Source organism: Triticum urartu, chromosome 5A (genome assembly GCF_056163025.1).
Source record: "Triticum urartu cultivar PI428250 chromosome 5A, HENAU_Tu73, whole genome shotgun sequence".
NCBI classification, from domain to species: Eukaryota; Viridiplantae; Streptophyta; class Magnoliopsida; order Poales; family Poaceae; genus Triticum; species Triticum urartu.
The window spans coordinates 111,264,979-111,337,067 of record NC_141877.1 but is presented as its reverse complement, the minus strand read 5'-3'; positions in this window follow the sequence as shown (position 1 = coordinate 111,337,067).

The following is a 72,089-nucleotide window of genomic DNA, read 5'->3' as shown; positions in this document are numbered from 1 at the left end:
TGGGTTGGTTGTTAAGGCAATATCGTCCAAACTGCCTCATGATCAAGATATGCAAGCTCAAAGCAATGTTGTATCTGTGCTCCAGACACAAGTCCATTCCCTAACAGAGACCCTTTGTGAAACAAGGAGAAACATTACTCAATGTCGTCAAGATATGCATGGTTTTGAAACCAGACTATCAGACATTTGCTATGTTGTTCAGGAGCCTAGGGGAAATGAAGGCGAGGGTTATGGTGCTCCATCGGACAATACAACATGAAAACGTAACAGTCAGGTTAAATGAACTAAGCTTCTGAACTTCTGGTGGTGCATTTATCTGCTAGACTGTTAAGTTTTATGCCAACCTTCCTTTTGTTGTATAGTTGTAATTTGTTTTGGTGCGATACAAAATTTATTCTTAACGTGCAGCCACCGCCTGAAGAAAATAGCAAGCCATTTTTGTATAGTGTAGGGTGTTCCCTATATTTGCACTAGTGGCGATCTTTGATGCCGAGTGGATGTAATCTGTGCAATCGCCTTAATAGCCTAGCATTAGTTTCGTCCTTATTTATTTCCTAGTCTTCTTTTTCCCTAGTTTGCTAGTGGCCGCAACTACCATGGGCCATATACGGGCCATAGGATACATGGGTCTCCTACGGGCCGTCGATAAATGGGCCTGTAATCGGTGGGCCTTGGGCCGTCGGATAAATGGGTCTACATGGGCCATAATCGGGCGTAATTGGTATCGGCCCAGCATGGTAACAGGCCGTTAATAGGCCGTAGGACAGCAAAGGCTTAATTCTGTCACAGGCATAACGAGTCGTTAATGGTCCAGAATATAGGACGGGCTAGAAACGGCGCAACGGGTTAACAGGCCAGAAACAGGACGACTCTTGCCATGGGCCGAATTTGGGCCATTAGGGTAACAGGCCAGTAACGGGCCGACTCTTGCCATGGGCCAAATTTGGCCCATTAGTGGAACAGGCCACTAACGGGCCAACTCTTGCCATGGGCCGAATTTGGCCCATTAGGGGAACAGGCCAGTAACGGGCCGGAAGTAATCAAGGGCCGAAAAGGAGCCCAAGAACGTATGGGCCGTCAATAGGCCAAAAGCTAACACGAGCTGGAAACGGCCCATGTAAATCACAGGCCATTAATGGGTATAAAGAAAATTACTGTTCATTATGGGCTAGAGTCACCGTGGGCCTTTACCTGGGCCGGCCTATTATGGCACACGAAAATCTTGTGGGCCTTTACCTGGGCCGACCCATTATGGCCCGCGAAATCTTGTGGGCCTTTAGCTGGGCCAGCCCATTATGGTTCACAAAATCTCGTGGGCCTTTAGCTGGGCCGGCCCATTATGGTCCGCAAAATCTTGTGGGCCTTTAGTTGGGCCGGCGCATTTAAACTTGTTGGGCCGTGCCACATGTCGAGGTATCATAGGCGCCTTCTGTCCAGTGAGTGGATGACATCTGTCCTGACAATGAGCCGACACGTGTTTCCTCTAGCCAATGATGATTTTACACGTGGAAAATCCCCATTGGTCGGGGCTGTTAACGGGTTATCGGATCCAAAACCCGACCCGATAGCTTAACGGCGTTCCGTTACGGTGGATGCCATGTGTCGGTCACCCTTGAAGAAAGCACTTCTGTGACGCGCGATTTATCTTCATGGAAGTGGACACTTCCATGATGATAATTTTGGTAATGTCATGGAACACTTCTACGACAGCACATGTATGACTATCTTGATTCTGTCATAAATTTGTCATGGATGTACATGCATGAAAAAAAAGCGACCTACTGTGACAAACACGTATCATCACGGAAGTGTATTTTTTTGTAGTGTGTGTTCGGATGCGGGGCTACTTACTTGGGTATCCGGGCGATTGCAGCTCAGACCTGCATCCTCAGTGATGTCCGGACACATTATTTGTGGTCCGAAGAACAATTTGTACATTTCCTCGGGCGTCATGCCGAGGAAGTGTTGGATAGCTCGTGGTCCCTCCGGGTTGAACTCCCACATGCGGAGGGGACGGTGTTTGCAAGGCTGGACTCAACGAACTAGCATAACATGCACTACCATAACCAAACTGAAATCTCTCTCAAAGAGATCTCGGATACGGCTTTGCAGTATTGGCACGTCCTTGGCTGGACCCCAGCTCAGCCCCCTACTGATACATGACATCAGTTGTGGTGGGAGGCCTGAGCGAAAGGTGGGGGCAGCTACCCACTTGGCACTTCGGGGAGCTGTGTTGTAGAACCACTCCCGCTGCCATAATCCGGACACCTCTAGGAAGCTACCCTCAGGCCATGGAGTGTCAGCGATTTTGCTTATTGAAGCGCCTCCGCACGCTGCATGCTGCCCCTCGATCATCTTCGGCTTCACATCGAAGGTCTTGAGCCACAGGCCGAAGTGAGGGGTAATGCGGAGGAAGGCCTCACATACGACAATAATTGATGAAATGTGAAGAAGGGAATCCGGGGCCAGATCGTGAAAATCTAGCCCATACTAGAACATAAGACCCCTAACAAAGGGATCGAGAGCGAGGCCTAGTCCTCGGAGGAAGTGGGAGACGAACACGACGCTCTCGTTGGGTTCGGGGAGTAGGGACGACTTGCCCTCGGGCAGGCAGCCGATGCGAAATTTCGGCGGTCAGATATGTGGCCTCTCTCAACTTCTTGATGTCCTCCTCTATGACGGAGGAAGGCATCCACCGACCTTGAAGGTTGGATCCGGACATAGTTGATGGTCCGAAGTGCCTAAACCTGAGCTTTGGGTGTTGGAACTTGAGGCGGGAGGTGGATTCGATTAAGATCGAGAGGAAAAAGCCTTGTCCCCTTTATAAAGAGGGTGAATATCAAGCGTCCTCCTCGTGGCCGTTTGGGACTTGCCTAAGATCTAGGAGTCCTACCCATAGGCATGGTTGGATTACCCACGTCCGTATTGATGAGAATCCCGTGATAAAGGGGGCACGATCTCTGCTTCAATAAGACGTGCCAAGGAAACCGCCTCGCGAAACACGCTGAGATGGGTTATGAAAAATGATTCGAATAAAGACCTGGCTGTGGTGTGATGTCACACTACGGGGTACGTCGGCAGATTAGATTTGTGGAAATATTATTCTCTCTACGGTGGTATGTGGAACTCGTTTTGCAGAGACGGACAAGATCCTCGTGTTCAAAATCTTCTATGAAGTATTCAGAGGAGGAACCCGCCTTGCAATGCCGAAGACAATCTGCGCGCCGGACTCATTGTCATTGAAGCCTGGTTCAGGGGCTACTGAGGGAGTCCTGGATAAGGGGGTATCCGGACAGCAGGACTATATCCTTTGGCCGGACTGTTGGACTATGAAGATACAAGATTAAAGACTTCGTCCCGTGTCCGGATGGGTCTCTCCTTGGCGTGGAAGGCAAGCTTGACAATACGGATATGTAGATCTCCTTCCTTGTAACCGACTCTATGTAACCCTAGCCCCCTCCAGTGTCTATATAAACCGGAGGGTTTTGTCGGCGTTCTGGGAACGAGGGTCCCCAGAGTTGCCTGCCTGCGGCATGGCTCGAGTGTGGGCCCAGTGCGGCCCAGCTTCATCAGCTCAAGCTCAAGACCCTCGCAAGGGGCCAAGCCTTGCGGGGCGGACGACAGGAGGCTTCCTCAGGAGTAGCCTCATCAGGCAAGCTCGCGAGGAGGAGGAGAGATCAAGGCAGGGGTGCCTCGCGAGGAGTCCGCGACGCAAGCCATGACGATCGAGATTAGGCGGGCGCCGGCCTGCGCAGTGTCCCTGTTTCCCCTTCGGTGCAAAGGGAGCAAGCATAGGCCAAGGCATCGGGCAAAGGTTACCATTCTGGTGCAACGAGACCAAGACCACCAGAGCGACAGGACGGAGGTCGCCATGGAGCCCAAGACGGCGTCATCACTAGTGCTTTTGGCAGCCGAAGACCACCTTTGGTCAGGATAACTTGTACTAGATGTTCCCCTTCAAAATGGCCAATTGTTGGCGCCCTTCCCGCTCATTATTTGGGAAGAGGACCAGGGCCTCTATAAATAGGACTAGCCCCCGAAGAGAGAAGGGAGAGGAAAAAAGAAGGGAGAAAGAAAGAGAAAGAAAGAGAGAAGAGAAATAGAGAGAGAGAGAGATTCGGACCAAGTAGAACACACTGCACCAGCTCAAGAACACCTCTCGCGAGGCCGTTCTTCCCCCTGTATTGTTCATCATCAGCCCCTAAGGCAATCCACCACACCACACACTGGAGTAGGGTATTACACCACATCGGTGGCCCGAACTAGTGTAAACCTCGTGTCCTTTGTCTATTCTTCTTTCCAGCCTAGATTTCTTGCGAGCCATAGAAGCGCGAGTCGGTAGGGGAAAGATCTCCATGTGCACCACAGAGTTCGAACCTTAAGGGTCTGCCGGAACCCGAAATCCGACATTTGGCGCGCCAGGTAGGGGTGCGCCAGAATCTTTCTTCCGTTGTTCGCGTGTGATCTTCCGTCGTGTCCATGGCTGATGCTCGTCGGGCTCGCGCCAAGCGCCTGGCTGCTCTCGCCACCCACATCGCCCAGACGGCGCCCGTCGGCAGACGCCCTCATCGTTCCCCGTCGCCTGCCGCTAACGCCGCGACCAACCCGGTTGGGAACGAGCAGCAAGCCTCGTCCCTGCATCCTTCAGTGCGGTGGGAGGGCCGCACCGCAACTCCGTCACTAACTCCAGCTGGTTCGTCGTTCCACACCCGTCGCACCCCCACGGACGCGCGTGCCGCGCTGCTCCTAGCAAGAGAGCTCCTGCACTACCGCCCCGTCGATGACCTCTACGAGGACTGGCTCGCCCGCATCACCGAGCTCGTCAGCGCCGCAGGGGGCTCTCCTTTGCCGTCCCTCTCGCTGCCTCACCCTCCATTCCGCGCAGGGGGCGAGGATCAGGAGGCACCTCCACCACCTCCTCCCCAAGAAGGCACCCTGGCTCCAAGGCGCGCAGCCCCAGGGTGAGACCCTCCATGTCCGGCGCTTGCGCGGCAAGAAGGGAGCTGCCAAGGGATCCCTCGTCCCCAAGAAGGTGCTCGCGCGCTCCCAGCACCGGCGCGCCAAGATCGCGTCCCTGCGCCTCCACGCCGAGACCCCGCGCTGCTCCAAGCGGCGGCGCGTGGTAATCACCAGGAGCAGGCCGAACACCAGCAAAGGGCGCCGGTGGCCATAGCAGGCTGCCGCGCCTTCACCCCTGAGCTACGCGGCGTCACATGGCTAGGCAAGTTCAAGCCGGATCTGCCCCCTCGCTATGATGGCACGACGGACCCCGCGGAATTCCTGCAGCTCTACGAGCTGGGCATCGAAGCCGCCAACGAAGACGGAAAGGTCATGGAGAACTGGTTTCCCATGGCGCTCAAGGACGGCGCCCGCACCTGGCTCCTGATCCTGGCTTCCAGCACGATCTCCTCCTGGGACAAGATGCACACTCGCTTCATCGCCAACTTCCAGGGCACTCGCGACCGGCCCCCGGACATAAGCAACCTACGCCGCATCAAGCAACAGCCAGGGGAAACCCTGCAGAAATACATCCAACGCTTCAACAACGCTCGCCTCAAGATCCCCAGGGTGACTGAGGAAGCCATTATCTCAACCTTCTCCGATGGTGTGCGCGACATCAAGATGAAGGAGGAGTTGGCAATCCATGAAGACCTGTGCACATCCCTGGAGCTGTTCAACTTGGCGACCAAGTGCGCCAGGGCTGAGGAAGGGTGCCTCTCCCTCTTTGAGCTCCCGGTTGCTGACCTAGAAGAGAAAAAGCCCAAGGCTAAGGACGTGAAGCGTAAGGGAGCTGCCGTGCTCGCAGCGGAACCAGACACCAAGCGAGGCAGGGATCAGCCTGAGTCATCCAAGGGCAGCCGATACTGCGTGTACCACGACCTCCACATCCACAACACCAAGGAATGCCAAGAGCTCAGGGCCGTGTGAGATGGGCATATCGGCTGACGCCCTGAGCGCAACGACATGGGCTATGGCCGAGGAGGAGGAAGAGGTGGAGGACGATGGGAAGACAGTGGCCCTCGCCAAGGGTGGCGTGACCGACCTTGCGAGGATCGCTAACAGGACCAGCCTCGCAAGGGAGGCTGGAGGGATCAGCCTCGTGAGGATCGCCCGCACGGCAATGCAGGCCTCCCTCCTCTACCGCCACCACCAAGAAGGAATGAAGACCAACATCAAGACGAGGGGGCTGGGGGCTTCCAGGAGCCGCGCGCAATCGCTTGCATCTTGGGTGGTGCCCAGGCCCCAGCATCACAGCACATCTTCAAGAAGTTTGCTCGTGAGGTGAATGTAGTCCTCCCCAAGCTTGAGGCCATGCGCCCTCTCAGGTGGTCTGCGTGCACCATCACGTTCAGCTCAGCGGATCAACTCAAGTGCGCGGCAATGGCCGGAGTTCTCCCGATGCTTTGCTCCCCAGTCATCAGCAATGTGCAGGTCACCAGGACCCTCGTTGATGGCGGAGCAGGACTCAACGTCCTGTCCGTCGAGACGTTCGACAATCTCCAAATGCCGTATGATCAGCTCCAGCCGACCAAGCCTTTCTCAAGAGTCACTGATGGTTCCACCCTTCCGATAGGGAAAGTTCGCCTGCCAGTCACCTTCATGCAGCGCAACAACTACCGCACTGAGCTCATTGACTTCGACGTCGCCCACATTCGCCTGCCATACAATGCCATCCTCGGGTACCCAGCCCTAGCCAAGTTCATGGCAGTGACTCACCACGGCTACAATGTCCTCAAGATGCCAGGAAGCGGTGGAGTTATCACCGTACCCTGTGAGGAAAGGGACGCGGTGTGTTCACTCGAGCATGCGTTCCAAGCCGCAGCAATCGAAGACCCAGATCACAGGAGCGGAAGACTTCCCGAGGCGACCCTTAAGAAGAAGAAGGCTTCGCCTAGCCCAAGCCATAAGGAGGTAGGCGCCTCCGAAGGCGTTGCGTCAGGATTTGCGCCCGTTCAGGGAGCGCCACCCTCTGTCGCATAGGGAAGTGCGCCCGGCGCCCTCCTCAGGCAGGGCTCGGGGGCTCTTTCTTGGAGAGCCACCGACTTTGCCAAGGTCATGAGGGAGGCGCTCGGGCACCACTTGGAGGGGTGCTTCCAGGCACGTTTCCCTCAGGAAGGTACGAGGCAAGGAAGACCAAACCCTCAGGCGTTCATCGCAGGAAACACCCAGGAGCTACAGGAGTCGAGAGTCATGCGCGGCAGCCGCCGCTTGCCCGCCGTGGCCCCACATACAGGCGAGGATGGTGGGCTGCGCATCTGCATCGATGTACCAGGGCTCAACCGAGCCGCGTCTCAGGACCGCCTCTGGCCTTCGCGCGTGGGGCGTTGCGAGGGTCCACCTCACAGCTACGTTCGCAAGCCTTTCGGCCTGCCAAACGCGATCGCCGCTCATCAGCGCCTGCTGGGGAGCATTCTGGAGGCTCAGGAGGTCAGGCATTGTGCGGTCCTGGCGGTGGTGGAGATGGCCCTCGAAGACCTACCCGTGCCCCCGGAGCCTCCCGAGGCTCCTGGGCCTGGGGGCTCGTGAGGGTCGACGTCTTCACCGCGCGTCGCCCACTTCTTCGGCATCACTTCATCTTCAACGGCATCAGGCCTTATAGGTAGGGCCTCGTGAGTCCCGCGCTGGCTCACGAGTGCCTAGATACACCTCTCCTAGCCCTAACGTGCCGGCAACGTGTCAGGGCGGGGCTGTACACGCCCCGGGGGCTCCTCCCGAAGGGGAGCCCCCCTCCCACGTACCAGTGGAAGCACCATGCTCCGCGCTGGCTGACAACACTGCCGAGGAGCGGCTATGCCCGTACACATACGAAAGCGCTATGCTCCGCGCTGGTGATAAACAACTGAGGGCGGCCCACGGCCGTACCAACCTCAGGGAGCCCGGAGCTTAGTGTCTGGCACCATTGCAACGCCTCCCCTCGGGAGTGCCGCGCGAGGGGGCTGGACACGGGGGCTACGCCCGGGCCATGCCCGAGCGCACGCCACCCAGCCAGGTCCCTCGGACCTGGTCATCGCGTGCCCCTCCCCTACTAGAGCCAATGTATGAAAACTCCTTTGAACGTCAATGGGGACTCCTGACCATCGCGACTCAGGAGCCTAACTTGCCACGTAGCCCCTCACTCCTTAGTCCCGTCCTGGTTTCCGGTCAGGGCTAACGGCGGTTGAGGTATGCGCGGGGCTGGGCCTTGCCGACGCAGAATGACCAATCCACTCCTTTGCTCCCCCTTCCCTACTTGTTGCTCGTGCGTCAAGGGGGACTCCTGAGCATCGCAACTCAGGAGCCTAACTTGCCACGTAGCCCCTCACTCCTTAGTCTCGTCCTGGTTTCCTGTCGGGGCTAACGGTGGTTGAGGTATGCGCGGGGCCGGGCCCTACCGACGTAGAGCGCAAGCAAATAGGAGGGAAAAATGCAAATTCCAGGGAATTTAAAGAAAATATTACAAGCCATAGATTGTTTCACGATGCCAAACACAAGTTTAAACGCCTCCGCGAGGCATGGTGCATGTTGTTGGAGTAAAAACAGGACAGAAGCCGCGAAGGGATCACTCTCTAGTGGCGCTGCCGCCTGTGGTGGAGTCACGCTGGGCGACTCCGCCTCCTGAGGCCACGGAGCTGGCGGCACCGCGCCCAGGCAAGGTACTAAAGGCGCGGAACCTCCCCAGAAAAGCCTCGGCTCGACCTTTCACGGCCTCAGCGGCAGCGGCGGCAAGTTCGCCGCTCACGGGTTCCAGCAGGCTGTCGAAGTCGACGTTGGGGTCGCGCAGGTAGACGTGGCTGAGGACATGCGTCAGCGCTGTAGAAGACAGGGCACGCGCCTCGGCCTCGGCCGTGGGGCCGAGGCCGTCTGCGACATCTTCAAGCACACGGACCAGGAAGGGAAGCAGCTCGGCGGGGCCATCCTCCGCACCAGCCAACAGCTCCTCCAAGCCGCCCTCATAAAGCGTCTTCGGTGCGGCGCGAGCTTTCTTCTCTAGCTGCGCGAAGGCCACCCGATCCTCGGCCAGCGCCTTCGCCTTGGCGGCTAGCTTGGTCCTCTCCGCCTTCAGCGACTGCTCCAGCGTTTCCAACCGGCCGCAGCAGTCATCAAGCTTGGCGCCCCGGTCCTTGATGGCAACCTCCCGAGCCTTCATCTCATTCTCCTTCTCCTGGCGGCCGCGGACCTCCTTGGCGAGCTCGTCGCGCAGGCCTTGCAGCTCGACCTCCAGCGCCTTGCAGCGGCCCTAGGCAACTGCGGCGTCGCCCAGGGCAGCGTTGCGAGCGGCCTTGGCTTGGCTGGCGGCCTGCTTCTCCCCATCGGAGGCCGACATGGCCTGGCTCAGCGCTGCTCGGACGGAGGCGGCAGAACGGGCCCAGCCAGAAGCTAGCTCCAGGCGCCCGGCCACTAGGTGAGGGTCCACGCTCAGAAGATCCTCCCGCAGCTGGCTCAGTTTGTTGGCGACCCGGTCCAGGACGGCGGAAGAGGGATCAGAAGAGACGGGAACCAGTGGAGCGGGCGGAGAGGACGGCAGCGTGATCACAGCTTGGCAGGAAGGAACCCCCTGGGCCTTGGCTCCCCCCCTGCAGCATCGAGCATAGCCGCCTCCAGGGTCAGCAGGGCCACGGGGGCTGACTCCTCGCCGAAGCATCCCAGTTGGCCTCACGAAGACGATCGGGCAGGGGAGGCGCGAGCCTCGCCATCTCCTTCCGCAGCAGATGAAGGCGCCACCCTGGCAGATGGACTCGCCCCAAGTAGGGCCGCAGAAGCCCCTCTCAACCTCTTCGTTGCAGGTGCCGTCTTGGCAAAAGAATGCAGACGTCAAGCCTCGGCGGCATAAACCAAGCGAAGCACGGATCGAGCACTTACTGGTCGTCGTTCGCGGACTCAAGCAGCTTCCGGCCAAACTTGAAGCCCGAGAGCCTGCAGCTGGGGTCAGCCTTGGGAGGCCCGGAAGCAGAAGGCACGTCAGGAGGGCTGGAGCTGGCCTTAGATAGCCCGGGGACCAGAGCAGACCCTGGGAGAACTGGACCCGACCTGCCCTTCCTTGTGACCAAGGGAGAGTCCTCCCCTCCTCGCCTGGCGCCAGCCTCGTCGTCGTGCGGCATGGAGCGAAGGGCCTGTGACCTGCGCCGAGGGAAGGACTGAAGGAAATATGCCCTAGAGGCAATAATAAAGTTATTATTTATTTCCTTATTTCATGATAAATGTTTATTATTCATGCTATAATTGTATTAACCGGAAACATAATACATGTGTGAATACATAGACAAACTGAGTGTAACTAGTATGCCTCTACTTGACTAGCTCGTTAATCAAAGATGGTTATGTTTCCTAACCATAGACAAAGAGTAGTTATTTGATTAACGAGGTCACATCATTAGTTGAATGATCTGATTGACATGACCCATTCCATTAGCTTAGCACCCGATCGTTTAGTATGTTGCTATTGCTTTCTTCATGACTTATACATGTTCCTATGACCATGAGATTATGCAACTCCCGTTTGCCGGAGGAACACTTTGTGTGCTACCAAACGTCACAACGTAACTGGGTGATTATAAAGGAGATCTACAGGTGTCTCCAATGGTAGATGTTGGGTTGGCGTATTTCGAGAATAGGGTTTGTCACTCCGATTATCGAAGAGGTATCTCTGGGCCCTCTCGGTAATGCACATCACATAAGCCTTGCAAGCATTGCAACTAATGAGTTAGTTGCGGGATGATGTATTACGGAACGAGTAAAGAGACTTGCCGGTAACGAGATTGAACTAGGTATTGGATACCGACGATCGAATCTCGGGCAAGTAACATACCGATGACAAAGGGAACAACGTATGTTGTTATGCGGTCTGACCGATAAAGATCTTCGTTGAATATGTAGGAGCCAATATGGGCATCCAGGTCCCGCTATTGGTTATTGACCGGAGATGTGTCTCAGTCATGTCTACATTATTCTCGAACCGTGGGGTCCGCACGCTTAACGTTACGATGACAGTTATTATGAGTTTATGCATTTTGATGTACCGAAGTTAGTTCGGAGTCCCGGATGTGATCATGGACATGACGAGGAGTCTCGAAATGGTCGAGACATAAAGATTGATATATTGGAAGCCTATATTTGGACATCGGAAGTGTTCCGGGTGAAATCGGGATTTTACCAGAGTACCGGCAGGTTACCGGAACCCCCCGGGAGCCATATGGGCCTTAATGGGCTTTAGTGGAAAGGAGAAAGGGGCAGCCCAAGATGGCCGCGCGCCTCCCCCCTCCCCTAGTCCTATTAGGACTAGGAGAGGTGGCCGGCCCCCCTCTCTCTCTTTCCCCCTCGGGGAATCCTAGTCCAACTAGGATTGGGGGGGGGGAGTCCTACTCCCGGCAGGAGTAGGACTCCTCTTGCGCCCTCCTCCAGGCTGGCGGCCCCCTCCCCTTGGCTCCTTTATATACAGAGGCAGGAGGCACCTCTAGACACACAAGTTGATCCTCGTGATCGTTCCTTAGCCGTGTGCGGTGCCCCCTGCCACCATATTCCACCTTGGTCATATCGTTGTAGTGCTTAGGCGAAGCCCTGCGTCCGTAGAACATCATCATCATCACCACGCCGTCGTGCTGACGGAACTCATCCCCAAAGCTTTGCTGGATTGGAGCCCGGGGATCGTCATCGAGCTGTACGTGTGCTAAGAACTCGGAGGTGCCGGAGTAACGGTGCTTGGATCGGTCGGATCGGGAAGACGTACGACTACTTCTTCTACGTTGTGTCAACGCTTCCGTTGTTGATCTACAATGGTACATAGATCATACTCTCCCCTCTCGTTGCTATGCATCACAATGATCTTGCGTGTGCGTAGGAAATTTTTTGAAATTTCTACGAAACCCTTCAGTGGCATCCGAGCCTAGGTTTTATATGTTGATGTTATATGCACGAGTAGAACACAAGTGAGTTGTGGGCGATATAAGTCATACTGCCTACCAGCATGTCATACTTTGGTTCGGCGGCATTGTTGGACGAGACGACCCGGACCAACATTACGCGTACGCTTACGCGAGACCGGTTCCCCCGATGTGCTTTGCACATAGGTGGCTTGCGGGCGACTGTCTCTCCAACTTTAGTTGAACCAAGTATGGCTACGCCCGGTCCTTGCGAAGGTTAAAACGGAGTCTATTTGACAAACTATCATTGTGGTTTTGATGCGTAGGTGAGATTGGTTCTTGCTTAAGCCCGTAGCAGCCACGTAAAACTTGCAACAACAAAGTAGAGGACGTCTAACTTGTTTTTGCAGGGCATGTTGTGATGTGATATGGTCAAGACATGATGAGATATAAGTTGTTGTATGAGATGATCATGTTTTGTTGAAGTTATCGGCAACTGGCAAAATCCTTATGGTTGTCTCTATATTGCATAAGATGCAAGCGTCCAATAGTTTCAAGAGCAATTGTTGGCGAGACGACCACGTGACGACACATTGATATAGATCAAGATGATGGAGATCATGGTGTCATGCCAGTGACGATATAGATCATGTCAGTACTTTGGAGATGGAGATCAAAGAAGCAAGATGATGATGGCCATATCATGTCACATATTTTTATTGCATATGATGTTTATCTATTATACATCTTATTTTGCTTAGTTTGGCGGTAGCATTATAAGATGATCTCTCACTAAATTATCAAGAAGTGTTCTCCCTGAGTATGCACCGTTGCCAAAGTTTGTCGTGCCCAGACACCACATGATGATCGGGTGTGATAAGCTCTACGTCCATCTACAACGGGTGCAAGCCAGTTTTGCACACGCATAATACTCGGGTTATACTTGACGAGCCTAGCATATGCAGATATGGCCTCGGAACACGGAGACCGAAAGGTCGAGCGTGAATCATATAGTAGATATGATCAACATAATGATGTTCACCACTGAAAACTACTCCATCTCACGTGATGATCGGTTATGGTTTAGTTGATTTGGATCACGTGATCACTTAGAGGATTAGAGGGATGTCTATCTAAGTGGGAGTTCTTAAGTAATATGATTAATTGAACTTTAATTTATCATGAACTTAGTCCTGGTAGTATTAGCTTATCTATGTTGTAGATCAATAGCTCGCGTTGTAGCTTTCATATGTTTATATGTTCCTAGAGAAAATTGTGTTGAAAGATGTTACTAGCAATGATGCGGATTGGATCCGTGATCTGAGGTTTATCCTCATTGCTGCATAGAAGAATTATGTCCTTGATGCACCGCTAGGTGACAGACCTATTGCAGGAGCAGATGCAGACGTTATGAATGTTTGGCTAGCTCAATATGATGACTACTTGATAGTTTAAGTGCACCATGCTTAACGGCTTAGAATCGGGACTTCAAAGACGTTTTGAACGTCATGGACCATATGAGATGTTCCAGGAGTTGAAGTTAATATTTCAAGCAAATACCCGAGTTGAGAGATATGAAGTCTCCAACAAGTTCTATAGCTAAAAGATGGAGGAGAATCGCTCAACTAGTGAGCATGTGCTCAGATTGTCTGGGTACTACAATCGCTTGAATCAAGTGGGAGTTAATCTTCCAGATAAGATAGTGATTGACAGAATTCTCTACGCACCATCACCATGTTAGTAGAACTTTGTGATGAACTATAATATGCAAGGGATAACGGAAACAACTCCCAAGCTCTTCGTGATGCTGAAATCAACGAAGGTAGAAATCAAGAAAAACATCAAGTGTTGATGGTAGACAAGACCACTAGTTTCAATAAAAGGGCAAAGGGAAGAAGGGGAACTTCAAGAAGAATGGCAAGCAAGTTGCTGCTCAAGTGAAGAAGCCCAAGTCTGGTCCTAAGCCTGAGACTAAGTGTTTCTACTGCAAAGGGACTGGTCACTGGAAGCGGAACTACCCCAAGTGATTGGCAGATAAGAAGGATGGCAAAGTGAACATAAGTATATTTGATATACATGTTATTGATGTGTACTTTACTAGTGTTTATAGCAACCCCTCAGTATTTGATACTAGTTCAGTTGCTAAGATTAGTAACTCGAAATGGGAGTTGCAGAATAAACAGAGACAAGTTAAGGGTGAAGTGACGATGTGTGTTGGAAGTAGTTCCAAGATTGCTATGATCATCATCGCACACTCCCTATACTTTCGGGATTAGTGTTGAACCTAAATAAGTGTTATTTGGTTTTTGCGTTGAGCATGAATATGATTTGATCATGTTTATTGCAATATGGTTATTCATTAAAGTCAGAGAATAATTGTTGTTCTGTTTACATGAATAAAACCTTCGATGGTCATACACCCAATGAAACAAGTTCATTGGATCTCGATCGTAGTGATACACATATTCATAATATTGAAACCAAAAGATGCGAAGTTAATAATGATAGTGCAACTTATTTATGGCACTGCTGTTTAGGTCATATTGGTGTAAAGCGCATGAAGAAACTCCATGCTGATGGGCTTTTGGAATCACTTGATTATGAATCAGTTGATGCTTGCGAACCATGCCTCATGGGCAAGATGACTAAAACTCTGTTCTTCGGAACAATGGAGCGAGCAACAGATTTGCTGGAAATCATACATACTAATGTATGTGGTCCAATGAATATTGAGGCTCGCGACAGGTATCATTATTTTCTGATCTTCACAGATGATTTGAGCAGATATGAGTATATCTACTTGATGAAACACAAGTCTAAAAGATTTGAAAAGTTCAAAGAATTTCAGAGTGAAGTGGAGAATCATCGTAATAAGAAAATAAAAGTTTCTACGATATGATCGCAGAGGTAAAATATTTGAGTTACGAGTTTGGCCTTCAGTTAAAACAATGTGAAATAGTTTCACTACTCACGCCACCTGGAACACCACAGTGTAATGGTGTGTCCGAACATCGTAACCGTACTTTATTAGATATGGTGCAATCTATGATGTCTCTTGCCGATTTACCACTATCGTTTTGGGGTTATGCATTAGAGACAGCTGCATTCACGTTAAATAGGGCACCATCAAAATCCGTTGAGACGACGCCTTATGAACTATGGTTTGGCTAGAAGCCAAAGTTGTCGTTTCTGAAAGTTTGGGGATGCGATGCTTATGTGAAAAAGCTTGAACCTGATAAGCTCGAACCCAAATCGGAGAAATGTGTCTTCATAGGATATCCAAAGGAGACTATTGGATACACCTTCTATCATAGATCCGAAGGCAAGACTTCTGTTGCTAAATTTGGAAACTTTCTGGAGAAGGAGTTTCTCTCGAAAGAAGTGAGTGGGAGGAAAGTAGAACTTGACGAGGTAACTGTACCTGCTCCCTTATTGGAAAGTAGTTTATCACAGAAATTTGTTCCTGTGACTACTACACCAATTAGTGAGGAAGCTAATGATGATGATCATGTAACTTCAGATCAAGTTACTACCAAATCTCGTAGGTAAACCAGAGTGAGACCCGCACCAGAGTGGTACGGTAATCCTGTTCTGGAAGTCATGTTACTAGACCATGACGAACTTGCGAACTATGAGGAAGCGATGATGAGCCCAGATTCTGCGAAATGGTTTGAGGCCATGAAATCCGAGATATGATCCATGTATGAGAACAAAGTATGGACTTTGATGGATTTGCCCGATGATCGGCAAATCCATAGAAAATAAATGGATCTTCAAGAGGAAGACGGACGCTGATAGTAGTGTTACTATCTACAAAGCTAGAATTGTCGCAAAAGGTTTTCGACAAAGTTCAAGGTGTTGACTACGATGAGAGTTTCTCACTCGTATCTATGCTTAAGTCTGTCCGAATCATGTTAGCAATTGCCGCATTTCATGAAATCTGGCAAATGGATAAACAAAACTGCATTCCTTAATGGATTTACTAAAGAAGAGTTGTATACGATGCAACTAGAAGGTTTTGTCGATCCTAAAGGTGTTAACTAAATATGCAAGCTCCAGCGATCCATCTATGGACTGGTGCAAGAATCTCGGAGTTGGAATATACGCTTTGATAAGTTGATCAAAGCATATAGTTTTATACAGACTTGCGGTGAAGCCTGTATTTACAAGAAAGTGAGTGGGAGCACTACAACATTTCTGATAAGTATATGTGAACAACATATTGTTGATCGGAAATAATGTATAATTTTCTGGAAAGCATAAAGGAATATTTGAAAGGAGTTTTTCAAAGAAAGACCTCGGTGAAGCTGCTTACATATTGAGTATCAAGATCTATAGAGATACATCAAGACACTTGATAAGTTTTTTCAATGAGTACATACCTTGACAAGATTTTGAAGTAGTTCAAAATGGAACAGTCAAAGAAAAGGTTTCTTGCCTGTGTTACAAGGTGTGAAGTTGAGTAAGACTCAAAGCCCGACCACGGCAGAAGATAGAAAGAGAATGAAAATCATTCCCTATGCCTCAGTCATAGGTTCTATAAAGTATGCCATGCTGTATACCAGATCTATTGTATGCCCTACCACTGAGTTTGGCAAGTGAGTACGATAGTGATCTAGGAGTAGATCACTGGACAGCGGTCAAAATTATCCTTAGTGGAATAAGGAAATATTTCTCAATTATGGAGGTGACAAAAAGGTTCGTCGTAAAAAGTTACGTCGATGCAAGTTTTGACACAGATCTGGATGACTCTAAGTCTCGATCTAGATACATATTGAAAGTGGGAGAAATTAGCTAGAGTAGCTCCGTGCAGAGCATTGTTGACATAAATATTTGCAAAATACTTACGGATCTGAATGTGACAGACCCGTTGACTAAGATTCTCTCACAAGCAAAACATGATCACACCTTAGTACTCCTTGGGTGTTAATCACATAGCGATGTGAACTTGATTACTGAATCTAGTAAACCCTTTGGGTGTTGATCACATATCGATGTGAACTATGGGTGTTAATCACATGGTGATGTGAACTATTGCTGTTAAATCACATGGCTGTGTAATCTAGATTATTGACTCTAGTGCAAATGGGAGACTGAAGGAAATATGCCCTAGAGGCAATAATAAAGTTATTATTTATTTCCTTATTTCATGATAAATGTTTATTATTCATGCTATAATTGTATTAACCGGAAACATAATACATGTGTGAATACATAGACAAACAGAGTGTCACTAGTATGACTCTACTTGACTAGCTCGTTAATCAAAGATGGTTAAGTTTCCTAACCATAGACAAAGAGTTGTTATTTGATTAACGAGGTCACATCATTAGTTGAATGATCTGATTGACATGACCCATTCCATTAGCTTAGCACCCGATCGTTTAGTATGTTGCTATTGCTTTCTTCAGGACTTATACATGTTCCTATGACTATGAGATTATGCAACTCCCGTTTGCCGGAGGAACACTTTGTGTGCTACCAAACGTCACAACATAACTGGGTGATTATAAAGGAGCTCTACAGGTGTCTCCAATGGTAGATGTTGGGTTGGCGTATTTCGAGAATAGGATTTGTCACTCCGATTGTCGAAGAGGTATCTCTGGGCCCTCTCGGTAATGCACATCACATAAGCCTTGCAAGCATTGCAACTAATGAGTTAGTTGCGGGATGATGTATTACGGAACGAGTAAAGAGACTTGCCGGTAACGAGATTGAACTAGGTATTGGATACCGATGATCGAATCTCGGGCAAGTAACATACCGATGACAAAGGGAACAACGTATGTTGTTATGCGGTCTGATCGATAAAGATCTTCGTTGAATATGTAGGAGCCAATATGGGCATCCAGGTCCCGCTATTGGTTATTGACCGGAGATGTGTCTCAGTCATGTCTACATTATTCTCGAACCGTGGGGTCCGCACGCTTAACGTTACGATGATAGTTATTATGAGTTTATGCATTTTGATGTACCGAAGTTAGTTCGGAGTCCCGGATGTGATCATGGACATGACGAGGAGTCTCGAAATGGTCGAGACATAAAGATTGATATATTGGAAGCCTATATTTGGACATCGGAAGTGTTCCGGGTGAAATCGGGATTTTACCGGAGTACCAGGAGGTTACCGGAACCCCCCGGGAGCCATATGGGCCTTAATGGGCTTTAGTGGAAAGGAGAAAGGGGCAGCCCAAGATGGCCACGCGCCTCCCCCCTCCCCCAGTCCTATTAGGACTAGGAGAGGTGGCCGGCCCCCCTCTCTCTCTTTCCCCCTCGGGGAATCCTAGTCCAACTAGGATTGGGGGGGGGAGTCCTACTCCCGGCAGGAGTAGGACTCCTCCTGCGCCCTCCTCCAGGCCGGCGGCCCCCTCCCCCTTGGCTCCTTTATATACGGAGGCAGGGGGCACCTCTAGACACACAAGTTGATCCTCGTGATCATTCCTTAGCCGTGTGCAGTGCCCCCTGCCACCATATTCCACCTCGGTCATATCGTTGTAGTGCTTAGGCAAAGCCCTGCGTCGGTAGAACATCATCATCGTCACCACGCCATCGTGCTGACGGAACTCATCCCCGAAGCTTTGCTGGATCGGAGCCCGGGGATCGTCATCGAGCTGTACGTGTGCTAAGAACTCGGAGGTGCCGGAGTAACGGTGGTTGGATCGGTCGGATCAGGAAGACGTACGACTACTTCCTCTATGTTGTGTCAACGCTTCTGTTGTTGATCTACAATGGTACGTAGATCATACTCTCCCCTCTCGTTGCTATGCATCACCATGATCTTGCGTGTGCGTAGGAATTTTTTTGAAATTTCTATGAAACCCTTCAAGGACTCCCTCGACTCCTCGCCAGTCGCCTCAGAGTCAGACTCTTCCTCCTCCCCCTCTTCCTCCGTCTCACTCCCGCTGGAGCTGCCGAAGGACACGTCCACCATCGCCTGCGTCGCCAGATCCTCGGGAGCTTCCGCAGGCACCAGCCCCTCACCATTGAAGGTGGGCATGGAGTTCACCACCTGCTCCCAGTCGTCACGAAGGAACAGGGGGACGGGGGCGCCCACCGGGCTCGCCACGTCTCCCCCAACCAAGGAGTGGAGGACCGTGACCAGATCCTCATCGGTCAGAGCCTCGGAGCTTAGGCGCAGGGCGGCGTCCGCTTCCCCAAGCCTCCACAATGGGAGTGAGTGATCCTGGAGTGGAGCCACCCGGTGCTCCAAGAACTCCCTCAGGAGTGTAGCCCCGGTCAGCTTCGCCGCCCCCAAGTTGCCTGGCCTCAGGTCCGCGTTCATCCTCTTCAGCACTGCCTTCGCACGGGGTCGACGAGCTCCGCGCGGGACCACGCGTCAACGGCCTTGGGCTGCCCCGTAGGCAACACCAGTCGGGGGTGGAGGCGCCCGACGTCCACCATGACCCACTTGCTCCGGAAGCCTTCGATTCTCTTCCCAGGCTTCGAGATAGCATTGGAGTTGGAGTATGCGGTAAAGCTCGCGCATGCGGAGACATGGGCACGAGAAACCCGAAGGGAAAAATAGTGGCGCAACAAGGCCACCGAGGGCATCACCCGAATGTGAGCCTCGCAATAGTAAGCGAAAATTGCCAGGAGAAGAACATAGTTGGGATGGAGATGCAGAGCTTGCAAGTTGTATTGGCGGAGAACAGCAAAGAAGAACTCGGAGAAAGGAGGCACCAGACCGGCGATGATGGCGCTCACAAAGAACGGATAGAAGGTGCTCCCCTTGCCCTCAGGCTGGTCGGAGCCGGCCTTGAGCACAGTCGCCCCCTTGCTGCCCTGCGCGACCGTCATCAGGCACATGAGGGCAAGGTTCTTCTCCGACAAGTTCGGGGGATCCAGAGCCGGCAAGTACCAGGCCTCGGTTGGGGACTTGAGAAGCGCCATGGCGTGCCGGATGGGAATGATTGAGACAGATCTGGAGGATTTTAGGAGCAAGAAGGAGAAGAGCGAGAAAGGGGATCTGGGGCAAGGCGAACGAGAACAAAGCAAGTAAGCCTGGCCCGGGCACCTTTTTGTCAGATGGACGGTTGCCGAGGCGTCGTGGGGAAGCGCAGACGCCCACGTCCAATCAATCACCCCGCGGCGCCCAAGGCCGTAGGAAATTGGGGCCCGCGGCACTTCGCACTTGCTCCTTCGCTTCTCTGCTAAGCCAAGCCCAGGCGTGCCTTGGGCCCGGGGGCTACTGTCGGCATTCTAGGAACGGGGGTCCCCAGACTTGCTTGCCTGCGGCCTGCGGCGTGGCTCGAGTGGGGGCCCAGTGCGGCCCAGCTTCATCAGCTCAAGCTCAAGACCCTCGCAAGGGGCCAAGCCTTGCGGGGCGGATGACAGGAGGCTTCCTCAGGAGCAGCCTCATCAGGCAGGCTCGCGAGGAGCCGGAGAGATCAAGGCAGGGGTGCCTCGCGAGGATCCCGTGACGCAAGCCATGACGATCGAGATTAGGCGGGCGCCAGGCGGGCGCCGGCCTGCGCAGTGTCCTTGTTTCCCCTTCGGTGCAAAGGTAGCAAGCATAGGACAAGGCATCGGGCAAAGGTTACCATTCCGGTGCAATGAGACCAAGACCAGCAGAGCGGCAGGACGGAGGTCACCGTGGAGCCCAAGACGGCATCATCACCAGTGCTTTTGGCAGCCGAAGACCACCTTTGGTCAGGATAACTTGTACTAGATGCCCCCCTTCAAAATGGCCAATTGTTGGCGCCCTTCCTGCTCATTATTTGGGAAGAGGATCAGGGCCTCTATAAATAGGACTAGCCCCCGAAGAGAGAAGGGAGAGGAAAAAAGAAGGGAGAAAGAAAGAGAAAGAAAGAGAGAAGAGAAAAAGAGAGAGAGATCCGGACCAAGTAGAACACACTGCACCAGCTCAAGAACACCTCTCGCGAGGCCGTTCTTCCCCCTGTATTGTTCATCATCAGCCCCAGAGGCAATCCACCACACCACACACTGGAGTAGGGTACTACACCACATCGGTGGCCCGAACCAGTATAAACCTCGTGTCCTTTGTGTGTTCTTCTTTCCAGCCTAGATTTCTTGCGAGCCATAGAAGCGCGAGTCGGTAGGGGAAAGATCTCCGTGCGCACCCCAGAGTTCGAACCTTAAGGGTCTGCCGGAACCCGAAATCCGACAGGTTTTAGTCCGTAGGACCAAGAACAACAATCATACCATAGGCTAGCTTCTAGGGTTTAGCCTCTCTGATCTCGTGGTAGATCAACTCTTGTATTACTCATATTCTCAAGAACAATCAAGCAGGACATAGGGTATTACCTCCATCAAGAGGGCCCGAACCTGGGTAAACATCGTGTCCCCTGCCTCCTGTTACCATCCTCCTTAGACGCACAGTTTGGGACCCCCTACCCGAGATCCGCCGGTTTTGACACCGACATTGAACCACCGTCCGACCATGGCAACACAGAGAATCAAACCGAACAACCTGTCTCCGGCGAAGATAGCAGGAACGACGACGAGGAACGGAAGGACGCAGCGAAGGATCGATCCCTCGAGAAGCAGTCAAAGCGGCGGCGTAAGTGCTGCTCCAAATCCCTCCTCAGCAGAAACAGCAATCATATAGACCCAACGATAGAGCAGGGTGAGCCAGCGGACGACGGACACGACATTGAACCATCGTCCGACCATGGCAACATGGAGAATCAAACCGAACAACCCGTCTCCGGCGAAGATAGTAGTCCGGATGACATCACACCGGACAGGCACCCAGAGCAACAGAATCCCCATCAAAGGCTTGTTGCCACTGCGAGGAGTTTGAAAAAGCAGAAGCAAAGGCTTAGGGCTGCACAAGACATACTCAGAATTAGATGGAGTAAAGTACTCAACCCCGCAGCAAAGTACGGCGACAGTCTCCACACAAAGAGCTACCCGAAGCGAAAGCTGCTACCTGAATTCGATGATGAGGCATTAGAGCCCCTGCAATAAAAACACAAAACTGCCATCTGGTCGGATAGACGACCTCGTGGCCAACATAGAGCAGCAAACGACGCCGCACACAAGCGAGTATGCGATCCATGTGAGGACGCGCATCAAAAGGACGGCGCAACCAGATCCATCTATGGGCCAAGCAAGCGCACTCCAGCAAGCAATGCAACACAACAAAAATCCGAACACCACGGTACACCCAAATACAGGGGTGCCGCACACCCTCTATGTTTCACCGATGAGGTGCTGGACCATGGATTTCGACAGGAATTCAAACCCGTAAACATAGAGGCGTACGACGGAACGACAGAACCCAGGGTCTGGATTGAGGACTACATCCTCCATATCCACATGGCTCGAGGAGACGATCTCCATGCAATCAAGTACATACCCCTCAAACTCAAAGGACCAGCTCGGCACTGGCTTAAAAGCCTCCCCGAAAACTCCATTGGAAGCTGGGAAGAGCTCGAGGATGCTTTTCTGGCAAATTTTCAAGGGACCTATGTCCGACCACCGGAAGTAGACGATTTAAGTCACATAACTCAACAGCCCGGAGAGTCAGCCCGAAAGCTTTGGAACAAGTTTCTCACTAAAAAAACCAAATAGTCGACTGTCCGGACGCCGAAGCCTGAGTAGCTTTCAAGCACAGTGTTCGAGACGAATGGCTTGCCAGAAACCTCGGCCAAGAAAAGCTGAGAACAATGGCAGCATTAACAAGCCTCATGACCCGCTTTTGCGTGGGCGAGGCCAGCTGGCTAGCCAGTTGTAGCACCAGCGACCCAATTACATCCGAAGTCAGGGACGGAAACGGGAAGCCACGACGCAACAAAAACAATCGCCGGAATAAAGAAGACAGCCTGAAGAGCACGGCGGTAAACGCCGGATTCAGAAGCTCTCGGCCAGGTCAGCAAAAGCTGCCCTCCAAAGGCAACAGAGACGAACTGTCCAAGCTAAACAAGATTCTGGAAAAAATATGTCAGATACATAGCACCCCCGATAAACCTGCAAATCATACCCATAGAGAATGTTGGGTCTTCAACAAGTCTGGCAAGATCAACGCCAAACACAAGGGGCAGGGTACACCATGCGAAGACGAGGATGAGCCTCGCAAGCAAAGCAATGGGGAACAAAAGAAATTCCCACCAGAAGTCAAAACAGTAAACGTGTTACACGTGATGAAGGGGAGAAACAAAGCGGCACTCCTAGAGACACATGCCCCAGGGCCTATCACCGTGGAGTTCTGCCACTGGTCGTCCCAACCGATCACCTTTGACCATCGGGATTACTCGGCAAGTGTCCGGCATGCAGGATGGGCTGCCTTGGTGTTAGACCCGATAATTGATGGATACCACTTCACACGAGTCCTGATGGATGGTGGCAGTAGTTTAAACCTAATATATCAGGACACAGTCCACAAAATGGGCAGGATACACCAAGCGAAGACAAGGACGAGCCTCGCAAGCAAAGCACTGGGGAACAAAAGAAATTCCCACCAGAAGTCAAAACAGTAAACTGCCCCTTGTGTTCGGCGTTGAGCTTGCCGGACTGCTTGAAGACCCAACATTCTCTATGGGTATGATTTGCAGGTTTATCGGGGGTGCTGTGGATCTGACATATTTTGTCCAGAATCTTGTTTAGGCTGGACAGTTCGTCTCTGTTGCCTTTGGAGGGAAGCTTTAGCTGACCTGGCCGAGAGCTTCTGAATCCAGCGTTTACCATCGTGCTCTTCGGGCTGTCTTCTTTATTTCGGTGATTGTTTTTGTTGCGTCGTGGCTTCCCGTTTCCGTCCCTGACTTCGGATGTAATTGGGTCGCTGGTGCTACATCGGGCTAGCCAGCTGTCCTTGCCCGCGCAAAAGCGGGTCATGAGGCTTGTTAATGCTGCCATTGTTCTCGGCTTTTCTTGGCCGAGGTGTCTGGCAAGCCATTCGTCTCGAACACTATGCTTGAAAGCTTCTAAGGTTTCAGCGTTCGGACAGTCGACTATTTGGTTCTTTTTAGTGAGAAACCTATTCCAAAGCTTTCGGGCTGATTCTCCGGGTTGTTGAGTTATGTGACTTAAATCATCTGCATCCGGTGGTCGGACATAGGTCCCTTGAAAATTTGCCCGAAAAGCATCCTCGAGCTCTTCCCAGCTTCCAATGGAGTTTTCGGGGAGGCTTTTAAGCCAGTGCCGAGCTGGTCCTTTGAGCTTGAGGGGTAAGTACTTGATGGCATGGAGATCGTCTCCTCGACCCATGTGGATATGGAGGATGTAGTCCTCAATCCAGACCCCAGGGTCTGTCGTTCCGTCGTACGCCTCTATGTTTATGGATTTGAATCCCTCTGGAAATCCATGGTCTAGCACCTCATCGGTGAAACATAGGGGGTGTGCGGCACCCCTGTATTTGGGTGTACCGTGGTGTTCGGATTTTTGTTGTGTTGCATTGCTTGCAGGAGCTCGCTTGCTTGGCCCGTAGATGGATCTGGTTGCACCGTCCTTTTGATGCACGTCCTCACGTGGATCGCTTACTGGCTTGTGTGCGGCATCGTTTGCCGCTCTATGTTGGCCACCAGGTCGTCTATCCGACCGGATGGCTATTTTGTTTTTTGATTGTGGGGGCTCCAAGGCCTCATCATCGAATTCAGGTAGCAACTTTCGCTTTGGGTAGCTCTTTTTGTGGCGACTGCCACCGTACTTTGCTGCGGTGTTGAGTACTTTACTCCATCTAATTCTGAGTATGTCTTGTGCAGCCCTGAGCCTTTGCTTCTGCTTTTTCAGACTCCTCGCAGTGGCAACAAGCCTTTGATGGGGATTCTGTTGCTCTGGGTGCCTGTCCTGTGTGATGTCATCCGGACAGCTATCTTCGCCGGAGATGGGTTGTTCGGTTTGATTCTCCGTGTTTCCGTGGTCGGACGGTGGTTCAATGCCGTGTTCGTCGTCCGCTGGCTCACCCTGCTCTATCGCTGGGTCTATATGATCGTTGTTTCTGCCGAGGCGGGATTTGTAGCGGCGCTTACGCCGCCGCTTTGACTGCTTCTCGAGGGATCGATCCTTTGCTGCGTCCTTCCATTCCTCGTCGTCGTTTTCTTTGGGTGTGCCCAATGACAAACTTTATCATGAATTTTAACCCAAGCTGGTTAGAATATATATATACCTGAAAAATATTTCATGCCTGTGATATTTGATCACATGGTTGATTTCATCAAACCAGTGTAGTAAGGGCCATAACCCAAGACTTTGGATACTGGTAGTTATCATACTTCGCCGGTTTACAAACGAATACCGAGCCGGGTTAATAAACACCGAATATTGCCTTTGAGTCCTTACTGTCGACTTGTAGTCGAAAAAATCAGGCCGGATCAATTAACACGGGATTTTAACTCATACTAGTGACTTATGGTCAACCAGTCCGGGTCAATAAACACCGGATATTATCATATATATTTCAGAAGGCTTTATAAACTTTTATGTTTCTCAGCCGGGTATTATCAAAAGAGAAAATTTTCAAAACGATATTCAAATCAAACAACAACAGAAAAAAATCCAAGGCTTTCATAGGCCGCCAAGCCAAAATATCTTATTCAATGAAACTAGCATTAGCCACTGGAAGGCAATGTTCAAGAAATCGTTAACTGGTAGCTGCTCGGTCAGTTTAGGAGTAGCGATTAAACGGTGAATCGGCCTATTAACTGTATTTATTGGTCGACCATTAATCTGTAGATTGAATAGGAACTTGCCAACATATATCTAGACTTTTTTGTGTACTATACCATATTCTCATTCTCGCATCTATGTAGTATACCAAAACATGCTTCCATATACATACGACAAGCCTGGAAAGGAGGTAAAATTATTAATCCTAGCTATTAAGAAGTGTGATGGGGCTGGAAGGGGTTATGAGCCAAAAATTTGAACTTTGTTTGCCCACCCGTTAATGGGTCGGTAGGGATTAATTGGCATGACAACTGACTAATCGGTCTAACTGGCCAATTAATCAACCTTACAAGTTAACATGACGAATAGGTGTTATTCGATTCGGCCATACTAGGAGTAGCAATTAACTGGCCCGTTAACTGATTAATCGGGTGAATTCTTGAACAGTGCTAGAAGGTACGCGCTTTCCGTGAGCCGGCACTCACAATACCCAATCGACATTTCAACCCGGACAAGTTCATTTCTTATTGAAAGATAGACTTGTCATTAGTACGCAGAGTTAGAGTCGCTACCAGACATCACATGCCAATTTATCCAAGTTCCAAGGAAGGCGGCTTTATAGCCTGAGCTTCTCCTTGCTATCCGTAAAACTGTGCTCTCTCATAACATCCATCGTTTTAACCTTAACAAATTCAAATATGATTGCTAAGATTTTGATGGGTCAATCAGGATTACCTGATGGAGAAGCAGCTGGCATACAGGCAGGATAACCCGGGTTTTTAGCTGAATACACCTGGCTTCCAAGCCTGGCTTTTATAGCCTATCACAAGGTTATGAACTCATTGTTCTTTAGAACAAAAGAGCCCCCTGGTGATATTGTGAGCTATGCTCAAGGGGTACCCATGTTTGAGCCGTGCTTTTGCCACATACCCTCTTTGGTCCAATTTTTTTTCTTCATGTATGTATACGGCTTATAAGACGGGTCAGAGGGTTATTAGAACGGTGCTGTATAAAGCAAAAGCCCCCAAGTCATGGAAGACTTATTAATCAGAGATAAAAATGACAGAGGCCCTGCTTTAGCAGGGATGCCAGCTTTATTATATTAATCGTAGTATATACATTGTCAAAATATGTATATTGGAAGAGCCGGTGGCTCAGGTATAGTAAGGCCTAAGTTGAGCGATATTCCAGGGCCGATGGGTCTCCTCCTCTGACGTGCGTGAGTCCTTGTGGTCTCGAACGTTGATAAGATAGTATGACCCGTTGTTCAGATTCTTGCTGACCACAAAGGGTCCTTCCCAAGGTGGGGATACTTTATGCATATCTGTCTGGTCTTGGATAAGCCGGAGCATCAGGCCACCTTCTTGAAAAGCTCTGCTTTTAACCCGGCGGCTGTGATAACGGCGTAAATCTTGCTGATAAATCACCGAACAAGCTGATGCTATATCACGCTCCTCATCCAATAGATCCAGCACATCTTGATGTGCTTTTCCATTATCAGCTTCAGCATAAGCCACCACACGGGGCGAGTCATGACAGATGTCACTAGGAAGAACTGCCTCTGCTCCATAAACCATGAAAAAAGGTGTGTAGCCCGTAGACCTGTTTGGGGTGGTGTTGATGCTCCATAACACGGAAGGTAACTCCTCTAACCAACAACCCAGCGTCCTTTGCAAGGGAACCATAAGTCGGGGCTTGATACCCTTCAAGATCTCCTGATTTGTTCTCTTAGCTTGACCATTAGATTGAGGGTGAGCCACTGATGATACATCGAGCCGAATATGCTCTTACTGACAAAATTCCTCCATAGCACCATTACAAAGATTAGTGCCATTATCTTTTATAATGCTGTGTGGAAAGCCAAAACGGAAGATCACCTTCTTCATGAACTGAACCGTCGTTGCTGCGTCACACTTACTGACCGGCTCTGCCTCTACCCATTTAGTGAACTTGTCAACCGCCACCAATAGGTGGGTCTTCTTATCCTTGGATATTTTGAAAGGTCCAACCATATCAAGCCCCCAGACTGCAAACAACCAAGTAACTGGAATCATGCTGAATTCTTGAGCCGGCACATGAGCTCATCTTGCAAATTTCTGACATCCATCACACCTACTGACAAGGTCCTCCGGATCGGCATGAGCTGTTAACCAATAGAACCCATGACGGAAAGCTTTAGCCACAAGGGATTTTGAACCGACATGATGAACACAATCCCCTTCATGGATCTCTCGTAAAATCTCACAACCCTCTTCTGGAGAGACACAACGTTGAAACGCCCCTGTAACACTGCGGTGATGCAACTCTCCATTAACAATTGTCATTGACTTAGACCGCCGAGCTATCTGCCTGGCTAAAGTTTCATCCTCAGGTAACTCACCTCGGGTAATGTAAGCCAAATAAGGAACTGTCCAATCTGGGATCACGTGCAGAGCCGCCACCAACTGAGCTTCTGGGTCAGGAATGGCTAAATCCTCCTCCGTAGGTAACTTGACCGATGGGTTATGTAAGACATCAAGAAATACATTAGGCGGCACCGGTTTACATTGAGAACCTAACCGGCTTAAGGCATCCGCCGCTTCATTTTTTCCTTCGATCAATGTGATCCACTTGATAACCCTTAAAGTGACCAGCGATGATATCCACCTCTCGTTGATAAGCCGCCATGAGTGGATCCTTAGAATCCCAAGTACCCGATACTTGCTGGGCTACCAAGTCTGAATCACCGAAGCATTTAACCTTGCTTAAATTCATACAATAAAGTGACAACCATATGGCTCCTGCCAGTTGCCGATAACTTTGCTACAAAACATGATCATCTCATACAACTATTTATATAATCTCATCTTGACCATACCACATCACAACATGCCCTGCAAAAACAAGTTAGACGTCCTCTACTTTGTTGTTGCATGTTTTATGTGGCTGCTACGGGCTTAGCAAGAACCGTTCTTACCTACGCATTAAAAAACTACAACGATTTTTCTTCAACTGTGTTGTTTTAACCTTCAACAAGGACCGGGCGTAGTCATACTCGATTCGACTGAAGCTGCAGAAACAGACACCCACTAGGCACCTGTGTGCGAAGCACGTCGATAGAACCAGTCTCATGAACGCGGTCATGTAATGTCGGTCTGGGTCGCTTCATCCAACAATACCGCCAATCAAAGTATGACATGCTGGTAAGTAGTATGACTATTATCGCCCACAACTCTTTGTGTTCTACTCGTGCATATAACATCTACGCATAGAGCTGGCTCGGATGCCACTGTTGGGGAACACAGTATTTCAAAAAAAAATCCTATGATCACGCAAGATCTATCTAGGAGATGCATAGCAACGAGAGGGGAGAGTGTGTCTACATACCCTCGTAGACCAAAAGCGGAAGCGTTTAGTAACGTGCTTGATGTAGTCGAACATCTTCATGATCCAACCGATCAAGTATCGAACGCACGACACGTCCACGATCTGCACATGTCCAGATCGGTGACGTCCCTCGTACTCTTTATCCAGTTGAGGACGAGGGTGACTTGCGTCAGCACGACGGCGTGTTGATGGTGATGATGAAGTTACCGACGCTGGGCTTCGCCTAAGCACTATGACAATATGACCGAGGTGCAAACCTATGGAGGGGGGCACCGCACACGGCTAAAGATCAACTTGTGTGTCTATGGGGTGCCCCCTCCCTCGTATATAGAAGGGGCCGGCCGGCCACAAGGGGCGCGCCCAAGAGGGGAATCCTACTCCTAGTAGGAGTAGGTTCCCCCTATCCTAGTCCAACTAGGAGAAGAAGGAAGGAGAGGGAGAGGGAAAGAGGGGCCGCGCCCCCTCCCATTGCCCTATTCGGACTCCCCTTTGGGGGGCGCCACCTCCTGGCTGCGGCCCTCTCTCTCTCCCCTAAGGCCCATAACTTCCCATGGGGGGGGGGGTTCCAGTAACCCTTCGGCACTCCGGGTTTATCGAAACTATCCGGAACACTTCTGGTGTCCGAATAACATGGTCCAATATATCAATATTTATGTCTCGACCATTTCGAGACTCCTCATCATGTCCGTGATCACATCCGGGACTCTGAACAACCTTCGGTACATCAAATCACATAACTCACAATACATATCGTCATCGAACGTTAAGCATGCGGACCCTACGGGTTCGAGAACTATGTAGACATGACCGAGACACATCTCCGTTCAATAGCCAATAGCGGAACCTGGATGCTCATATTGGTTCCTACATATTCTACGAAGATCTTTATTGGTCAAATCGCATAACAACATACGTTGTTCCCTTTGTCATCGGTATGTTACTTACCCGAGATTCGATCGTCGGTATCATCATAACTAGTTCAATCTCGTTACTGGCAAGTCTCTTTACTCGTTCCGTAATGCATCATCCTATAACTAACTCATTAGTCACATCGCTTGCAAGGCTTATAGTGATGTGCATTACCGAGAAGGCTCAGAGATACCTCTCCGATATACAGAGTGACAAATCCTATTCTCGATCTATGCCAACTCAACAAACACCATCAGAGACACCTATAGAGCATCTTTATAATCACCCAGTTACGTTGTGATGTTTGATAGCACACAAGGTGTTCCTCCGGTATTCGGGAGTTGCATAATCTCATAGTCATAGGAACATGTATAAGTTATGAAGAAAGCAATAACGATAAACTAAACGATCATAGTGCTAAGCTAACAGATGGGTCTAGTCCATCACATCATTCTCTAATGATGTGATCCCGTTCATCAAATGACAACACATGTCAATGGCTAGGAAACTTTAACCATCTTTGATTAACGAGTTAGTCAAGTAGAGGCATAATAGGGACAATCTGTTTGTCTATGTATTCACACATGTACTAAGTTTCCGGTTAATACAATTCCAGCAAGAATAATAAACATTTATCATGATATAAGGGAATATAAATAACAACTTTATTACTGCCTCTAGGACATATTTCCTTCATCACCGGTAGTACCGGTATGCAGGAGCCGTCCGGTAACTACCGGGACTCCACCACCCAACACCCGCCCCATAACAGAAGGTTTTCCGGTGGTAGGGCGGTACTGGGCCGGTACAAGTGCCTGACAACAATCCGAGGGTTTGCCAAGCATCAAGCGGTACAACCGCCCGGAAGCAGCGGTACAACTGCTTGCCAAACACCCGAGGACTACAAACCCTAGGGAATCACCACTAGGGCGGTTGTTGTGCCGGAAGTACTGGTCCAGCGGTACAACCGCTTGTGCAAGCGGTACAACTGCCAGAGAAGGAAAAACCAGAACTGCCACAACTTCTGCAAACGGACTCCGAAAACAACATACTCAAGCTTGTTGGATAGGTGACAAGGAGAGTATGCCTATGATATAGAGGTGTGAAACCTCCACCAGTGATGAACCGACATAAACTCCATCATCGAAAACATCATAGAAGGTGCATATGAACTCCGTTTTTGATGAACTCGAGCTTGCCAGGAAGATGACCATAAGCTCAAAAACTCACACACAGAAAACCAAACAAGAACCAAGAAAGATGATGCAAGGATGCAATGGTAAATGGTTTAACCTCTCTATGAATGATACGATCAAGCTACTTACTTTAGAGCCCCCCTTGATAGTACGGAAATTGATCATATAACCCGGTCTCCAATTACCACCATGAGACCGGTAAAATAGAAAACCTATCAAGGGCAAAACTTTTCCTTGCATATAGTACACTTGAGCTAGATGATGATGATCTTGACTTCCTCAAGTTGGACCACCTTTCTTGATTGTCTTGTCTCGATGAAGACTAGTTGATTTCTCCCCCATACTCCACTATGGGTGAGCCACTCTTCGGCATTTCTTCACAAGTCCATTGTCACCACAATGGACGACAAGCTTCAAGCATGTGATCTCTTCGTGATGCTCCACTTGAACTTGCACATCGTAACCTTGATGACGATCAGCACTTGATGTCATCCTCCATGGGTTTTATGATATCTTACTTTTGATGCATGACCATGGAAACATACCTAACCCTAGAAAGAACTCTTATGTAGACCATGGGCTAGTACATAAAGCATAATGGACAATGCTTACCATACCATGGTACCACTTGACCCATATCGGTACATCTTCTACGCTTTATGTCTTGATCAACTTGATTCACTCTTTGACTTAGTCTTGATTAACCTTGTATCATGTCTTCTCTATGGCAAATCTTTGGATAATTCCTTGAATAGAACCTTGGTCATGACATAATCTCCTTGAAACCAACAAATGGACTTCAAAAACCCTTCAAATATATCTCACAACAATCATTAGTCCATAGGGATTGTCATCAATTACCAAAACCAAACATGGGGGCACCATGCTCTTTCAACTTCCTCGTGCACCCAAGCTCTCTAGGACGGGCTAATGCTAGAGCGGAAGAAGGAGATGGCCGCCATTGATGTCGGCTGGCAGGACGGTGGGCAGCCGGCGGAGGACAACATCCCAATGGAGGACGGGACCAATGACGAGCCGGTGCCAACCTCCTCGCCCGTGCCACCCTCACTAGTGCATTGCACCATGAAAATCAGTGACGCTCGTGCCCATTACATGGACATAGTGCGGGAGGAGCGGGAGGAATGGTTTCGGGAAGCGCAGGCCGACGACACCTACAACCACTAGATCTTCCAAGAGCACCAGTAGGCAAGGTGATCATGCCGGACGCGGACATGGCGGAGCAGGCGGCGCTGCTCGAGTCCTACTGGTCTGCCCGCGAGATCCGCCTCGCCCGTTGGTAGTACCGCCAATGACAGTCAGAACTGTATGACACCTACAAGCAATTCGACAAGGCAGCGGGCAAGGTGTGGGGCAAGACCAATGACGAGGAGGACAACTCCGCCTCAATCATGCATCACCCCCACGTCCATGAAGCCGGCACGTCCGCCGACGCTGTATGCAGTGAGGAAGAATAGTGCACGGTAGGTCGCCGCCACTCAGGACCCAAGAAGGCCAGCACTCTTCCCCTCCCATCGATGCCAAGCTTCGTGGGCTGACTGATACATCTCCAATGCATATATAATTTTTTATTGTTTCACTGAAAGCGCAGGTTTACTCCTAGAGGGGGGTGAATGGGAGATTTTTAGAAATTCATCAAACTCTGATGAATATGACGAAGTTTAGAGTGAAGAAATAGAAACACGAGGAAACTAAATCATCATAGGAATAGAAAGCATGCATACAAGATACATATAGGTGAAGAACATGCAATCATACGAGCATACAAACATGAAGAAGATGAACCGAAGAAAGGAAAGACATCATGATGAAAGTCTTCAGTTCATATTCGTCAGAAGGTAGATCACAAACTCTTCAGCAGCGGAATAACGTAAGGTAAGGGTTGAGGAATTTGAAACCAGGTAGGCTCGGTGAAGACACAACGATTTGGTAGACCAGTTCCAATTGATGTATCAACTGTACGTCTGGTTGAGGCGACTGACACGAACTTAGAGGATACATAGTTCTCACTGTATTCCTCTTGAGATAAGGTCACTTAGACCTTGCCCAATCACTCGTGGTAAGTCTTCAAGGTAGACTTACAAAACCTTCACGGACTTGTTCACTGGCACACCACAATGACTCTTGGGTGCTCAGAACATGATGCCTAACCGTCTGCAAGAACGACAGTCTGCAAATGTAACAAGCATCGAATCATACAGATCAATCTCTTCAGTGATGCTCAATCACTTTGGCTCTGGTGGCCTTTTCCTCACTTAGGATTCTCTCAAAGTCGTCAGAGGATGGGTTGCTCTTAAATTACAAGTGTCAAGTTCTCTCTGAGCATCCAACCAACAAGTGGTTGTGGGGGCAGCTATTTATAGCCAGGGCAACCCAACATGAATTGTCATAAATGCCCTTCTCAGACATGACCATTGTCAGGATAAGGATCCACTCGACAGCTGGCCCGTGGCACAACAACTGTCAGAAAATTGAACTCTTAATTTCGTCAGGGCACTCAATTTCCTCACTATAGGCAGATCACACCGGCGAAATCCTAACTCCTCAGCCTGACCAAATCCTTCAGTGACCAGATGAACTTCGTCACTATTGCTACCAAATTCCTCAGCTGTTTCGGAGATTTCCAAAGGCTTCACTCGAAGCAGCTTGTGTATGTATAGGTCTGAGCATCACTTTGGAAATGTGAACTATGATTCACCTAAACCCCCTTTAACAGTATGGTCTTTCCTATGACTCAAAATAAGAAGAAAGAAACTACAAAAACAAAAGTCTTCACGTCAATTTGTTTAAAGGTCGTACCATTTTCATCACCCAATTCTTCACTTGAAGAAATACATTTTTAGGGGTCTTCTTCCATGGGTTAAACCAAATCTTCAGGTACTATAACTCATGTGTACACTCACAAACACATTAGTCCCTCAACCCATTTATCTTTAATACTCCAAAACCACTAAAGGGGCACCTGATGCACTTACAATCTCCCCTTTTTGGTGATTGATGAAAAATTTGTTAGGTTTTCAATGGGAGTAAATAATGGAAGTGTAAGTACAGAGTATGAAGAAAGAAGATGTGCATATGAAGAATTTGCTTTGGATTGCAAATGCACATGGCAGGTTGAAATTGTGGAGATCTCCCCCATATCTTGGAATCCAATCATGCATGATCATAAGATATTTAAGAGTTTGAATGCATGATGGAAATTGGTGTCTGACAAAATTGTGCATGCATGAGTAGATATATTAAGATCAGGGCATGCATATAAAAAGTAGCAAAAGAATCTGATCACCAACAGTTATTTAAGTTACAACTCATCAAAGAGCGAATCAAATGAAGTTCAAGAGTTATAACTTAGAAAAAATAGCCCATATAATGACCCACTTGAAGACTAACTCGGACTTCTCTCCCTTTGTCATAAAATGACCAATAGAGACGAAACTAAGAACTAACGCCCCTCAAGAATATCATCATGACGAAGTTGGAGGAGCGCCAGCGTTGTTGTTGGGGTCGTGTGAAGCAAAAGGGCCAGCCGCAGTGTCTTCAACGTCTTCATTTTCGTCATTGAAACGTGATGGAGACACCGAGCTCAGGACGAGCGGAGGACTTGAACCTTCTTGAACTTATTCTTGGGTAGATTTTCCCAATCAAAGTTCATCTGGAAATCCATTGCAGCAAGTTCGTCATTGGTCTCCAGGTGTGAAAGTATGGGCCATGTTCTGTCAAAGATCTCATGGGCATTGTAGTGATTTCAACGAACAGAGTTATGTGTCACAGTCATATTGGCGTTAATAGCAGCAAGTTGATGCTTAACCCAATCATGATTCTTGTATATCTTCTGGTGCATACTGATGAGGAGTTCACGATCAGTCATGACACGTGGTTCTTCTGGTTGAGGAGAAGGCCTCGAAGCTTTTGCAACAGTGTCCTAGCTGGTAGTTTCATCACATGTGGACTTGGAGACAAGCTGACTAAATTGTCCATCGAGGGGACGAATTCCTTCATCAATGACCGCCCTGCCCTTACCAGGAACTGAGGATATTGTGCTCTAAAGAACTTCTACCTCTGGCAGAAAGTTGAGATGATTCCTTCCATCAGCCAAATAGTTGATTGAAGATCGGGATCTGATGAATCTCATGATCCATGGAGCATATGGCTTCACATCAAAGGGTGACTGGGCCACTATGACCAAAGTCCTCATGAAGAAGTCATGTATGTTAATTGGAGTGCCATGTATGCTACGAAATAGCATATTGTTCATGACTCCCACAACTTCTTTAGTTGCAAAGTTATGTCCTTTGATGGGACTTAGGTTCTTGGCCAAAATTTTGCAGATAGTTCTAGGCACATAGAGCAAATCCTTCACCAAGAAGGTGGTTCTCGGGGCTTCTCCTTCAACCAATGGCTTCATCAGCACTTGCATCAAATGATTGGGCAGTTCAGGTTCTTCATAGATATTCTTTGCTTCTTCAAGGGGTGGATCTATTGGAAGATCATGAAGTAGTTCATGAACTGGTGCCTTATAATGAGTGTCTTCACTCATCTAGTCCAGAGCCCATGCCGCAATGTCATCAGCATTTCTTGAGAAGTGCACAATTGTATAGAATTGAAGAACGAGTTCTTCATTCCAAACACAGACATCCGAGTAGAAGCTAAGCAGCCCAACATCGTGAAGAACAGTCAAAACTGTCTGGAAGCATGGAACGGATTCCATGTCAACATGATGAATATGATGATGCGGGAAGATCTTGTTCTTCTCAAATAGAAATGAAGCATAGTAATTCATTTGTGTCTTGGTCTAGAAGCGTAGACACCTGATCTTGGCTAAGTCATATGGTGACTCACTGATGAAGAAATTCTTCTCTTCAAAGAATTTGGTATTATTGAACTGTGGCCGTCTGAGGCTTCTGCCAATCTTTGGCATGACCAGAACTGGTTGAAGATTGATTTTCTTCGGCCTTACATCAAAAACTGGTCTTGGAGATCCAGTTGAGTCTTGTGGATCTGTAACAGCACATGATTTTGGAATTTCTTCAGCAATAGCAATTGGAAACAGTGTCAGTATCTGCTGAAGGAATTGATTCTTGTGCTGAGGGGATGTATTGACGACGTCCACCATCAAGTCTTGTCATGTAGTCTCATCAGCTGTTGCAGCTGGAATTTCTGCATAAATGGTTTGAAGAGAAGGTTGTCTTTCTTCAGAACTAGTGTGAATTTCTTCAGTGTGCGCGGGTGACTGTGACCCTTGAGTCAGAGGTATGGTGACAGGTGAAGTGGGATTTGCTGCTTCGAGTTCATCATGGATTACGGGTGTGGTAGCACCGTCAATATCAAAATCTTCTTCAGTATTTTCACTGCTTCTGGATGAAGCAACATCAGTTTCTTTAGTCAATGGAGCTTGGGAAGGCTTTCGTGATGACACATGATGAAGTGAAGCATCTGCTTCCACTTCAATTCCTTCATCCATTTGCTCTGTGGTAGCAGCAATGGGTATCATTTTCTTCATTGTCATCAGCTTGAGGAATGACATATTTCACCCCAAAAGGAACAATCTGATGATCATCTATGGTAAGAGTAGTAGGGGGCGATGATGAAATTGGAATTGCATCTATTGGTATGACTGAAGACAATGGGGCCGTCTTCAATTTCTTCACTGATTCACTAAAAGTGGGAGGAGCTAAAACCTTTGTATTTTTGGCTTCCTTATCAGTCACCTTGATCTTCTTCGCTTCTGATGCAGAAGGAAGAGTGATGGTCTTCAAAGATGAAGTTGTTGGAGGCGCTATTGCTGAGGAACTTGGTGGAGCATTTTCTTCAGGCACGACTGATGCAGTCGCCTTGATAGCTTCTTCAAGTGCAACTCTTCAGTTGCCCTGGCTTGTAATTGCAGAGGAGGTGAGGGCGCAGATACACTAGCCTGTGCAACTTGCTGGGGAGCTGAGGAACTTGATGGAGGCGCTTTACCAAACTTGACAACCTCCCTTCTGTTGTGGTCTTCAACCACTTTGTTTGTGGTAGTGATGAACCTCTCCTTGATGTCACAACAGTAGTTGGTGCTCATATTCTTTAGAAAGATGTTTGATTTCTGACAGGAGAGTGACAAGCTGCTGAGGAGATATGGACAACACATTTTTTCCTCAACTACTTCTCTTTCCGATATTGTTGCTTCTTCACCAACTTAGCTTGTGCAATCTTGTGCTTCTCATCCAAGATGAATGTAGAGAGGACATGGATAGGACCTAGAGGCAAGTGGAGATCGTCAAGTGGTGTATCTGGTTTCTTGCACCATATTTCAATGAAGTCTAGAAGCTTCTTGGGATCTAGGAGTAGTGGGGCTAAAAAATTCTTGGCAATGGCTGCTTACTCTTGTTTTCGTCCAAGGAATTCAGTTAGTTCATCCTCATCAGCTAGTCCATGTTCATCAACTTGAGGCACTACGACCTTGCTATTAGGACTTGGTCTCGTGCCACGGCCATCAGTGGCCTTCTTCTTCAGCTTAGGCATTGATGTAGATATCTTCCCACTAGGTGAGGCACTTGATGCAGAAATGGTGGTTGTTGGAAAGCATTCAATGCTGGTAAGATGCAAGCATAACTACTGTTGAGGCTTTTGCTGCAACCACTAATGAACTTGTGGCGGGTGGTGGTGCTAAAGATTTTGCAGCTTTAGGCACTAAGGCATTTGAAGTAGTTGGTTTGGCCACTAAGAGCTTGGGATCTGACGGCTTTGGCTTGTGTGCAGGCTTCTTCTGAATTGATTTCTTCGGCGCGCTGGCACTACCACTTGCACCTGCTTCTGCTGAGGCCTTTGAGGCCCTGTTGAATTCCTCAATGACCTTCTTGGCCTGTTTGGCTAGATTTGCCTGACACCTTTCCCATTCTTTGGGAAATTCTTCACCTCTTCTGATGCTGGTGGGGTTAATTTCTTGACCAGAAGCTAGTGGTGCCCTTTTGCATGGAGGCTTTACAGCAAAGTCCTACATGTACTTGGGAGTGACATATCTGTACTCTCTCCATTCATACCTCTAGTACCTCTTGATTTTTCTGAGTGCGTGTTTTGCGATTCTTCTTAGTTTCTTGCATTGAATTGTTTCATGGGTGTATAGTAGCCTTAGTATATATCATCTGGGATCTTGAATGATGTCTGTTCCTCTTTGCTCTTGCCTCCCTTCTGAGGCTTTTTACCATCAGCCATTTTCTTCAACCGAGGTTTCTGAGCTTTTGATGACTTTGAAGATGTTTGAAGATTTTCCTCAAGCAATGCTGCAAATGAATTAATTTGTTGAGAACCTAGAGATTCGTCGGCACACATTTGTACCTATGAATAGAGTATAGTTGCGAGGAAATTGGGAAGAGTCACATGCGTTCTTAGATGTTTTCCAAAATAAACTAGTTGAGAAAATTCACACATATCGTCTTGACAAATTTCACTAAGTGTTCTTGACTTAGGTTCCAGAGTTGCACAAATTGAGACAATTTCCACAATTGAGGAATCTAGAAGTTAAGCCTAACTTAGATGAAGCACTCAAGACTGTCCAAAAGGAATAGCTGAAGAATTGCAAATGAAGTAAAAAAACAACACTGGAAGATTTTGAGTCAGTGAAGAGATCAAACTGGGTAGTAAAATTAGCATTTAATTACCCCAAGGATGAACTCGATGAACTGGACGAAGAAGTGAAGGAAATCATCAGTTTAGATCTTCTGCTCCCTTAATTGGCGATGAAAGACAGCTACGGCGGCGGTGGAGATGAAGAAATCCGTGTCCGGTGTGAGTACGTCGACGAAGAAGTCAAGGCAGTGAATCTCTTCTTCTCCGGCGGTGATGAATTCCAGTGACGGCGCTAGGGTTTGGGAGTGAGAGCAACGGGAGCAAAGGAGCAAAGTGAAATTAGGTTGATGGAGTCAAGGCTACTTATCGCCGTGGTGAAAACCGAGTGGTCCAAAGATTTTGGACGGATAAGCCCCTGACCACTCGCATCTCGGTGACACGTGTCGTACATGCATTTTCACATGCTTATCCACGTGAGAGAAGCGCATGATGCAGTTAATGTGGCAACCACCAAAAAAACTTTTGAGAATTGTAAAATGTGTTCGCAATTTCTTCAGCCGTCAAGGACACAGTGAAGACTTTGAATGGTGTCAAGTAGAACACACATGAAGAATTTGTGAACAGAGTGGGTTGAGCTTAGCATAGAGGGAGCGGGTCCGATCACATCCACATAGGCAAAAAAACAACTTGAAGAATTAGCAATATGTGGATGCTGTTGAGGACATAAAGACTCAAGAACACACACACACACACACACACACACACATATATATATATATACATATATATAACCTCAAATGATGAATTCGAAAAGTTTAACGAAATTGCAAATGACAAAAAACTCAAATTTGAAGAATGTCATAAAGAGGTGGGGGTGTTACCCATCGTATAAGAACTATGAGGACTAGAGACACCACGTACAATTGTCGTAGGGTTCTGAGAGTCAAGTTCTTCATTAATTTCTTCACACTTAGAGGGTAAGTCTTCATTGATTGAAGAAATATGTTACTTCATGTGTTGTGCATCAAAGTCATCAAAAAATGCATAAGCGTTAGGATGTGTGTCCACTTCAGAGGACATTCGAAGATTCTAGGATGTTTAGCTCACGCCGCAACTTGCAAAATCTCTTCTCATCCAAGGGCTTAGTGAAGATATCGGCAAGCTGGTTTTCAGTCTTCACATGGTCGATGACAATGTCTCCCTTCAGCACATGGTCATGAATAAAGTGGTGACAAATCTAAATGTGCTTATCCTTGGACTGTTACACTAGGTTGTGGGCGATCTTGATAGCACTCTCATTGTCCCAATAGAGAGGGACTTTCTTCATGTTGACGCCATAGTCCTTGAGAGTTTGCTTCATCTATATCAACTATGAGTAGTAGGCACTAGTGGCAATGTACTCAGCCTCAGCCGTGGAAAGTGAGACACTACTCTGCTTCTTTGAGGACCAACAGACAAGAGACTGTCTGAGGAAGTGGCATGTGCCTGATGTAGACTTTTGATCCACACGATCTCTAGCATAGTTAGAGTCAAAAAATCCAGCTAGATCAAAAGATGAGCCCTTGGGATACCATAATCCAAGCGTTGGTATGTGTAAGTGCCTCTAATTCCCCTTAGTTATTTTGGTGTATTGGAGACTTATAGGTTAAGGGACTAATGTGTTTGTGAGTGTACACAGGTCTATAAGTCTATGAGGAGTTTGATATTTATAGAGAAAGTCGACCCCTAAAAATGAATGTCTTCAACTGAAGACTTTGAAAGGGAAGAAATTGGTGTGACCGTGAAGACTTGATATTAATGCGAGGAATATGAAGCATGAAGACTTTTGTTTCCGTAGTTTCATTTTCTCTTTCTTGAGTCATAGGAAACACCGTACTGTTAAAGGGGGTCGAGGAAAAACTAAGGAAAAGTTCAAAGTGATGCTCATCTCAAAATCCTACACCTACCAATCCCTTTGAGTGAAGCCATTGGAAATCTCATAAAGTTCAGTCATTTTCTTCAGTGACAGAGACGGAGATCTTCTGTTCTCTAAGGAATTTGTTCTGACTGAGGAGTTGGGAATTCGCCAGTGCGGATTGCCTACAAGTGAGGAACATGATAGCCCTGAGGAATTTGATATTCAAATTTCCGAGTGTTGCTGTGCTATGCGCTAGCTGTCCCAAAATATCTACCCACCTAACGGTCATATCATTGAAGGGCATTTATGTCTTATCATGTCGGGCTGCTCCCTAGGCTATAAATAGCCACCCCTATAACCACTAGCTGGTTGGCTGCTCCGTGAGAAACTGGCTGGATCCGATGCTTGTTTCTTTTGAAGACTGTGCATCTTCCAGATGGTTAGGCGTCATGGTATAGAGCATCCAAGAGGAAATTGTGGATCGCCGAGTGACCGAGTTTGTGAAGCTTTGGAAGTCACCTGAAGACTTACCACGAGTGATTGGGTGACGTCTGTGTGACCTTAGCTCAAGGAGAATATGGTGAGGACTGTGTGTCCTCAGGTTTAAATACCTAGCCGCTCCAACCAGACGTACGACTGTCACAGCAGTTGGAACTGGTCTACCAAATCATTTTCTTCATCAAGCAAACTGGTTCTATTTCCTCAACCCTTCCATTTCCTCATTACTGTGTTGTGTACTTGATCGTTACTGTTTGAAGACTTTGACTGAAGACTTTCTCAATTTCCTCAATCCTACTTCTTCTGTCACTTTGTCTTTAGCCTGCTTATCCTGTGTTTATGCTACTTGTAGTCTATGCTTGTTTTCATTTCATCATGATAACTGTGCTGCCACTCTATTATGCTTGCATCTGAGTACTTATTCCGCTGCTTAGTAGTTCATTGCTAAGGAATTTCCTCACCCTGAAATTCCTCAGTGACAAATTCATAAAAATTGCCTATTCACCCCCTCTAGTTGATATAACGCACTTTCAATTGGTATCAGAGCAAGGTACTCCCTTGTTCTGTGTGATTTTGGTTTAATCGCTTGGAGTTTTAGTTATGTCGACCGCAGGTATGATCAAGGTCTCTGCTGGGTGTCCTAGCTTCGATGGGACGGACTACCCCTACTGGAAGAATAAGATGCGAATGCATCTTGAGGCAATTGAGAATGATCTCTGGTATGTTGCAGAAAATGGTGTTCCCTCTGTCACTCCTACCATCAACCCTGTTAACGTGAAGAGATTTAAGCAACTCGACTCTCAAGTGAAGAACATCATATGTGGCCATCTGAGCAAAGGGCAGTATGGCAGAGTGAGTGCTTTGGAGATAGCAAAGCTTATCTGGGATAGGTTGTCCAAGGTAAATGAAGGAGTCTCAACACAGCGTGACTCTCGAGTTAACGTTCTTCGCAATCTCTTCAACCGCTTAAAAAAGACTCGACAATTAAATGTTTAGTAAACCTTCGATTGCCTCACTAACATTTCAAATGAGCTTCAAGCACTTGGTGCCACTGACATCACCGCCATGAGGTGGTGAAGAAATTGCTGAGATCGCTCGATTCCTCATTTGACACTCTGGCACTGATGATAGAAGAACGTGGAGACTACAAGTCACTTGATCCCGCTGATATCCTCGAGAGGCTAAACACTCATGAGTTCCAACTTGCTGAGAAGAAAGATATCTATGGATGATGTCTACTACACAACCTTCTACTTGTAGACATTGTTGGGCCTCCAAGTGCAGAGGTTTGTAGGACAGTAGTAAATCTCCCTCAAGTGGATGACCTAAGGTTTATCAATCTGTGGGAGCCATAGGATGAAGATGGTCTCTCTCAAGCAACCCTACAACCAAATAACAAAGAGTCTCTTGTGTCCCCAAAACACCCAATACAATGGTAAATTGTATAGGTGCACTAGTTCGGTGAAGAGATGGTGATACAAGTGCAATATGGATAGTAGATAATGGTTTTTGTAATCTGAAAATATTAAACCAGCAAGGTAACTAATGATAAAAGTGAGCACAAACGGTATTGCGATGCGTTGAAACAAGGCCTAGGGTTCATACTTTCACTAGTGCAAGTTCTCTCAACAATAATAACATAATTGGATCATATAACTTTCCCTCAACATGCAACAAAGAGTCACTCCAAAGTCACTAATAGCGGAGAACAAACGAAGAGATTATGGTAGGGTACGAAAGCACCTCAAAGTTATCCTTTCTGATCGATCTATTCGAGAGTCCGTAGTAAAATAACATGAAGCTATTCTTTCCATTCAATCTATCATAGAGTTCGTACTAGAATAACACCTTAAGCCACAAATCAACCAAAACCCTAATGTCACCTAGATACTCCAATGTCACCTCAAGTATCCGTGGGTATGATTATACGATATGCATCACACAATCTCAGATTCATCTATTCAAACCAACACAAAGTACTTCAAAGAGTACCCCAAAGATTCTACCGGAGAGTCAAGACGAAAACGTGTGCCAACCCATATGCATAGGTTCATGGGCGGAACCCGCAAATTGATCACCAAAACATACATCAAGTGGATCACGTGATATCCCATTGTCACCACAGATAAGCACGACAAGATAACCTGAAAGGGAAAACTCAATCCATTACAAGGGAGTAGAGGGGGAGAAACATCATAAGATCCAACTATAATAGCAAAGCTCGCGATACATCAAGATCGTACCACCTCAAGAACAGGAGAGAGAGAGAGAGATCAAACACATAGCTACTGGTACATACCCTCAGCCGCGAGGGTGAACTACACCCTCCTCGTCATGGAGAGCGCCGGGATGATGAAGATGGCCACCGGAGAGGGATTCCCCCCTCCGGCAGGGTGCCAGAACGGGTCTAGATTGGTTTTCGGTGGCTACGGAGGCTTCTGGCGGCGGAACTCCCAATCTATTCCGCTCCTCGAAGTTTTTAGGGTATATGGGTATATATAGGAGGAAGAAGTACGTCGGTGGATCTCCGGGCAGTCCATGAGGCAGGGGGCACGCATAGGGGGGTGGGCGCGCCCCCACCCTTATGAGCAGCCTGGGACTCTTCTGGTCCATCTCCGATACTCCGTGGGCTTCTTCTGGTCCAAAAATAAGTTCCGTGAAGTTTCAGGTCAATTGGACTTCGTTTGATTTTCCTTTTCTGTGATACTCTAAAACAAGGAAAAAAATAGAAACTGGCACTAGGCTCTAGGTTAATAGGTTAGTCCCCAAAAATCATATAAAATAGCATATAAATGCATATAAAACATACAAAGTTGATAATATAATAGCATGGAACAATCAAAAATTATAGATACGTTGGAGACGTATCAGCATCCCCAAGCTTAATTCCTGCTCGTCCTTGAGTAGGTAAATGATAAAAACAGAATTTTTGATGTGGAATGCTACCTAACATATTTATCCATGTAATTCTCTTTATTGTGGCAAGAATATTCAGATCCATAAGATTCAAGACAAAGTTTAATATTGACATAAAAATAATAATACTTCAAGCATACTAACAAAGTAATCATGTCTTCTCAAAATAACATGGGCAAAGAAAGCTATCCCTACAAAATCATATAATCTAGCTATGCTCTATCTTCATCACACAAAATATTTAAATCATGCACAACCCCGATGACAAGCCAAGCAATTGTTTCATACTTTTGATGTTCTCAAACTTTTTCAATCTTCACGCATTACATGAGCGTGAGCCATGGACATAGCACTATAGGTGGAATAGAATGTTGGTTGTGGAGAAGACAAAAAGGAGAAGATAATCTCACATCAACTTGGTGTATCAACGAGCTATGGAGATGCCCATCAATATATATCAATGTGAGTGAGTAGGGATTGCCATGCAACGGATGCACTAGAGCTATAAGTGTATGAAAGCTCAAAAAGAAACTAAGTGGGTGTGCATCCAACTCGCTTGCTCATGAAGACCTAGGGAATTTTGAGGAAGCCCATAATTGGAATATACAAGCCAAGTTCTATAATGAAAGATTCCCAATAGTATATGAAAGTGACCACATAGGAGACTCTCTATCATGAAGATCTTGGTGCTACTTTGAAGCACAAGTGTGATAAAAGGATAGTAACATTGTCCCTTCTCTCTTTATCTCTCATATTTTTGGGGCCTTCTCTTTTTTTTGCCTTTTTTTCTTTTTTTTGTCCAGAGTCTCATCCCGACTTGTGGGGGAATCATAGTCTCCATCATCCTTTCCTCACTGGGACAATGCTCTAATAATGATGATCATCACACTTTTATTTACTTACAACTCAAGAATTACAACTCGATACATAGAACAAGATATGACTCTATATGAATGCCTCCGGCGGTGTACCGGGATGTGCAATGACTCATGAGTGACATGCATGAAAGAATTATGAACGGTGGCTTTGCCACAAATATGATGTCAACTACATGATCATGCATAGCAATATGGCAATGATGGAGCATGTCATAATAAACAGAACGGTGGAAAGTTGCATGGCAATATATCTCGAAATGGCTATGGAAATGCCATAATAGGTATATATGGTGGCTGTTTTGAGGAAGGTAATGGTGGATGATATGGTACCGGCGAAAATTGCACGGCACAAGAGAGGCTAGCAATGGTGGAAGGGTGAGAGTGCGTATAATCCATGGACTCAACATTAGTCATAAAGAACTCACATACTTATTGCAAAAATCTATTAGTTATCGAAACAAAGTACTACACGCATGCTCCTAGGGGGATAGATTGGTAGGAAAAGACCATCGCTCATCCCCGACCGCCACTCATAAGGAAGACAATCAATAAATAAATCATGCTCCGACTTCATCACATAACGGTTCACCATACTTGCATGCTACGGGAATCACAAACTTTAACACAAGTATCTCTCAAATTCACAACTACTCAACTAGCATGACCTCTAATATCACCATCTTCATATCTCAAAACAATCATCGAGTATAAAATTTCTCATAGTATTCAATGCACTTCATATGATAGTTTTTATTATATCCCTCTTGGATGCCCATCATATTAGGACTAAATTCATAACCAAAGAAAATTACCATGCTGTTTAGGACTCTCAAAATAATATAGGTGAAGCATGAGAGTTCATCTATTTCTATATAATAAAACCACCACCGTGCTCTAAAAAGATATAAGTGAAACACTAGAGCAACGACAAACTACTCCGAAAGATATAAGTGAAGATCAATGAGTAGTTGAATAATTATGCAACTATGTGAAGACTCTCTAACATTTAATACTTTCAGATCTTGTTATTTTATTAAAACAGCAAGCAAAGCAAAAGAAAATTAAATGACGCTCCAAGCAAAACACATATCATGTGGTAAATAAAAATATAGCTCCAAGTAAAGTTACCGATGAACGACGACGAAAGAGGGGATGCCTTCCGGGGCATCCCCAATCTTAGGCTCTTGGTTTTCCTTTAATATTTCCTTGGGGTGCCTTGGGCATCCCCAAGCTTAGGCTCTTTCCACTCCTTATTCCATAGTCCATCGAATCTTTACCCAAAACTTGAAAACTTCACAACACAAAACTTAACAGAAAACTCGTAAGCTCTGTTAGTATAAGAAAATAAATCACCACTTAGGTACTGCTGTGAACTCATTCTAAATTTATATTGGTGTAATATCTACTGTATTCCAACTTATCTATGATTCATACCCTCCGATACTACTCATAGATTCATCAAAATAAGCAAACAACACATATAAAACAGAATCTGTCAAAAACAGAACAGTCTATAGTAATCTGGATCAAACGTATACTTCTGGAACCCTAAAAATTCTAAAATAAATTTCTGGACGTGAGGAATTTATCTGTTAATCATCTTCAAAAATAATTAACTAAATAGAACTCTCCAGTAAAAAATGGCAGCTAATCTCGCGAGTGCTAAAGTTTCTGTTTTTTTACAGCAAGATCGCAAAGACTTTCCCCAAGTCTTCCCAAAGGTTCTACTCGGCACAAACACTAATTAAGAGAATAAAAACACATCTAAACAGAGGCTAGATAAATTATTTATTACTAAACAGGAACAAAAAGCAAGGAACAGAAATAAAATTGGGTAGCCTCCCAACAAGCGCTAACGTTTAACGCCCCTAGCTAGGCATGATGATTTCAATGATGCTCACATAAAGGATAAGAATTGAAACATAAAGAGAGCATCATGAGGAATATGACTAGCACATTTAAGCCTAACCCTCTTCCTATGCATAGGGGTTTTGTGAGCAAACAACTTATGGGAACAATAATCAACTAGCATAGGAGGGCAAAAACAAGCATAACTTCAAAACTTTAAGCACATAGAGAGGAAACTTGATATTATTGCAATTCCTACAAGCATATGTTCCTCCCTCATAATAATTTTCAGTAGCATCATGAATGAATTCAACAATATAACTATCACATAAAGCATTCTTTTCATGATCTACAAGCATATAAATTTTATTACTCTCCACAGAAGAAAAATTCTTCTCATTCAGAATAGTGGGAGTATCATAAGAGACTCGAATACTATAAATTGTTTCCACATTAAAAGAGTAATGTTCAGAAAAGGGGTAATCATAATCATGACAAGTTTTATAAATATAATCATCACTACTCTTTATAGCATAAGTGTCATCGCAATAGTCGTCATAAATAGGAGGCCTGCTATCATCATAATAAATTTGCTCATCAAAACCTGGGGGACTAAAAATATCATCTTCATCAAACATAGCATCCCCAAGCTTGCGGCTTTGCATATCATTAGCATCATGGATATTCAAGGAATTCACACTAACAACATTGCAATCATGCTCATCATACAAAGATTTAGTGCCAAACATTCTAATGCATTCTTCTTCTAACACTTTGGCACAATTATCGGAATCCTTATTTTCATGAAAGATATTAAAAAGATGAAGCATATGAGATACCCTTAATTCAATTTTTTGTAGTTTTTTATAGACTAAACTAGTGATAAAAGAATAAACTAAAAGATTCGATTGCAAGATCTAAAGATATACCTTCAAGCGCTAACCTCCCCGGCAATGGCGCCAGAAAAGAGCTTGATGTCTACTACACAACCTTCTACTTGTAGACATTGTTGGGCCTCCAAGTGCAGAGGTTTGTAGGACAGTAGCAAATTTCCCTCAAGTGGATGTCCTAAGGTTTATCAATCCGTGGGAGGCGTAGGATGAAGATGGTCTCTCTCAAGCAACCCTGCAACCAAATAACGAAGAGTCTCTTGTGTCCCCAACACACTCAATACAATGGTAAATTGTATAGGTGCACTAGTTCGGCGAGGAGATGGTGATACAAGTGCAATATGGATAGTAGATAATGGTTTTTGTAATCTGAAAATATAAAAACAGCAAGATAACTAATGATAAAAGTGAGCACAAACGTTATTGCAATGCGTTGAAACAAGGCCTAGGGTTCATACTTTCACTAGTGCAAGTTCTCTCAACAATAATAACATAATTGGATCATAGAACTTTCCCTCAACATGCAACAAAGAGTCACCCCAAAGTCACTAATAGCAGAGAACAAACGAAGAGATTATGGTAGGGTACGAAACCACCTCAAACTTATCCTTTCTGATTGATCTATTCAAGAGTCCGTAGTAAAATAACATGAAGCTATTCTTTCCATTCAATCTATCATAGAGTTTCTACTAGAATAACACCTTAAGACAAAAATCAACCAAAACCCTAATGTCACCTAGATACTCCAATGTCACATCAAGTATCCGTGGGTATGATTATACGATATGCATCACACAATCTCAGATTCATCTATTCAAACCAACACAAAGTACTTCAAAGAGTGCCCCAAAGATTCTACCGAAGAGTCAAGACGAAAACGTGTGCCAACCCCTATGCATAGGTTCATGGGCAAAACCCGCAAATTGATCACCAAAACATACATCAAGTGGATCACGTGATATCCCATTGTCACCATAGATAAGAACGGCAAGACATACATCAAGTATTCTCAAATCCTTAAAGACTCAATCCGATAAGATAACTTCAAAGGGAAAAATCAATCCATTACAAGAGAGTAGAGGGGGAGAAACATCATAAGATCCAACTATAATTGCAACGCTCGCGATACATCAAGATCGTACCACCTTAAGAACACGAGAGAGAGAGAGAGAGATCAAACACATAGCTACTGGTACATACCCTCAGCCCCGAGGGTGAACTACTCCCTCCTTGTCATGGAGAGCGTCGGGATGATGAAGATGGCCACCGGAGAGGGATTCCCCCCTCCGGCAGGGTGCCGGAACGGCTCTAGATTGGTTTCCGATGGCTACGGAGGCTTCTCGCGGCGGAACTCCCGATCTATTCCGCTCCTCGAATCTTTTAGGGTATATGGGTATATATAGGAGGAAGAAGTACGTCGGTGGATCTCCGGGATGTCCACGAGGCAGGGGGCGCGCCCAGGGGGCGTGGGCACGCCCCCACCATCGTGGGCAGCCTGGGACTCTTCTGGTCCATCTCCGATACTCCGAGGGCTTCTTCTGGTCCAAAAATAACTTCCGTGGGGTTTCAGGTCAACTAGACTCCGTTTGATTTTCCTTTTCTGCGATACTCTAAAACAAGGAAAAAACAGAAACTGGCACTGGGCTCTAGGTTAATAGGTTAGTCCCCAAAAATCATATAAAATAGCATATAAATGCATATAAAACATCCAAAGTTGATAATATAATAGCATGGAACAATCAAAAATTATAGATACGTTGGAGACGTATCAATGGACTGAGCTATGGTAGATCACGCGCTTTGAAGGCTAAGGCAGTATCTGAATCTGAAGGTGAGGATTCTGGTAGCAGCCTTGTGATCCTGAAGAACTGAGCCAGGAGATAGCAATGCTCGTGAGGAAATTCCAAAAGTTCTCAAGGCGTGGTCACTTTGGTAAATCCTCAAGAATGAATGATGTGAGAACAGATTCCTCATCATGTAACTACAAGAAGAGAACCTGCCACAAATGCAAGAAACCTGGTCACTACATTCAAGATTTTCCTCAATGGAAGAAGGAATCAAAGTAGAATAAATACAAGGATTATAGTTGTAATGACTCGAAGAAGAAGAAGAAGAAATCTTCAAAGTCCTCATCATCAAAATCCTCGAAGTCTTCATCTCAAGCAACTCCAAAAAGGCTCGGGCATTCATTGGCAAGGAAATGGACTCTGAAGCTAAATCTGAGGAAAATGAGGAATATGAGACATCTGAGGAGTCAGACTCTGGTGTGGCAAGCCTAGCCCTCGCTACTGCATACGTCAGCAAGTCCATCTTCAACTCTGGAAACCTGAGCAGTATTCAAAAACCTGATGGGTTGCTGCAAAGGGACCTTGAGTGGCTCCATCTACTTTATCTGGCTTTACATGTGAATCTTCATATTCTTCTGATGAGTCATTTGACTCCAACTATAAACTGTTCAAAAATCAGAATGGTGAAGTATTTGCTGGATATGTTGGCACTAACCGTAGGAATGGACCCCCTATGAAGAAAATCTAGGTCCCCAAAAGGTGCCTTGAAAGTCTTCAGGTGAATGTCATCATGACTCCACCTGTGAAGAATAGGAACCCCAGATCAAATTCTTCATATGGACCAAATTCCTCACGTGGATCAAAGTCCTCATATGAACATCATCATGCTAACAATTCTGTTTCGCAGGAAAGATCTAAGGGCTATGAATATGTGCATTATTCTTCAAATCATTATGTTCATAAGTCCTCAAAGAATTTATCTGCTTATTCATATGCTTAATCTAACCCCTCTTATGTGGAACGAAGTGGATTGGCTTTAATGCCACCTTTCTCTTATGGAGCTCGCAGAATGATGAACTCTTTGCCACCCCTCCAGATATGTGTGGTGAAGAAAAAGAACTAATCTCTTATGCAGGGTCAGGTCTCCAGACAAACCTAAACGTCTGAAGAATTTGCTGGAGACCTGAATATGCTTGAAAGAACGCAAGCTAATCATGAAGAAATGAATTTTCATTTCTCATGTTCTCATACTGCTATATCTGTTCTATTGGTTGATGAAATTGATCTGATGAATTTGATATCATATTCTTCACTGATGAAGTTTATGAGTTCGTAAGATGCACTAATTCATCTGCAGGATGATCAACCCAAAGCCACTAAGTGGGTCCTCAACAATGGATGTACAAACCACATGACTGGTGACAAGAACTTATTGATGGACACTACTTTATCTCCATCACATCTAGAGCATATCACCTACGCCGACAAAGGCAAAATCACACTACTAGGGAAAAGCCTATACACAAAATCTTACCAGCAGCGCGCTATAAAATCAGGTGCTGCTACTAAGTAGCAGTAGCGCGGGCTGTGGAAACTCGCTGCTAAAACAAGTTTATTAGTAGCGCATGCACTCCAATCGGCGCTACTGCTAAAATTCCCACGACGCCGCCGCGAGGCCAGTTATAGAAGCAGCGCATTAAAATAGACAGCGCTACTGCTACGTAACATAGCAGCAGCGCATTCAGGCAATAATCGCTACTGTTAAATTAACTATAGATCTCACTAGCCTCATCCACAGATCACACTCACACACACTCACGGTCTCCTCCTTACCCCCGCCCCGTCGCCCCTCCCCCGTCGCCCCTCCCGCAATCTGCGCCGCTGTCGCCTCATCCTCCTCGCTGGACTCGGTACCGGCCTCCTCCTCAGTCCTCCCTCCACTCGCCGCTGGCCGCCCCCTCCTCGCTCCGCCTTCCTCCTCGATCCGTCCTCCCTCCACTTGCCGCCGGCCGGCCCCTCCTTGCTCCGCCTTCCTCCTCCGTCCTACTATCTTCTCCCTCCTCGAGTCGCCCCTCCTTGTCCCTCCTCCCTGATATATTTTGATTTAGTAGGCTTTCATATGTAACATTTTGATTTAGTTGATTTAGTATGCTAGTGGATTTAGTATGCTAGTTGATTTAGTATTCTAGTTGATTTAGTCAATTTAGTTGATATGATTCAGTTGATTTAGTAGGCTAGTTGATTTAATTGATTTAGAACATTTTGATTTAGTTTATTTAGTAGGCTAGTTGATTTAGTTGATTTAGTAGGCTAGTTGATTTAGAACATTTTGATTTAGTTGATTTAGTAAAATGGCGCCACCACCAGCACCACTATGTCAACTGTGCAAGTCAAGGTGTGCCAGCAGCCTTGCAACTGGCAAGCTGTTTGGCATCTACTTCCATCCGAGTTTTCATCATGCGGCGGTAAGAAATTAGATGAAATGTTACAGCTATTTTATTTTTAGTGTTGGCATTACTGCATTGTGTCATTTTGCTTTTCTTACACAGATCGTCCCATGCAATGTGAGGTTGAAATTCAACAAGCTGACAGGAGACACTGTGACATTTGAGGCTCCTGGGGGGCCGTACACTATGGAGGTCGAGAAAGGACGCAATATGTCGCAGATTGGAGGAGATGCATGGGCCCGTTTCCCCGCTCGCATGCGTCTTACTGGTGGTGAGTTGATCAGATTCTCCTTCAAAGCAGAAAGACCCAAGTTGGTTGTCATTTATATCAACCTGGTGGAAGATGATGAAGATGACGAAGATGATGAAGATAATGAGGACCCACTCAATGAAGATGATGAGAACCCACTTCATGAAGCCATCATAGCTCAAAGAATGAGGCTGAGCGAGGAGGAGGTGTGCAACCTTTGGAACATAATTCCGCCACGTGATGACTTTGTCGGGGTGCCATTCGTGACCCGCCTGACAAGTACCATGGTCGATCGACATGAAATGGTATGTTATACGTACTACATGTAGTAATTTGATAATATATACATGCTGTATTGTTATACTTACAAATCTAGTCGATGATACACTTTAGTGTAGAGTTTGATCACATGCTTAGGCTATTTATTAATTGATATGTTTTTCTTATTCAGAGATTGCCAAAGAACCTATCTGTGAGTTGTGGTATTGAGCCTGATGAAGAAGGCTCAGTTGGACTAAGCCTTACCGCAAGGGGCTCCGTCACCACATGTACTTACTGCATGGGCACAGATGGTCGCACACACTTGAACTCGGTTGGGTGGAAGAGATTCCTCGTTGGCAAGAATCTTCGTGCTGGACAGGACATCCTAATTACTATTAGGAACACCCACCGCCCAGGCTTGAGGATGATGATCGTCGTCGATATCATCTAGAACTACATATGTGTATGTGGCTATATCATCTAGAACTACATATGATGATCGTCGTCGATATCATGTAGAACTACATATGATGATCGTCGTCAATATCATCTAGAACTAAATATGATGATTGTCGTCGATGTCACCTTGTACTGCTTGAGGATGCATGTTGAGTATATATGAAATTGTTATCTAGTACTCCCTCGATTCCAAATTACTCGTCATGGTTTGAGTTCAAATTTGAACTAAAACCACGACAAGTAATTTCGAACCGAGGGAGTACTACCTAGTACCTATAATGCTTTATGAAATTCATATCTAGTAGTACCTAGTATCTGGAAATTGCAGTTTATCGAAGCCGGAATGGGGAAATGCTGAAAGATATAACAGTAGCGCTGGACCGGGAAATAGCTACAGCTAAGTAATAGTAGCGCGTTCCTGAAAAGCACTGCTGCTATAGTCAATAGTGGTAGCGCGGGTACAGGCAGCGCTACTACTAAGAGTTAGCTGTAGCGCCTTATTGATAGCGCGGGCACCCGCGCTGCTGATAGGCCTAAAACTCGCGTTGCTGCTAGCCTTTTCCCTAGTAGTGTCAAGGTATTGGGTCTAGGTAAGGTTGCAATCTCAAAGGATCGACACATGGACACAGTCATGCTTGTCGAGTCCTTAGGGTTCAACTTCATGTCTGTCTCAATGCTTTGTGATCTTGATATGGTTGTTGTCTTTGGCAAGTATCGTTGTGTTGTGATCATGGAAGCTGACAATTCCAAAGTCTTCGAAGGCTTTAGGAGAGGAGATTTGTATATTGTTGATTTCTCTACAGGACCACAACCTGCTACATGTCTACTTGCAAAAGCTTCAGAAGGATGGCTATGGCATCGACGACTTGGTCATGCTGGCATGAGGAACTTGCACACTCTAGCGAAGAAGAAGCATGTCATTGGCATCGAGGGTGTAAAATTCCACAAGGACCATCTGTGTAGAGCTTGTGAAGCTGGAAAGATGACCAAGGCCAAGCATCCCTCAAAGACCATCATGACTACCACTCGTCCATTTGAATTGCTTCACATGGATCTCTTTGGCCCTACTCATTATGCCACATTCACTAATGCTGCATCTTTATATGGCTTTGTCATTGTTTATGACTATTCTCATTACACATGGGTGCATATCATCACTTACAAAACTGAGGTGTAGGAAGTCTTCAAACGATTTTCCTTGAGGGCTTCAACCAACTTTGGTGTGAAGATCAAGCACATCAGAAGTGACAATGGAACCGAGTTCAAGAATACTGGTCTTGATGACTATGTTGATGAACTTGGTATTACTCACGAGTTATCTGCTCCTTATACTCCTCAGCAGAATGGCATCATGGAGCGCAAGAACATGACTCCTATTGAGATGGCTCGTACTATGCTTGATGAATACAAGACGCCTCCTCGCTACTAGTTTGAGGCAATTGATATTGCGTGCCACATCATCAATAGGGTATATCTTCACAAATTCTTCAGAAAGACCTCATATGAACTCCTCACTAACAAGAAACCCAATGTGAGTTATTTCAAAGTCTTTAGTGCTAAATGTTGGATTAGATATCCTCATCACAATTCTAAATTTGCACCGAAAGCACATGAAGGTTTTATGCTTGGTTATGGAAAGAACTCGCACACCTACAGAGTCTTCAACACCTATCACCACAAGGTTGTTGAAACTGTAGATGTGCGGTTTGATGAAACTAACGGTTCACAAAGTGAGCACCTACCTCCTGTGCTAGATGAAATACCACTTGAGGAATCCATCAAGTTCAAGGCTACTGAGGATGTAATTCCCACCGAAGAATCTGCTAAAGAAGTCATTCCTGATCGTGAAGAACATCTTGCTGGTGCACCTAAGGAAAATGGTTCTGAAGAAAATGCTGAGCCCCCTCAACGTCGTCAACCCGCTCATCCTCGCATTGCTAATGAAGTGCAGATTGAGAGAATCATCAACGACATCAAAACATTAGGTCCTCTCACACACTCAAAAGCTTCACATCTGTCTAACTTTTGTGGGCACTTTGCTTTCGTCTCTATTATAGAGCCCACTAAGGTAGATGAGGCATTTCTGGAGCCTGACTGGATTCAAGCAATGCAAGAGGAATTACATCAGTTCGAGCTTAACAATGTGTGGGAACTTGTCAAGCGACTAGACCCACACAATCACAATATCATCAGCACCAAATAGATCTACCACAACAAGCAAGATGAAAATGGCCTTGTGGTGAGGAATAAGGAACGACTTGTAGCTCAAGGCTACACACATGTTGAAGGAATTGATTTCGATGCAACTTTTGCACATGTTGCTAGACTTGAGGCTATTCGCATATTACTTGCTTATACTAACCATCATAATATCATCTTATATCAAATGGATGTGGAAACTGCATTCCTCAATGGCAAGCTTGAGGAAGAAGTATATGTTGCTCAACCCCTAGGTATTGAAGATCCAAAGCATCCTGAAAAAGTCTTTAGACTCAATAAGGCCCTCTACGGCCTCAAGCAGGCCCCTCGGGCGTGGCATGATACTTTGAAGGAATTACTCATGAAGAAAGGCTTCAAACCTGGTTCACTTGACCCAACTCTTTTCACCAAAACCTATGATGATAAATTATTCATGTGCCAAATATATGTTGATGATATCATCTTTGGCTGTACTGACCAACATTACAGTGATGAATTTTCCTATATGATGAGTGAAGAATATCAAATGTCTATGATGGGAGAATTAAAATTCTTCTTAGGTCTTCAAATTCGTCAACAACACAACGGCATCTTCATATCTTAGGAGAAATACCTCAAGGATGTATTAAGGAAATTCGGCATGCAAGATTGCAAAGGCGTCAAAATCCCTATGCCCACAAATGGCCATCTATGCACTGATGAAAATGGTATAGACTTTGATCAAAAGGTATACTGCTCCATGATTGGCTCTTTATTGTATCTATGTGCATCTAGGCCAGATATTATGCTTAGTGTTTGCATGTGTGCCCGCTTTCAAGCTACACTGAAGGAATCACACCATAAGGCTGTGAAGCATATTCTTCGATATCTAGCTCACACTCCAACACCTGGATTATGGTATCCCAAGGGCTCGGCTTTTGATCTCATTGGATATTCTGACCCTGACTATGCTTGTGATCGTGTGGACCGCAAGTCAACATCAGGCACATGCCATTTCCTCGGACGTTCCTTGGTATGTTGGTCCTCGAAGAAACAGAACTGCGTATCACTCTCTACTGCTGAAGCTGAGTACATTGCTGCTGGTTCGTGCTATGCTCAATTGCTATGGATGAAGCAAACCCTCAAGGACTATGGCATCAATGTGAAGAATGTGCCACTCTACTATGACAATGAGAGTGCCATCAAGATTGCTCATAACTCAAGTTCAGCACTCAAATACAAAGCACATTCAGATTCGTCATCATTTTCTTCGTGATCATGTGATGAAGGGCGGCATCTCTATCGAGAACATGAAGACTGCAGAACAGCTAGCCGATATATTCACAAAGCCCTTGGATGAGAAGAGATTTATCAAGTTGTGGTGTGAGCTAAATATCTTAGAATCTTTGAATGTCCTTTGAAAAGGACACACATCCTAACACTTATGCAAAACGATGACTTAAATGTGCAACACAGGAAGTAATGTTTTTCTTCAATTAATGAAGACTAACCCTCTAAGTGTGAAGAAATTAATGAAGAATTTGATTCTTAGAGCCCTACGACAATTATACGCGGCGTTTGAAATCATCATTATTATACGGTGGGTCAAGCCACCAACTAAAGTTGAAAATATTCAATTTGAGTATTTCTTCAGTCTTGAAATTCCTCAGTTGTTAAAATTCTTCAACTTTGCATAGTCTTCACTCTTTCCATTTGTGTTCTTCTTTGACTATATATATACTTGAGTTTTTTGTCCTCTAAGCATTCACTTATTGCTAAATCTTCAAGTTGCCTTTTCTGCTAAGTGAATGTGATCGGACCCTTTCCCCCTCTATGTTACACTCAACCCAGTCTGTTCACAAATTCTTCATGTGCATTCTACTTGAAATGCGTTCAAAATCTTCACTGTGTGCTTGTCAGCAGAAGATTTTGCGAACGGAAACTTAAAATATTCTTATCCAAATTTTCGGCTTTTGCCGCTCAAACCAGTTCACATCCCACGATAAGGCTTAACTATTCACTCACGATCTCACACGATCGCCACCGCTTTGTACGTGGGTGACACATGTTGCTAGGATGAGAAGAGTGAGGGGCACGTTCGTCCAATTTCTTCAGGCGAGCAGTTTTTCACTTAGGCTATAATACCCCTCACCCTCCTCAGACTTCATTTACCGCTCGACCTCACTCTCCTCGCTCGAGCTTCCAGACCTAGCATCGCCGCTACCTCCATCATCGCCAGTGAGGAAGATCTTCATTGCCTCGACCTCGTCGCCATCGTACTCGCGGCAGCTGCAGATTTCTTCTCTCCGCCGCCGCCGTAGCTGTCTTCCTCAGCCAAGTTAGGGTGTGGAAGATCTGGACTGACGAACTTTCAATCTACTACTCCTAGTTTGTCATGTTCTTCGTCAAGGGTAATTAAAAGTTACTTTTACCGCCCTTGTTGATTTTGATGATTTCTAAAAAATCTTCGAAAGGTGTTTATTCTTCAACTTCCACACATTAAACACCTCACTCATGCATCTGTTCTAGATCTGTTTCTCTAAGCAACGTCTTTCTTCAAGATTTTTCAATTGTGTGGATTTTCCAATATATACAACTCTGGAACCTAAGTCAAAGATCGCTTAGTGAAATTCCTCAAGACACCTCTAGTCAAATTCCTCAAACTAAATAGTCAATTTTTTCCCTCAAACTTGTTCTTTTTGCAAAAACTTCTGAGAACGCATTTGACCTCTCCAAATTCTTTGCACCTATACTCTGTTGACAGGTACTCATGTCTGTTGTTGAATCTCTAGGTTCTCATCAACTTAACTCATTTGCAGCATTCCTCGAAGACAAATTGCATACCTCTTCAGAGAACTCAATTGTTCAAAATCCTTAGCTGAAGAAAATGGCAGATGGCAAGAAACCTCAGAAGGGAGGAAAAAGACTGGAAGTCAACACAGTGTTTGAGATCCCTAATGACATATATGATGAATAATTCACTCCTGATGAGGCCAAACATGGCAAGGAGAATAAAAATCAGTGAAAGGTGCGCATTCAGAGGATTGAGAGAAGATGGGCACGGGAATGGAGGGAGTATCGATATGTCACTCGAAAGTATATGAAGAAATTCGCTCTGCGCCCTCCTTGCCCAAGACCTCCATTGCCACCTGGCCAAGAAGCTGACCCCACTAGCCTCAAGCGCGGTGAGGACTATCCTGATGAATGGGCCAAACGGCAAGCAAAACTGGCCAAAATGGCTAAGGAAGCAGTGAGGAAATTCAACGAAGACTCTGCTGCTGCCGCTGCTGAGGCCTCTGCTAACAAGCCCAGGAAGGCTATGGCCAAGAAGCCAGCTCGCAAACCATCAAGTTCCTTAGCAATGCCCTCACGGCCCAGCTCATATATGCCCTCAAGGAAAATTCCTCAAGATGCTCCAGTTCCTCCTGTTGCAAAGCCCTCAGTTGCTCCGCCAAAGTCCTCGGCACCTGTGCATCTCGCCACTTGCCAAAGGACCACATGCATATCAATTGCCTCAGGAGCCTCTGCAAGTTCTTCAGCTCCTCCGCAATCCTCAACAGGCCCAACCTTGCTGAAGACCAAGGCTACTGCTGGACGAGGCTCTAGACCAAGTACTCACAAGAAGCAGGTTGTCTTTCAAGTGCCGTCCAGTGAAGACAAGGCTGATGATGAAGAACTGACTGAAATCATCAGAGATAGACAACAGAGGGCCGCTAGAGCCAAAGGCATAGATGTGCCTCTTCTGTTGGATCCCAAGCTGATCCTTGATTTTATTGATCTTTGGCACAAGGACCCAAACACACCTATGCCCGACTTCAAGCTCACTCGTGGCCAAAGTCACATTCTGACCGCCTTCATAGGCGAAGAAAAATGGAAATTTGAGAAGGCTATGAAGCTCAAGAAGGCCCAGTAAAAGAAAGAGCATTTTCTGAAGAAAAATGTTGTCAAGATGACAACTGATGAACTTGTGACTGCGAAAGCTGAGATCAAGGCACTCAGTGATGAATTTGACGTCTACCGTGCAGATTGGCTGGGAGCCAAGGTCAGATTTATCAACATGGCGAAGGGATTCACCTCCAATGTTGTAGCCCCAACGCAACATGAATATCCTCAGGCTGAAGCATCTACTCAGCCTACTGAAGAACATGCCAACACCGCTGATGAAAATCAGGCTGCTGATGAAAATGAAAGTGCTAGGGCTGATGAAGCTATTCCAACCGCTGATGAAATTGCCAGGGCAACCACTAGTGTTGTGCCTGAAGAACAAGCCAGGCCAGCTGAAGCATCTGTCGCTGCGCCTGAAGACACTGAACAAGCCAGGGAAACTTCATCAGTTGCACCTGAGGTAAATGAACCAATTTCATCTGCTCCTCCTGCACCAACGCCAAGTCTTGTTCTTCCTTCTACATCAGAAGCGAAGAAAACAAAAGATGCGAAGCGAGAAACAGTGAAAAAAAGGAAAGCATCCACCATCTCATAGTCTCCAGCACCAAAGAAAGTGAAGACTTTGACGAGCTCTTTTGAAAATCCAATAGATGTTGTTCCAGTCTCAAGCATGCCATCAAAGGTGATAGTTCCCTTTGGTGAGGATTATGAAATCCATAGTGGATCAAATCCTTCTACTGCTTCATCAGAGCAGTTGGATGAGGAAATTGATGTGGACAATATTGCATCTACTCCATTGGTATCATCGCCCATGCCTCAGTTCACAGCTGAAGAGGCAGGCGTCGAGGAAATTGTTGAAGAAGATGAAGATGTGGACATTGGGTGCTCCACTCCCATTCTAAATGATGACTACTGGGAAATTCACCACCCCAATTCACCACTATTCACTCCTCCGCAACAAATTCCTCAGTCCCCAGTTCAGACTGAAGAAATTCATACAGGGTCTGATGGACCTCAAGCTTCACTACTCACCATTCCTGAAGAAAATCCTGCCACTAGTGCTAATGCTCATACTGCTGAAGAAATGGAGACCCAAGTTGCCACTGAAGATATTGCTACTAAAATTCCTCATCCTGCGGCTCCTGAGACTGTGATTCCTGAGGCTGTGCAGACATTGACTGATACTCCTCAGCCCAAGCTGAAGAATCCATTCTCAAAGAAACAGAAGTTCAAAGCCGATGACTTCTTTCATGAGCATGTATTCTTCACTGATTACACCCCTTATGACTCTGGTCATCTTCGAAGGAAGCATTTTTGGACAACAAGTTAGATGAATTTCTATTCTTCTCTGCTTTTGGGCAAAGACAAGATCTTCGACCATGAGCATATTACTCATGTTGATATGGAGTCGCTGCCTTGCTCCACCCTAGTCCTCAGTGTTCTTCATGACCCTGGGCTACTCAACTTCTGCACCGACATCATTGACTGGAATGAAGAGCTAATTCTTGAGTTCTACGCTACGTTGCACATCACCGGCAACGCTGAAGATGTGAACTCTTGGGTGTTGGACTGGATGACTGAAAACACTCACTTTAAAGCACCGGCCTCTAAATTACTTCATGCCCTGCCAGTCAGTCCTCCCCTTGAAGGTGTGCGGCTCATCTATCGTGAACCTGAGCTATCTGATCATTACATGCAAGTGCTGATGAAGCCTCTGAAGCCTGGTCAAGCCCCAAGAACCAAATTCCTCGTGAAGGAATTGCTCTATGTGCCAAAGACTGTCTACATAATTTTGACCAAGACCCTCAGTCCAATCAAAGGCCACGACTCTAATGAAGAAGAGGTCATTGGCATCATGAAGAATCTGCTTTTCAACATCATACATGGTGTGCCTATCAACTACCATGATTTCTTCATGAGTACTTTGGCCAATGTTGCTCTATCGCCTTTTGAGTTGAAGCCTTACACTCCTTGGATTATGAGATTCATCAGATTAAGGTCTTCAATCAACTACAAGGCTGGTTTCCAAAATCATGTCAGCTATTTTCCCCCCATTGAAGTCTTCAAATGACCTATTTCCTCATCTGATGAGAAGGGCAAGGCTACTATTATAGATGAAGGCATTCATACATTGGATGGACAGTTTCGCAAAGCTGCCTCATATTCCACCAATGATGACTCTGCCATGCATGACTCTGCCGCAAATGCTTTCAAGAAAAATCCTCAAGCCACTACTCCCAGGGTGCTGACTGATCGTGAGCTTCTCCTTAGTCTTCACCAAAAGGTCGATCGCAACCACAAATGGGTCAAACGACAGTTTGGTTCACGTCTTCAGAACATGACAATTACGTAGAACTCTATGAAGAAGAACCATTACTATCTGCATGAAGTATTTTATCGCACCCGGGCTGTTCTGTCTCATCTCTACGGTGAAGAAGATCTTAAGCAGATGGGCTTCAAGCAGGACTTTGACTGGTCTCAGCCACCTTCGAAGAAATTCAAGAAGGTCAAAGTTCCTCAGCTTGTGGCCAGCTCTTATTCTTCATCGCGTGAGACTGATGAAAATGAAGACTTCAACGACACTGCGGTAGGCCCTACTCCAACGGACGACCCCAACAACACTGGCACTCCTCCATCAACTTTGTGATGATATTCTTCAGGGGCGTTAGTCCTCACTTTTCGTCCCTTTTGATCATTCGATGACAAAGGGGGAGAAATTTTAGTTAGTCTTCAAGAGGGTCTATCTATATGGGCATTTTTGGCTGAGTTACAACTCTCCTTCTTTTGAAAACTTTGTTGGATCGAGTTGTAATCTTAACTCCAATGGTGGTCTGATACTTCCGCTATGTTCTTCTGCATGCTATTTCCTCATATATGTTAAAGCACACATGATGAATTACATTAGTCACCATATTTCATCATGCATTTCAAATTCTTCATATCATATGTTAAATGCGTGTATGAATTACAAGATATAGGGGGAGATCTCCATGATTCTACTCTTTAATGTGCATTGCTTCTCAAAAGCAAATTCCTCACATATGCACATCTACAGGGGGAGTTATTCTATATCTTGCAATCAAATTCCTCAATATCAGTATTTACACTTCATACGTTTATCCCCGTTGAAAACTTAACCTATATTGTCATCAATCACCAAAAAGGGGGAGATTGTAAGTGCATCTAGTGCCCCTTAGTGATTTTGGTGCATTGAAGACTTATAGGTTAAGGGACTAATGTGTTTGTGAGTGTACACATGTCTATAAGTCTATGAGGAGTTTGATATTTAAAGAGAAAGTCGACCTCTAAAAATGAATGTCTTCAATTGAAGACTTTGGTTTTCTGAAGACTTTGAAAGTGAAGAAATTGGTGTGATCGTGAAGACTTGATATTCACGCGAGGAATATGAAGCGTGAAGACTTTTGTTTTCGTACTTTCATTTTCTCTTTATTGAGTCATAGGAAACACTGTACTATTAAAGGGGTCGAGGAAAAACTAAGGAAAAGTTTCCAAGTGATGCTCATCTCAAAATCCTACACCTACCAATCCCTTAGAGTGAAGCCATTGGAAATCTCATAAAGTTCAGTCAATTTCTTCAGTGACAGAGACGGAGATCTTCTGTTCTCTGAGGAATTTGTTCTGACTGAGGAGTTAGGAATTTGTCAGTGCAGATTGCCTACAAGTGAGGAACATGATAGCCCTGAGGAATTTGACAGTCAAATTTCCGACCGTTGTTGTGCTATGCGCCAGCTGTCCCAAAATATCTACCCACCTAACAGTCATATCATTGAAGGGCATTTATGTCTTATCATGTCGGGCTACTCCCTAGGCTATAAATAGCCGCCCCCCTACAACCACTAGCTGGTTGGCTGCTCCGCGAGAAACTGGCACTTGTCATTGAGAGCATCCCATCCTCCGAGGACTTTGAGCGAAAATCATCAAGTGAGGAAAACCCCAAAACCCCAAACCAAACACCTACAAACTCAAAGTGATTGAGAATCACTGAAGAGATTGTTCCTGTGTGGATCCGATGCTTGTTACCTTTGAAGACTGTGCATCTTCTAGACGGTTAGGCGTCATGGTCTAGAGCATCCAAGAGGAAATTGTGGATCACCGAGTGGCCGAGTTTGTGAAGGTTTGGAAGTCACCTGAGGACTTACCATGAGTGATTGGGCGACGTCTATGTGACCTTAGCTCAAGGAGAATACAATGAGGACTATGTGTCTGGGACCGTGTGTCCTCAGGTTTAAATACCTAGCTGCTCCAACCAGACGTACGACTGTCACAACAGTTGGAACTGGTCTACCAAATCATTGTCTTCACCAAGCTAACTGGTTCTATTTCCTCAACCCTTCCATTTCCTCATTATTGTGTTGTGTGCTTAATCGTTAGTATTTGAAGACTTTGACTGAAGACTTTCTCAATTACCTCAATCCTACTTCGTCAGTCACTTTGTCTTCAGCCCGCTTATCCTGTGTTTACGCTACTTGTACTCTATGCTTGTTTTCATTTCATCACGATGACTGTGCTACCACTCTGTTATGCTTGCATCTCAGTACTTATTCCACTGCTTAGTAGTTCGTTGCTAAGGAATTTCCTCACCCTGAAATTTCTCAGTGACGAATTCATAAAAAATCACCTATTCACCCCCTCTAGTCGATATAATGCACTTTTAGTATGTGAGCTAAATATCGAAGAATTCACTTCGTAGCCTGGTGACATGATTACTTTGGTGTCATTTGAAATATCGAAGAATCCAACTAGATCAAAAGCAACCGAAGGGGATGATGGTGCCGTCGGCTAGGCTAGCGACGCCAAGCGTCACGGTGGAGCCGGTGCCATCAACCACGTCAGGCGTGCTGAACAAACCATGCGTGATGCACTCGTCAGTGGGAGTGAATGGTCTCGTCCGGAACAAAACTACGGCCGACGCCATGGACGGTCCCACGGTGGGCGCCAACTATCATGGTGTGCTCACATCAGATTCCATGGGTAGGCTTATCGAACATGGTTGGGGCCGAAGAACGTTAGAGGGTTCCAGAGGCGAGATCAGGGACAAGTGGAGAGGGACTCGTGATGTACCCAAGTCTGGGGCCTTCCGGGGGAGGTAAAACCCCTAGTCCTGCTGGATCTACTAGATGGATCACACAGAGAGGTTATAAGGCGCTCCTAGAGGTGTTTGGTGGGAGGAGGAAGAAGAGCTAGCGATACGTCTCCATCGTATCTACTTTTCCAAACTCTATTGCCCATGTTTTGGACTCTGATGTTTGCTTGAACTACGTCGGTATTTCCCCAAAGAGGAAGAGATGATGGAGCGCATCAACGGTAGGTATTTCCCTTAGTGACGAGACCAAGGTTATCGAACCATAGGAGAACCACGTAACACTACATGAACGACACCTTCACACCAATAACAAATACTCGCAACCCGACGTATTAAAGGGGTTGTCAATCCCTTTCGGACAATGGCGCCAGAAATTGGCAAGTGGACGTGAGAAAGTTGTAATAAATTGATGGATAGATCGCCAAATAAAATAAAGTGCAACAAGGTATTTTTGTATTTCTGGTTTAATAGATCTGAAAAGAAAAGCAAATAAAAATAGATCGCGAAGGCAAATATAATAAACAAGAGACCTGGGGCCGTAGGTCTCACTAGTGGCCTCTCTCGAGAAAAATAGCAAACGATGGGTAAACAAATTACTGTTGGGCAATTGATAGAACTTAAAATAACCATGACGATATCCAGGAAATGATCACTATATAGGAATCATGTCCAAGATTAGTAGACCGACTCCTGCATGCATCTACTAGTATTACTCCACACATCGACCACTATCCAGCATGCATCTAGTGTATTAAGTTCATCGAGAAATGGAGTAATGCAATAAGAATGATGACATGATGTAGACAAGATCTATTTATGTAGAAATAGACCCCACCTTGTTATCCTTAATGGCAATGATACATACGTGTCGGTTACCCTTCTGTCACTGGGATCAAGCACCATAAGATCGAACACATCACGAAGCACCTCTTCCCACTGCAAGATAAATAGATCAAGTTGGCCAAACAAAACTCAAATATCGGAGAAGAAATATGAGGTTGTAAGCAATCATGCATATAAGAGATCAAAGAAGACTCAAATAACTTTCAAGGATAAAAAGATAGATCTGATCATAAACTCAAAGTTCATCGGATCCCAACAAACACACCACAAAAAGAGTTACATCATATAGATCTCGAAGAGACCATTGTATTGAGAATCAAAAGAGAGAGAGAGACAGAGAGGAAACCTTCTAGCTACTAACTACGGACCCGAATGTGGCACCCCGGCTAAGAGAAACTGGTTTACCTTGCATTGCCAGCCTAGAGATCATGTCTTCTAGCAACACGCAACAACTTGGTATAGAATACAACCGCTTTATTGATGCTAGCAGAAACATAGGTTCGATATTACATCAAGTAGCGAGGCCAAGCGGCACACACGGTGCGACTGAACAATATGTACATTATTTAATGAACAAGAAGGGGCCTCGATCATTATTTAACAATATGTACCGCATGCCCATAACCTTCCCTCGTTGGAGGCACCGACCAGAGGCATGACAACAGACCGAATAAAGGACTTCCCATAAAGGCAAATGTGGTTGCACTGGGAAAGCTTGATTCAGTGGCACAATGACCCGATCAACATTATGTTCAAGTTGAATTATCATCAGGAACTTGAAACAAAATAACTCGAGTCATAGTATGCCATGAACATGCAACTATCTCACATGCACTATATCCACATAGCACTGAAGTGAACGGATCAACATCATAGAATCACTCTACTTGCACTACTAATCATTTTAACTCACTAGTTTCAACTTAACTGGATTTAAATCTCATTATTTTTAGTTAGGCCATTAACATATTAAAATCAATACCTCACATATGAAAACAATACCAATCATAACAAATCATAGTCATACTACCAAAATACTTCTACTACCTCATACTAGTCCATGCATTCAAACACTACTGTAAACTAAGCACATCAAGCATGACAAAGTAAACTAACATAAGAAATATTCATTAAATAATTAAATGCATGAAATAACTCATATTCAACTTGGAAAACCATAAATATTGAAATGACACCATGCAAATATTTGTGTGGCTTGCCTTAGCACAGAGGAGGGTCACACTCCTCCTGTTCTCCTCTGGGCAAGCTTCTCCTTCTGAAAATAAATAAAACAGCAAAAAGAAAATATCAAGAACACTTCTGAAATTCACTAGAAATTCTAGGCAGCAGAGAAAAATCTCAAATTTTGTGTGCTGCTAGAGTTTTTCAACACAAACACAATGCAAAAAGAATCAATTCATTTGGACTTATGATTTAAAAGTTAAGGCTGGTCAAAGTTTCTGGTCAATATTTGAATTAAATTCAAATAAAAAGAAAAGCATGGGGTGACGTCGAAGGCGTAATCCTGCGGGGCTCCACCACTCAGACCGCTTTGGCCGCAGCTGAGTGGCTGACAGTGGGCCCCCGCGGTCAGGTTTAGAGAGAGAGAGAGAGATAGAGAGAGAGAGAAACAAGGGGGGCGGCGTGTCGCCGGCGATTTCCCGGCGAGGAGAGGTCAGCCGCTGCCGTTATCAGTGTCAAAACCGGCAGATCTCGGGTAGGGGGTCCCGAACTGTGTGTCCAAGGATCGATGGTAACAGGAGACAGGGACACGATGTTTACCCAGGTTCGGGCCCTCTTGATGGAGGTAATACCCTACGTCCTGCTTGATTGATTTTGATGAATATAGGGGTTACAAGAGTTTATCTACCATGAGATCGTAATGGCTAAACCCTAATTGTCTAGCCTGTATGATTATGACTGTCCCTATGGACTAAAACCCTTTGGTTTATATAGACACCGGAGGCGGCTAGGGTTGTAAAGAGTCGGTTTACAGAGAAAGGAATATTCATATCTGCACGCCAAGCTTTCCTTCCACACAAAGGAGAGTCCCATCCGAACACGAGGGAAGGCCTTCTATCTTGTATCTTCACGGCCCATCTGTCCGGCCCACATCACATAGCGCGGATACCCGAGGACCCCATAATCCAGGACTCCCTCAGTCGTGGAGGGGGGAATGGATGTGCAAGACTACGGAGAGACTGTACGTACCCGAAATGTGGCTAGGGTTGGATGGAGTGGGTCGCGGTGGTCTTCTCCAGAGGCGTCAGCGAAGGGAGCTTGTTGAAGATGGTGATTCCGATGAGGCAGGGCTGGTCCAGCAGCTTCAACAGCACTAGCGCGCACCAGTGGTTCACCAAAGGGACGCCGGAGAAGTCGGTCGAGCTCGAGCGGCTCTGGAGAGGTGGGAAGCAGCAGAGGGGATCACCGGTGAACTCCGGTCAGGAACGGCGGCTAGAGGCCTGCCCGGCCAGGCTACGGCTATCTACGGCGTCGTGGTGTTTGTGTGAGTGGGTTGAGGTGCTCGGGGAGGCCGGGGGGCGTATTTATAGGCAAGGGAAGAGGTGGCTCGGGGCTCCACCGGAGTTCCCTAGAGACGGCGCCCAGTGACGAGAGGTGCCAGTGGGAGGGGAGAAGAGGCCGTGGCTAACACAACCACTGTGGGAGGGAGGAGACGAGCACATGGCTCGGGTGGCGATGAGCACAGTGGGTACGGGCGCACTGTACACTTGGCCGCGTCATTCCTGTGCTCGCTGCGGCGAGCTCCGGCGTCGGCGACTGCTTGTGGGAGTTAAGGGCGTCGAGACGGTGATGGTGGCATGGTTTGTCAAGCTGCGGCAAGCGGGGAAGTGAGCACGAGCGAAATAGAGCCATCGACGGCGTCCAGAGCGCGTCAACAAGCATCCTGGCATCATGCACACACGTGGTCACCACATGAACTTTGGCATCTTGCCACTCCGTGCATTAATTTCATGTCTGGCATGTAGTCCATGATGGTTTGAATTGATCCAAGGTCTTGAGTTGATCACAGGTGGACTGTGTGCGAGTGTATCTTCCTGGCAAGTTTCTGGATAGAAACTTGTGAGGTTAACTGAGAGAGATCTAGAAGGAGTTTAGGGCTAATCTTTGGGGGCTAGGGTTTTCTTAGGAGGGTAATGAAGCCCTAAATTTTTTGCTTCATTGGATAAAGGACAAATGCACTTCCTGTAGAAACCGCGTTTTCTGGCCAGAACATAAAAGATTTTTTGTAGCAAAAATATTCCAAATAACTATGAAATATTTTTGCATGGGAGGGTGTGCCAAGGTCCAAAGAATATTCAGGAATTTTCTCAGAGTTTTGTGGGAAAGAAAAATGAGGGTTGCTTTGGAGCATAAGTGACTGAAGTGATTTTCAGGGAAGAAATTGAATATTTTTCATATATGAAAAATATTCCTATGGCCATTTTGGGATATATCAGAGAGGAAATGATGTGTTTGAGAGAGAGGTGAGTCACTTGGGTGAAAATCAAGGACATGCCCAAGTGATTAAGACCAAGTGAGTTGATTCAAAACCCCAAATTCAAATCAAATGGCAATGAAATCCAGAAAGAGAAAGAGGGCAAAAACCAGGATGTTACACCGGAGGTCTACAAAAGACTACTCACGCATCATCGGAGAGGCACCAATGGACATGATGAACCCCTCTGTGATGGTGTCTAGATTGGATCTGGTGGTTCTGGAACTTGCGGCAACTGGAATTGATTTTCGTCGACTCCTCTAGGGTTTCTGGAATATTGGGGTATTTATAGAGCAAAGAGGTGGCGCGGGAGGCCACCGAGGTGGGCACAACCCACCTGGGCGCGCCTGGAGGCCCAGGTGCGCCCTGGTGGGTTGTGCCCCCCCTCGGGGCAAACCCAAGGTGCTTCTCCGGCCCATTGGGTGTCTTCTGGTCCATAAAAATACTACAAAAAGTTCGCTGCATTTGGACTCCATTTGATATTGATTTCCTGCGATGTAAAAAACAAGCAGAAAACAACAACTGGCACTGGGCAGTATGTCAATAGGTTAGTACCAAAAAATGATATAAAAAGATTGTAAAACATCCAAGAATGATAATATAACAGCATGGAACAATCAAAATTTATAGATACGTTGGAGACGTATCAGACTCTAATTTGCATGATTTGAATGGAACTAACCCTGACTGACGTTGTTTTCAGCAGAATTGCCATGGTGTTATTTTTGTGCAGAAATAAAGTTCTCGGAATGTCCTGAAACTTCATGGAGATCAGTTTTGTAATAAATAAAAAATATTGGCGAAAGAATCAACCGCAGGGGCCCACACCCTGTCCACAAGGGTGGGGGCGCACCCACCCCCTGGGTGCGCCCTCTGTCCTTATGGGCCCTCTGGACCTCCACCGACCTCAACACCAACTCCATATATTCACGTTCGGGGAGGAAAAAAAATCAGAGAGAAGGATTCATCGCCTTTTACGATATGGAGGGCTGATCTGGACTCCGTTTTGGGCTTCAGAGAGGGGAAATCGTCACCATCACCATCGTCATCATCAACCATCCTCCATCACCAATTCCATGATGCTCACTGCCGTGCGTGAGTAATTCCATTGTAGGCTTGCTGGACGGTGATGGGTTGGATGAGATTTCCCATGTAATCGAGTTAGTTTTGTTAGGATTTGATCCCTAGTATCCAGTATGTTCTAAGATTCATGTTTCTATGACTTTGCTATGCTTAATGCTTGTCACCAGGGCCCGAGTTCCATGATTTCAGATCTGAACCTATTATGTTTTCATGAATATATTTGTGCTCTTGATCCTATCTTGCAGCTTATAGTCACCTACTACGTGTTATGATCCGGCAACCCCGGAGTGACAATAGTCGGGACACTTCCAGGTGATGACCGTAGTTTGAGGACTTCATGTATTCACTAAGTGCTAATGCTTTGGTCCGGTCCTCTATTAAAAGGAGGCCTTAATATCCCTTAGTTTCCATTAGGACCCCGTTGCCACGGGAGGGTAGGACAAAAGATGTCATGCAAGTTCTTTTCCATAAGCATGTATGACTATATTCAGAATACATGCCTACATTATATTGATGAATTGGAGCTAGTTCTGTGTCACCCTATGTTATAACTGTTGCATGATGGATGCCATCCGACATAATTATCCATCATTGATCCATTGCCTATGATCTCGTTTCATATTGATCTTTGCTCCGTTACTTTTCTGCTGCCACTGTTACGATTGCTACAAAATTCTACTGTTACTTTTGCCACTGTTACCGTTACTTCTATATTACTTTGCTACTAAATACTTTGCTGCAGATATTAAGTCTTTCAGGTGTGGTTGAATTGACAACTCAGCTGCTAATACTTGAGAATATTCTTTGGCTCCCTTGTGTCGAATCAATAAATTTGGGTTGAATACTATACCCTTGAAAACTGTTGCGATCCCCTATACTTGTGGGTTATCAAGAACTTTTTCTTGCACCGTTGTCGGGGAGCATAGCTCTATTCTCAGAGTCACATGGGATTTATATCTGTTGATCACTATGAGAAATTTGAAAGATGAAAGAACCAAGATTTTTCCCTCGACTACAAGGGGAGGTAAGGAACTGCCATCTAGCTCTGCACTTGATTCTCCTTCTGTTTTGAGTAAACTTGCGACACCTACACCTATCACAACCCTAGCATTAGCCCTTGCTTGTCAATGCAGGATCATCATGTCATCATGTTTAAATTCAAATGAATTTGAATTTGGCATGTTGAAACCCTAGAAGTTAATATTTTCAAGAAGGTTCATGTTTAAATCTATTCAATGAACCCAAAATGCCCTTTAGAAAAGTTCATGTTTTTTTGATAAAGGTGAAAACCTCTGACAAAAATGATGCACTTATTTCTAGGCCATTTTGGATTTCTAAATTAAATATTAAGTATTTGAATTTGGGCATTTAAATGCTATAAATAGTTTAGATGCTAAAATAATTCTGAAACTAAATGAGGGTTGCTGGAAATAATTCAAATAGTGCCCACAATATTTTTAGGATTTTTAGAAGTCCTATGGTATTTTTAACAAAGCCAAAACAAAGACAGAAATAGAAAAACAGAAACTTAATAGAAAGAGAGAGAGAGAGAGAGAGACGAAGCCTACGTGGCACTGCCCACCTGGCCCGTTCTTGTAGCCGGCCCAGCACACCAGGGGCACGTCCGTCTTCAACCTCTGCCTACTGGCAGAGGCGTGTCCGCGCGCGCACCCGAGCCTTCCATCTCCTGCTTCGCGCTGGCAGCGTCCCTATGAGTCCACCTGCTCTCCTAGAGATGCCCAGCACCCCCTGCACCTCTCCTCTCTCTCCCTTGGACCCCTTCCCCTCCTCTGCTCTCTTCGCACGGCACCACCGAACAAACCCGTCGCCGCCACTCGCCGTTGGCGCACCCACAGCCAACAAATCGACGCCCCACCATGCCCACGTGGTCCGCCTCGACGCTCTGAATCTCTCCGCTGACGTACGCAAGCCGGGACGCACTGCGACGCCACCCTTGCCGTCTTCTTCAACCTCGGGCATCCGAGATGCCGCCGGTCGACTCGTCTGCCCTAGGTCATCCACGAGCAAGCCGAGCCCCTCCTCGTGATCATTGTGAGCTCCGCCGTCTACTACCCCTCTTCCCCGACCTCTCCACGTTCCCTAGCCAGGGTACCACCTCCGACCGAAGCTTTGCTCCGCCATGGCCGCAGCCCACGCGCTCCCCGTGCTCCGCTCGTTGCCCTCGTGCAACAAGTGTGCTCTAGAGTGCCTCCCTTGGTCTCTACCTTGCTCAGATCCCTCACCCATGATCTCTAGCCACAACGCCGCACATCACCCAGCCCCTCTGCCGCTTGAGCTTGCTGCCGCCACCGCTTCAGCCCACCCCAGCACGTGCCGACGCCACCGTTGGATGCGCCGCGCTGCGGGCGTTCCAACGTGCCCAGCCGTGCATCCAGCCATGGCCGGAAATGTCCGGCCGGCGATCGCCGCTGCGCCAGATTAGTGCCGCCGGTTAACTCCACTATTAGCACTAATTAACCCCCTCACATACGCTGACAACAGGGTCCAAGATGGACCAGAGCTGAGTCAACGAGGGGTTAAACCAGAGTTTGTCACTGTCTCAATGACATGTGGGTCCCACACGTCAGATTTGGCCGTGTTGACCTGCTGGCGTCACCCTAACGCAATGATGACGTCATAAATACATTTAATGGAATTTTCATATTTCTAAATAAATTGGAAATTTCAGAAAATGTTTAAAACTTCTAAAAATCATGGAAAATAAACCATAGCTCAGAATGAAATAATTTATATATAAAAAATTATCAAAAAAATCCAAAGAATATGTTTATTGCATTTTCATGCATGTTTGAACAACCTAAGATTGCTTTATATGAAAATTTGCATAATTGGCATTTAAATAATCACATATGGAGTTTGAATTTGAACCTTTGGTTCAAACCAACTTCATTTTAATTATGTTGCTAGTGGCATT